A 55,060-nucleotide genomic window follows, 5' to 3' on the forward strand; every position below is an offset into this window, starting at 1 on the left:
CTGTAAAGATTTGTCTTGTTTGGTCTTAGGTCTTCGAGCAAGGTTTTTATGATATGTTCCAGAATTAGTTTTTAATTTTATTGATGTTTGATCCTTTACAACAGTTTTCTTAAATTTAGGTAATGATTTATTACGTAGTTTTGTTCTAATATAAGCGGGTTTAGAAGGTTCAAAATCTGAAGCTTCGTCACGATTAAAGTTTCTTTTGTCTATAATTTATTTTTTTATAGCTTGGTTATTTTGTGCTATATTATCATAAATCTTTTGACAAGTTTCTTTGTGTGTTTGAATATGATCGGATACAATAATGTGATCATTAAGATCAAAAGGGTTGTTATTATTTAGATGCCCTTTAACAATTTCAAAAATAGTAAATTTAGTTACACTATGAATGGAATTATTAAGATTTCTTATCATTTCATCTATATCGCTGGGTTCATTTATAACAGAGAAAGTTTCTAAAGTGTTTATATCAATTTTCCGTTTCTCAATGACTAGATTTCTGAATAGAGCATCAGCGGCTTGATTTTGTTTACCTTTTTGATATTTAATAAAATAATCAAATTCTTTTAGTTTCAATTGCCATCGAACTAAGCGGTTCTTAGGTTCTTTAAGAGAATAAACCCATACTAATGGTTTGTGATCACATAACACCGTGAATTTGTGACCGAATACGTATGTTCGAAAATATTTACAGCCAAAAAATATTACTTATAACTCTTTCTCAATTGTAGAGTAATTTATTTCTGCTGGATTTAGTGTATGAGAGGCATAACTAATGAGGTGTCGATTTCGAGATAATATGGCACCTATTGCAAAATTAGAAGCATCTTAAGTAAGTTCAAATGGTTTTGTGAAATCTGGGTACGCTAATAGAGGTTCTAAGGTTAAAATTGTTTTACATAATTTAAAGTAATCAATAAATTCTTTCTTATGGATTACTCTTTCATTTTTCCTTAAACATTAAGTAAGAGGTTTTGTAATTTTGACAAAGTTTTTAATAAACTTGCGATAATAGCCAAGTAAGGCTAAGAATTGTTTAATTTCTTTCTGGGTTCGAGGAATAGGAAAGTTCTGTATAGCTGAAATCTTTTTCGGATTAGGTTTAATTCCTTGTCGTGTCGCAACGTGACCTAAAAACTCAACTTCTTTTTTAAAAAATTCACATTTGTCAATTTCTATTTTTAATTTTGCTTCCCTTATTGCTGAAAATACTAATTTCAAATTAGAATATGTTCTTGGGAGACTTGTACTGAAGATTATTATGTCATCCATGTATACCATACATATTTTATTTTGAAGGTCTTTTAAAATTTCATCCATTACACGTTGGAAGGTACTAGGGGCATTTTTTAAACCAAAAGGCATTCTAAGAAATCATAATGACCATTTTCTATAGAAATACTTTAACTCACTATTGCAGATATATGATTTACATCAAACTATAAATGAACCCACTAGAAAATAAGCACTTTTGGACGTTGTTATTGGTTCTAACTTGGATATTTTAACAAATAGTCGAGTCGATCCTTCGATTATGATTGCCGGTCATTCTCTGATTTGGTGCGAGCTCAATTTATTTATTGGAAAGCCCAAACCATTTTCTGTATCCTATAGAGATTTCGAAAACTATAACAATAATGCATTCTACCAAAGTCTTCTTAGTACTCCTTTTGACAACATTATTTATTTACCTTCTGTTGATCAAAAGGTAAATATATTTAACATGCTTATTATTAATTTATTTAATCTGCACGCACCTCTAATAACTGTTCTAATAACAAAAAAAAAAGAGCACCCTGGTTAACGCCTAATGTTAAATATGTAATGAAACTCCGTGATAAGGCATTGTCAAATTATAAAAGAAAAAAGTCGGATGCCTCCTGAGAATATTATCGGCAATTGAGAAATTATGCAACAACTGCTATTGCAAATAAAAAAAAGGTCTGCCTCCAGAATAGTTTTGTTAACAAAGACTTTTGAGACCAGAAAAAAATCAAAGACCAAGAAAACTTGGAGAATTTTGAGAGACCTAAATGTCGGTACAGGTGCTAATAAAGATATTCCTAAACAGCTTAGTAACGTAAAAATTATTAGTTCACCCGGTATAACACACGCGTTTCTTGGTAAATTATTAATATTTAAACTCGACCTATCTTACATTTCCTTACACTCTTACTACAACGTCCCTTCCATAAAACATGGCTCTTTTATCTTATTGATGCCTCGGGGCGACAGGAGTGAGCTATTTGATCGAGGTCATCCGCCAAAAACCTTAATACGGAACATGTGTGCGATACCGGAAAGCAGTAGTACTACAGCAATCATTTAATCGGTACCTAAATCTCATACGAGATAATACCGAAGTGCGTCACGTCTTTGTTGATTTAATGAAATCTGATTGGGGTGTTCCTTATATTAACATCCTTTACTTCATTTATTACTAGGGTAAGTCGAGTCATTTTTTCCTCTCACCCTAAATTGTGTCTATTCTTCTTTTGTTTCTATTTTATTCCGCTTATTACATAATCGCTAAGGGTGTGCATCAAAAATAGAAGGATCACCTTATTTCAGTGTGTCTGGAGCAGCGTCTCTATTTTTTCACAGTCTGGCCTTGATAACTTGATAAATAATTAAGATTGAAATAGCCTTGATTTAATTAATTAAACATATATTATAAACAGACCCGAAACAGATTTCTATAAGTACCATAAAAAACCTGGTGTTACTGATTTCGAGTTCCAGCTAGCAACTATTAATGACATACGCGCTGCATACTATTAATTTAATCCGAGGCTGTTGGAACAAATGGGATAGGCCTGTCGATGTTATTAAGATATTGCCCAAATATTTTTCTATGTATACCACATATTATTAATTATAGCATCGAATCAGTCACGTTTGCTGAGCCTTGGAAGCGATCATTTCTGCTTCCCCTGTCTAAGGTCGCTTGTCCGGAAAACTTGACTGTTCTACGGCCTGTCGAAGGTTTTTGAGAGGGTCTTGGAGGGACAAATAAATCTGCATGTACAGAAAAACAGTGTACTCCCATGACATACTGCGTTGGTCCTCCTGGACTATTCGAAGGCCTTCGACAGGATAAACCACGAGTTGGTGATGGCTATCTTGTCATATCTTGGTTTCACTAGCAGTGCCTATCGGCTTATTGGTAATTATCTGGCTTGTAGATGGCAGTCGGTCATGGTGAATGGTACCCAGTCCGAATACTTAAATATTGAACATAGTGTGTCACAGGGATCTATTATGGGTCCCCTATTCTTTTGTCTGTACACATCCCAACTAACTTCAAAGCTCAAATTTGTCACAGTACATCAGTATGCAGACGATACACAAATTTGTATTACATTCAAACCTGAAGACGTAGCTGAAGCAAATAACAAAATAAATACTGATCTCCAATTACTATTTAATACTTCTCTAAACCATTGTCTAAAATTAAATCCAAAAAAATGCCAAGACTTACTGTTCGGATCGAAAACTGTTAGAAAGAGATTCTCGTATCTCCTTAACTTGCAGATAAATAGCAAAATTTTATTATACCGTGATACCTACAAACATTTGGGTTTATTGATTGATTCCGATCTTAGATTCTGTGAGCACATAAATTATTGTATAAAAAAACCTTACTCTAACCTCAAACTTATTTACAGCCAAAGACTTTTCTCTTCTCTTTCTTTTTTTTTCTCGAAAAATCTCTCTTTAAATAACAAATTAAAAAGGATCCCTGCGACTCGCTGGTGCTTTCGCATTTTGATTTTTGGTGTTCGGTTTACGAGCCATGTTTGGTAGAGATAGAAAAAAGGCGGATACAATTAATTCAAAATTGTTGTCTTCGTTTAATTGGTAGAATAAGAAAATATGATAGAAAAGTAAATGCAAAACGGGAAGAGATAGGCTGGATGAATATGTGTGAAAAAAGGTTAATTCATAGTTTGTTCTGTATCACAAAATAATATTCAAGAAACTTCCTTTATATTTGTATCAAAATGTTTGATTTAGATATGACACACATAACTTAGATCTAAGGCACAAAAAAAATATTTCCCCACCTATACACCGGACTACTCTATTCGAACGCTCATTTTCTTATCAAATTTCTAAATATTATAACAAAGTTTCAGCCGAACTCAAAATTTTACGTGCGCCCTCTTTTAGAGAATAATTCAATCAATAATATAACTTACTTGCGTTTTTGTTGTATTTCTATTTGATTTACCACCAAATTCAAAGCCCGACAGCCGATTTTTAATGTATATACTATTGAACTGTATTTTTTTTAGACGAATTTTTGTATATTCATTTTGTATATATCATAAAGTGCTATATATAAATACATTACATAAACTTGCACCCAAAGGTTAAGATAGGAGGCTTACTTCAACTTCACCGTTTTTAAAAATTTGTAATAATTTTTTACAATAAAGTCTTTATTATTATTATTATTATTATTATTAATATTATTATTAATATTATTATTATCATATACTCTGGTCCGCAAAATTAAACGGACAACGAAAATTTGGTTCAAATTCAATCCTTAATAACTTTTTCAGTCGATTCTCATAATTTTTATCGAATTTTAGGCCGTTTTATTGCCATCATTTTTTTATATCGAAGCTACAAAGATTTTCAATGGATTTGTTATTATATAGGGGTTAATAAAGAGTGGAATTGCACTTAAACTTTTAAGCAGCCTATGGAAAAAAATCATAACCGAATCATGAAACTTTTTGATGCATTTTCAAGCCCCATCTTTTCTTATCAACTCGTCTTTTGATTCATTTCGATATCTGTATTCTTAAAGAATAAGGCTTAAAGGCAACAATGGAATAATGCTTTATAAGCAATAAAAATTAAAAAAGAATTGATAATGGCGGTATTAAAGATAACTCTCATTCTTTCGGGCATAGATTCAATTTAAGAATCGCATCTTGACGTATTTGTTGCCACTCATTTATCAGTGCTTCTTCTAACCCGGCCAGTTTGAAACTCGCCATAGTTTTGCCTAACTCTTCTTCCCATTATATTTCACAGCTGCTCAATAGGGTTGCGGTCTGGACTTGGGAACCAGCTTAATACATGAACTTCCACATCGATTATTGCGGTCGAGCATTGTCGTGCATCAAGATAAAATAGTCTCCTATAAATGGCTCATAACGCACCTGATGTTCTTCTAAGCACTCCCTAATGTATTTAATAACCCGCTTGAAGTGTACCAAGGTCTGTACAGACTTCTAATGAAATACCACCCACAGTCCCCACACCATCACCCTTTCACCACCAAATTGCACTCTAGGGAGAGATACAATTTTGAGAGTATAGTAGATTAGATTTAGTATTTTAGATTAGTATTAGATTAGTATTTAGAATAGGTTTAGAGAGTATAACAGATTAGTTTTGTTAAGATTTTTCGCAAAATTTGATTAATGAAAGTGAGTTTTTGGGCAAAAGTAAAAAGAAAGCGTCTGCAAGCTAAAGAACTGTGAAAAATGGCCGCATTTTACATGACATATCAGATCACAGAACACAAATATATAAATATAGTATATATATGTTATATTGGATCTTCCCATGCACGTGGGCGACCTTTCTCATGAGAACCGCTAAGTCAGCATCCTTGAATCGGATCACACCATATTATGGAATCTACAGTTCTCACGTAGTCAGCAGTTAGATTTAGTATAAATAGGTTTAAGTTTTATTGTAAAATATAGATTAATTACAGAATATTTATAGGCAGAAACTATGTCCGTTTAAATTTTAATATTTAATAAATAGTTTTTTTTTAAAAGTGGTTCTTGAGTTGTGCGAGATAACAATTTGGCGCAGTCGAGGTAGGATCTGTCAACGCTGTTAGAACAGGAGAATTTCCACTAGTAGCGGCGGATTCCATCCCTTAACAGAAGAACCTGCCAAGAGAAGTCTAACTGGGACGTCTTCAGGAGGAACAAAAGCATTTTAACCACCTGGCAGTCGAACGAGAACACGGCTCTCATGGAGTATTATTTTTTGTAAGTAAAGAATCGTCTCGTTTATATTATTTGTTTTTTCATTGATTTTAAACATTTTTATTATTATTATTTTTTTTTGTGTTTTGATAATTCGAAACTGTTCGATTTTTCAAAAATTATTGTCCTTGAACCTATTCCCTGAAATAAAATAAAATTTTTTAGATACTTAACTTTAACCAATTTTTCCTTAACGTACTCAAGTAATTGAATTGGTATATTTTCTTTTGCATTTTAAGTAAATTTAACAAAATGACCGAACAAGGTCAAGAACGTTTTCAAGATGCGAACATCAGTGTTGAGGTAGAGCCTTATAAGCTCTCTGAAATATTTTCGATTGTACCCGAGTTTGAGGGTGATCAAATTTTTTTAAGCAATTTTATTAATGCGTGCGATTGCGCATACGATATGGCAAACGCACAACAAAAAGTATTTTTAGTCATTCATATTAAAAATAAACTTAGAGGTAGGGCAGCGCAATTAATTAGTTCTACGCGAACCCCATGTCATATATTGAAATTAAACAACTCTTGAATTTACATTTTGGTGACTCAAGAGACTTGTCTTCGCTTATACAAGACCTGCAACGCCTGTAAAGCAACTACCGGGCGAATCGCCACTTACATTCTTTAACCGTTTACAAGTTTTGAACGCAAAAATGCATTTGTGCATCCAAAAATCACCTTTATTACCAACTAAAGAACAAAAATTAGCACAAACCACATTAATTGAGACTATGGCTCTAAATACCTTGTTAACGGGTCTGGAACACCGTCTAGGATAACTCATTCGAGCTAGCAACCCTTCTACACTTTTAGAAGCCCAATCCAGAATCCGTAGGGAGCTTCAGCTTTCATATTTTGAGAATCAGAAAATTTCGAAACCCGCTATGCAGAGGCCAACAACTCAACCAATGATGCCAAGGCAAACCCAATTGCCTAAATGTGGAATTTGTGGTCGTATTGGTCATATTACCAATCAATGTCGTTTTAACTCGCCTTCTTATGGTGACCCACAGGTATTTCAACGTCATAATCCTAACCCACCAAATTTCTGTCATCAACCACAATAAGGTGTAAATGGAAATAGTTTTTTGCAACAACAATGGAGAACCAACAATGGAAACCAGAACAGGAATTTTGGAAATGCTAATCCAAATCAGGTCCAAAATCATCCTTCCTTTAGTCAAAACAAACCCCAGTATTCCCAGCCGCAGCAGAGGACACACCATGTGCACTATGAACAACCCCAGGAGGAATACGACCCGAATTACTCTTTGCAACACGAGTCGGATCATCAATCCTATGCTGAAAATTCTGGCGATTACTATAATTATTCTCTTGATGTACCTATTCATACTAATGACTATCAGGATTTTCTCACGCTTCCAACTACCAGCCAACCCCCAGAAAGCAACACCCAGGACCCAGTAGCCGAACTTCAGTCGCAGATACAGACCCTAAATCTGGACAACATGGACCCAAACCTAAACTTTCCGGAACAACACTTCATTTAAAATCCTTACTAACTGTAAATTCTGAAAACCTTTACTATATTAACGATGCATCAAATAGATTTAAATTACTCATTGACACTGGTGCAGGCATTTCAATTTTTAAAGAAAAAGCGGCTCAAAATTTACCCAAAAGATTCCCTGAAAACCTTACTATCCAAGGTATTACGGATCAAAAATTAACAATTCAAGAATCTACCCTTGTTTCCTTTGGCTCTGGAGAGCCACATAAGGTGTATATTTACGACCTCGATATCGATTTTGATGGAATACTAGGATTAGACTTTCTTGAACGTTATGAATGCGTAATAGATTTAAATGCAAAACAGCTAATAACAAACTCTAAAATTATTCCCCTGCATAAAGTTGAAAACATAAAATCAAGTGCAGAAAATTCTCAGCAAAAGACAGCACCTGTAAATTTAATTTCAATTGAACCCCGGACAGAGAAAATTTTGAAACTCAAGTGTAACTTATCTAATACTGATGCCTTACTATACTCTGATGGAAAAGATAAAGTTAGGTTACCAAATGCAATGGTCAGAGCCAACGAATGTGGTGGATTTTTAACCACCATAGTTAATGCTAATGCCATACCAAAAACAGTTGATTTTTCAGAACTCAAAATAGAACCATTTAATGTTGACACAGACCAATGTAAAGAAAATATTTTAAACTTTAACTCAAAACCCAATAAAAAAAGCCTTGATCGTAAAGCCAAAATACGAGACCAACTTCGACTTGAACATATAAATGACGAAGAAAAGGAACTTGTTACTGATGTATGTCTAAACTTTTCTGACATATTTTACCTTAAAGGTGACCAACTAACGTTCACCAGCGAAATCAAACATAGTATCGATACCAATAATGCTCGACCTGTCTTCACAAAATCTTATCGCTACCCCCAGGTACATAAGCAAGAAGTTAAAAAGCAAATTGGTAAAATGCTCGACCAAAATATCATTCGCCCCTCGACGTCTCCTTGGTCTTCCCCCGTATGGGTCGTACCCAAAAAACTTGACGCCTCTGGAGAACAAAAATGGAGAGTAGTGATTGATTACCGCAAACTCAATGAGCTCAGCGTTGGAGACAGTATCCTCTTCCGAATATTTCCGATCGTCCCGACCAGTTAGGGAAATGTCAGTACTTCACTACGCTCGATGTCGCTTCAGGGTTTCATCAGATCGAGATAAATCCAGACGACATTCCCAAGACAGCTTTTTCTGTAGAAAATGGTCATTTTGAATTCGTCCGAATGCCATTTGGCCTGAAGAATGCTCCATCTACCTTCCAGCGAGTTATGGACAACATTCTTCTTGGTATCCAGAACGAACGCTGCTTGGTTTACATGGATGACATAATAATTTATTCGCCTACTATTCATGAGCACATCGCTAGACTTACTGAGGTTTTCAAACGTCTTCATAAGGGAAATTTAAAAATTCAGCCTGACAAGTGCGAATTTCTTAGGAAGGAAGTCGCTTATTTGGTACATCTCATCACCCAGGACGGCGTTAAACCCAATCCTGTTAAAATTGAGTGTATCCAGAAGTTTCCCATTCCTACCACCACCAAGGATGTCAAATCTTTCTTAGGTCTTGCGGTATATTACAGACGCTTTATTCCTAATTTCGCCAAAATTTCAAAACCTCTGACGACTCTTTTACAGAAAGACACTTCTTTTAATTTTGATTCTGAGTGTATAAATTCATTTAACGATCTTAAAAAGTCTCTTGTATCCGATCCAATTCTTATATATCCAAATTTTGAGGAAACGTTTGTTCTGACAACCGATGCTAGTGCCTTCGCTATTGGAGCTGTACTCTCACAAGGACCTGTAGGAAAGGACCTCCCAATAGCCTATGCATCAAGGACTCTCTGTAGTGCTGAGACGAGATACTCCACTATTGAAAGAGAACTCTTAGCCATCGTCTGGGCTGTGAAACATTTCCGCCCGTATCTCTACGGTCGTAAGTTTCTTCTAATTACTGATCATCGTCCTTTGACTTGGCTTTTCTCAATCAAGGATCCCGGCAGTAGATTAGCTCGTTGGCGCCTAAAACTAGAGGAGTACGACTATAAAATCGAATATAAGCCTGGTAAAATAAACAAAAATGCGGATGCTCTTTCAAGGGTAAAAATTAATCATGTCAAGGATTGTATAAATCTTAATCAAAAATTACTATCCTTGCCGCCAATGAAGACCAGCCCTCTACTAGTAAAGAAACACCTCCTTCCAATGAAAATGAACCCGATGATGACGATAAAGAAATGACCCAAGATTACAATAGATTCGTAAATTTATACAGTACTCAGTCGATTATTGTTTATTCAAAAATCGAAATTTCTAATTCACAACTTTTAGACAAATCACACAAAAACATCGTAAGTTTCTTTTGTCAAACTAAACTCGAAGATCTTCAATATAAAATAATGGACGATTTACTCGAAGAGAATATCGAACTTGAAACTCATAAAGTTAATATCCTGTCAAGCACAAGTGTAAAAAATCGAAAATATTTTATTTTTCTTTTGCCAGCTAATAAAGATTTAATTGCTCAACACCTTTTTTTTCTATGCTCTTTACACGTGCAGTAATGAATTTGACCTTACTCAAACTTATTGTGTTGAAAATAATCTTAACCTACCGGTTCTCGAATTATTTTCGTATATCTTTGCCGACAAAGATATTAAATTAAGAATATGTCAAGGCATCGTTTTAACACCAGATCAAGACCAAATCCCTATCATCTTATATCAACATCACACAGGGAAAAATAACCTACACCGTGGCATAAACGAAACAGTCAGGCGTATAAAAGAAAAATATACCTGGCCTGGTTTAACTCGCGATGTAGAAGTTTTTATAAAAAAATGTGATATTTGTCAAAAGGTAAAAATTTATAGAAAAAATCTTAGTACTCCCCTTGTAATCACTGAAACCCCAAAAACACCGTTTGAAAGAATAAACATAGATCTTTTTGAATATCCGATTAGAAATTATGCATTAACTATTAGGGACGAATTAACTAAATTCACGCAAGCCTACCCCCTACTAGATAAAAAGGCATCCTCTGTAGTTAATACACTATTATTATTTTTTCAACACTACGGTACCCCTTTGCGGATCGATGCTGACCAAGGGCGAGAATTTGACAACAGCCTTTTAAAAGATCTTTGTAAACTTTATGATATCAAACTAACGTTTTCCAGTATAAGCCACCCCCAGTCAAATGGCTCGCTTGAGAGATTTCACGCAACGCTGACTGAAATGATTAGAGTCCATAGCGCTGAATACCCTGATGAAAATCCTTTTAATGTTCTGCCGTATGCGGTAATCTGCTACAACAACACTAAAAATAAAACTCATGGGTTTACACCCTACGAGCTTATTTTTGGTCACACGTCCAGCAGACCACCGGAAACCTTATACAATCGAGAGCAGTTAATAACGAAATATGTCCGAGATTTAAATAATCGTATGGAATATTATTACAAACTCGCTCGCTCTCGAACTAACGATAAGAAAGAAAAAGCCAAAATTCGATTTGACCGCATTGTAAATAGAAATAAATCAGAATATCAAGTAGGACAAAAAGTTTATATCAAAGATTCGCAAATCACCACCAAAGCGCAAAACCTCTTTAATGGCCCCTTCGAAGTGTTAAAAGTTTATCAAAATTCTGCAAAATTGAAAAATTTAATCACTAATCAGACTTCTAAAGTCAATTTTGATCGTTTGAAGCCATACTATGACTAGAACAGTCCTATTTTATTTCAGATTTCTCTTGCTGATCCCAGCAGCGGTCACTCAATTCCTGCTTACGCCTGTAAATAACACTGTTGGCATATTTTTCCACGAAGAAGGAAAAGTAAGAGTGTCGAATAATAAATGGACCTTGCTTGTGTACAAAGATTTAGAGCCCATAAGGCAAGCCATTAATCATAATGATAAGTTACTTTCTATCCTCTCTGACCTAACGGCTGACTCTTCTCCCCGTATTACCGCTTTTAAAAGTATTGTTCAAACTCATTTTAGTCTTCTTTCAAGAATCGCTGACTCTGTTAATCTTAAATTGTCAGAAGTTACGGCTGGTACTAAAGACTATACCTATCGAATCAAACGCGGATTAATAAACGGAATAGGTAGTATCTTTAAATCAATAACCGGCAACTTAGATTCGTCTGACGGCGAATATTTTAATGAATGCATAGACAAACTATCGCACGATGAACGAGAACTTGAAACCCTGTTAAAAAACCAAATATCGGTAACGACGTCAGTTATTAAAAGTTTTAATTCAACCTTACAAAAAATTCAAATAGATGAATTAACATTCAATCACGATATTGAAGAAATAAAAACATCAATGATAGACATTTCAGATACATTGAAGTTTTATGAAAGCCTAGTAAAAACTTTAGAGCTTTGCGAGTTTTTAATGGAAAGTTATGTTTATTTGGAAAGTTATTTAAATGATCTTTTAAACTCCATAACGTTTGCTCGCCTAAAGATTTTACATAGCTCAATCATAAACCCAAGGGATTTGATCAATTCTCTACAAGAAGTCTCGCGATCTCTTTCGAAGAATAATTTACCGTTCCCCACCTACCTTCAATACGCTGCTCAGTATCTTGATGTAATAGAATTGCAAGCCTTTCAAACTGAAAACAAAATAGTATTTGTGCTTAACATTCCATTACTTGAACCTGAAACCTATACCCTATACCGAAACTTTCGTATCCCCATTTTGGATAATCGAACAGGTCTCTCTCATGTAATTCCAACAATAAATAAATACATTGCGCGTGATGACGATTCTCTACTGTACATTTTCCCTCCAAGCCTGGATAACTGCAAACTGGTTCAAATCAATAGCTACATTTGTTCCAACCTCCTAAAATATCCCATAGATAGCGATGCAATATGTGAGGCACAGCTACTGAGGCAGAGTACCCAGTTACCGATCACTTGTCAAACTTCCATTCTCCAGACGTCAGACTATCATGTGCAAGAGTTGGACCAAAACTACTGGCTAATAACCGTCTCAGGACCCCTACCAGTAACCATCCAGTGTGGAAAAACAGAAGTTGCGACGAAAATCATCCGAGGGAACACCCTTCTCAGACTCCAACCAGAATGCAACTCCTTTATTGGCAGTACCAGGGTTCACTCTAAGTACCCAATGGAAGTCTACAAAAATGTTACCTATAAAAGTCATCCTGTCTTGATACCATACGACTGTTGCAAAAGCTTCCCAACCAAGTTCCATGTTCCCGAACTGAAGCCCCTTAAGCTCAGCAACCTCAACGCTGACGACCTGAATGTGGCTCAACATAAGCTAAATCAGTACACCGAGCAACTGGAGAGGCTAATCGAAGAGCCCTTTATAACCAAGCATGTCCACTGGTTTACTATCGTGACAATAATTTTGGTAGTAACCCTCATCGTTTTGTACATATTCTGCAAGTGTCGACGTCGCACGCCCCTTAGACTAAGCCTTCCTGCAGCCGATGACTCACCACCACGACCAAGACCTGGAACCGATCTACTAAAAAGACTGGTCCCCAAGAGACGAACCAGCATCCATCCAGAAGACCCGATCCAGGAAGAAACCATCCAGTTAAGCTCAATTTAAAAGTTGTTGCATAGCATCAACTTTTTTATTTGATGGGGAGCTGTTATATTGGATCTTCCCATGCACGTGGGCGATCTTTCTCATTGGAACCGCTAAGTCAGCATCCTTGAATCGGATCACACCATATTATGGAATCTACAGTTCTCACGTAGTCAGCAGTTAGATTTAGTATAAATAGGTTTAAGTTCTTTGTAAAATATAGATTAATTACAGAATATTTATAGGCAGAAACTATGTCCGTTTAAATTTTAATATTTAATAAATAGATTTTTTTTAAAAAGTGGTTCTTGAGTTGTGCGAGATAACATATATATAATATAATAATATATATACTATAATATAACAAATATATAATTATAGTAGTTCCGAGGATGTAATTTCGCTCTCTTATCGCCATCTATATGTCGAAGAGTAGAAACTTTTTCAGTGTTTCATAAATCGCCCAAGCTTTTAATGCCCCGCGTATATTGACGAATTGACGAAACAGTGGGCTGCCAAGGCAGTTGTGCATATAGGTCTCCTGATGGACCCTTCATGCCCCACCGGGGGTTACCAGAGCCCAACGGCCTTCTGGTCTTAATGCTCTCTAGTCTGAAGGACTTAAAGTCGCTCGGTACACTGAAAGTGTTACCCAAGTATTTGAACCTGGCGCGCGTGAGTGCTGGGCACTCCCCAACTACATGGTCAACGGTTTCATCCTCCTCACAGCACCATCGGCATTCCGGGTTGTCCGCAATACCGATAGTATGGAGATGGCTTCTTAAGTGCCAGTGACCGGTTAAAAGACCTGTCACTAGCCGAATTTCGCGTCTTTTTAGGCGTAGTAGATTTTTGGTGAGACAGGCAGAGGGCCCACCTATGTGCGCTTTGGCCTGTCTCATACCAGGGGACTCTGTCCATCTTCGGTGGGTCCACTTGTCCAGCAGACCCTTCATTGACGCGACCGCAACGCATTTGGCGATCCCAACTATGGGTTCCGGCCCCATCGGCACATTCGCGGATCCGGGTCTGGCGAGAGAGTCCGCTTCCTCATTACCTACATGGCCTGCGTGGCCAGGTATCCAGACGAGCTGGACCCTGCATCCAACCTGTACCAGTTTTTTCAGGACTTTTATGTACTCTAGTACAAGCTTGGAGCTTACCTTTGCGGCCGTGATAGCCTTAATGGCAGCTCTGCTGTCCGAGCATATTGATACAACTGTATTGCGGTGTCCGCTGCTTAGGATTTTCTGTCCGCATTTTAATACAGCGAATACTTTGGCCTGGAAGACAGTGGACCCCCAGCGAGTATGCCCTACTGGTATGTGGGATCCCACCAATAAGCCCTGATCCAGCTCTGTTATTTATTCTGGAGCCATCTGTGTACCAGATGGTTCCCCTATTTAGCAATGCAGGTCTGTTGGAATGCTGCCACTCCTCTTTGCTTGCAATGTGCGTCACGAATCCCTTGCAGTCCACAGTCACTGGAGCCATGCAGTCACTGCCCATCAGAAGGAGAGGACATTCCTGTATGGCCCGTGACTAAATTTTTGCGTGACCGGTCTCGCCAACACGTAGTTCGCCGAGGACGTATAGCCTGTACGCAGTCCTCATTGCCTCGAATTGCACAACGAGGTCCAGAGGCGGAAGGCTCAGCAGAGTCTCAAGCGCTTTAGTTGGTGCCGTCCGCATGGAACCCGTTATGCTGAGACATGCAAGACGTTGGACTCTGTCCAGTTGAGCACGAATTTTCGCTTTCTCCGTACGTGGCCACCAAACGATAGCCCCGTATGTGAGAAGAGGTCTCACAATGCGCGAGTAGATCCAGTGGAGGATCTTAGGAGACAGACCCCAGGTATTGCCAAAAGCCCGCTTGCAGGCCCATAGCGCGCAGGTGGCCTTCTTTATTCTGGTGTCTGCATGATCGTGCCAGGAGAGTTTGGGATCCAACTTGATTCCCAGAAATCGAACTGTCCTGGAGTAATGCAGCTGCACACCACCTAGAGATATAACAGGGGGCGTGCCAAAGTTACGTCTTCTCGTGAATAGTAGGAGCTCTGCTTTTTTGGGGTTAATCCTGAGACTCCCCGAGAGGCACCATATGTCCACCATACGCAGGGCTCTCATCATAGGGCCCTGCATTGAGACGGCGTCTTTCCCTGGGCAAAGGATTAACAGATCATCAGCGTAGGCCTGTGTGTATAGGCCAGCATTGTTTAAAAGATTTATCAGGCTGTCGACCACAAGGCACCACAAGGTAGGGGACAATACTCCTCCCTGCGGGCAGCTCCTAGCCGCCAACGTTTCGACAATCTTGTTGTTGAGCTGGGCAGATACATGACGTTTCAAGAGCATGGCCTCTATCCAGCTAACCAAACAGGGTTCTGAGCCGCGGCTCTCGAGTGCTTGGCAGATTATTGCAAAAGGGGTGTCGAACGCTCCTTCAATGTCTAGAAACGTACCCAGACAGGCCTTGCCACTACCCAGAGGACCCTCCACCTTCCTAACGAGGTGGTGTAGGGCCAGGTCCGTGGATTTGCCCGCCTGATAGGCGTATTGGTCCACATGCAGTGGTTTGTTGACCAGGATGCTTTCCTTAAGATATTGATCAATCAGCCTCTCCATCGCCTTCAGCATAAAGCTGGTAAAGCTGATAGGTCGGTACGATTTGGGATCTGTAAAATCGCTTTTTCCGGGTTTCGGAATGAAGACGACTTTCACTTGACGCCATAACTTTGGGACGTATCCCTGAGCAAGGGTCGACCTGAATAGTCTGACTATGTGTGGGGTTAGTACTTCTGGTGTGAATCTAATAGATTAACTTTTAATATTTCTAAAACTAATATTTTAACTTTTAAATGTAACCTTGGAACTGTCACTTTGCAAAATGAAACAATAAGTCCTGTTGAAACATGCAAATTTTTGGGCCTGACGATTGATAAGCAATTAAAATTTGAAACTCTGGGACTTGATGTGGCCAAAATTGCCTACCGTGCTCTTATTGAGTCTTATCTGAGATACGGTATTGTGTTTTGGGGTGTGTGCTCTCATTATTTGTTCAGCTCTCTATTTATTTTGCAAAAAAGAGCCATACGCTACATGTGTGCAGCTCGTTTTCGTAGCCCCTGTAGGCCATTATTTTTAAAACACTCTGTCCTGACATTTCCATGCCTTTTTATTTTAGAGACTGTTTGTCTTATCCACAAAAAATATCAGCATCAGCTTGGCCCCCCCTCCTCGGATTACAATCTCCGAACAACCTTCTCTTTACCTCTGCCTATCCCAAAAAGTGAGCAGATTAAGTCCTCTTTTGTGTACGGGGGCAGATGGCTTTTTAACCACCTACCCCTTTATATAAGGCTAATAAATTGTGAAAAACGTTTTAGGAAAAATATAAAGAAACTCTTGCTTGCTAAAGCATTTTATTCTGTAGACGAGTTTTTAAATACAATTTTTTGACAGTGAAGAGTTTTGTGCAGCGTAATGTGAATTCCTACTACCCTTTCTTTGGGTGTGGTTCTATATTCTATGTATGTAAGAATTGTTAAAATTTTTATATTTTTGTAAAAGATTATGTTGTCAACTATCTTTAAGATTTTATATAATGCTTTGTTAACAACAGATGATGTTACGTAACAATAAAGCTATTTTTGACTTTGACTTTGACTTTGACTAACCCGTTTTGCAAAAGGCATGGATATAGTCCATCCGTGCCCCGCGTATATATGACTGCGCGAATATGGAGCCAAGCCAGACGACTGGCATGGCGGGATACGTCTTGTCAATGCATCTGATAGCTCGCATCAAAAACCTCATTGGCGCGTCACTCCACACGGTAGGTCCCATTTGTAAAAATAAATAAACACAAACTGACTACGAGCCGCGGTCAATTTTTTTAGGAAAGTCACCTTATAAATTCGCTTGGTAAAATGGTCTGTTTACTGATCATAATAAAAGGGTATGTTGTGATTTTTTTGAAAAGGCATTAAATTTTTATCAAAAATAGCGTTTTGGTTTTTAGATCTGAGCTACGCGTCTCCGTGCAATGAAATTTAATTTTCCTAGACACATTTACCTGGTGAAGTGCTAGAAGAAGGAGTGCTATTAAATGGCACGAGAGATCTCCCGATTTGCCTCCCATTGATTTCTTTTTGTAGGAGTATCTAAAATCGAAAACTTATGCCACCCAGCCCGAATCCACGAAAAAATGATCCTTAATTCTTTTGTCAAAAGTATTTATAATTTTGGTTTAGCACTATAGAATTTAATGAACTTGATCTCAAGAAACAAATTGGCAGTAAAAGTAAATAATCGCTGCCACACATTGATTACCTTAGCCTCTGTTCGAGGGCGCTATTTGAAAAACTCCTTATTCTAGCGGGAGTTTAGGACAACAACCAGCATTTGCTTTTTTAAAAAACAAATTTATTGAGAACAGGGACTAACTAACTTACAACTAACTTGATTGATAGATAATGACTACATCGATTACTATAATAATTATTGTTGCTCTTGTCTATTACATTATATTTATAGGTTCTAAAAATGATGACAATACAAACTAAGCTATTTCTAAATAAAGTAAATAAAATTTCTTTTATATATAAATAAATTCTTTTTAAATAAGTATTGGTCGGCATAAGGTGGTGGGTTGGTACCCGTAACTCCTCCCTCCTAAGAAATGAGCCCAGGGGTGAATTATATGACAATATGGCTCGGATTCTGTAGGGCTTCTTCGTCGTCACTGGTCGTGGTGGTGGTTTGGTTGGGATGTTTTCTTTTGGTCTGGATTAATTTTCTTGTCTTTCTTAGCAACAGAAAGGCGGCTACAGTGGTCATTAGGATATACAGGATGATAATCCATAGGCTAACATTTGTTATATGGACAGGTCCTTGGCTGGTTCCTTCCATTTTCTTGGCTTGGATGTCCATCATGGTTTGAATGTTCTTAAGTTCATCGAAGTTTAAGCTATTGAGGTCAAAGGGCTGTAAATCAATAGCATTAGGGCGAACATTTAAGTCTAAGGTGAGCTTGGGTAATTCAATGTTGTGAAAATGGGTGTTTGTATCGTGGAAACTTTTAATCTGGAAGTCCTGAATTTGTATAGTGCAGCTAGGGTTTAACTCAAGGACAAGGGTACCTTGGATTGGGATATTTTCTTTATTGTGGCCACATTGTTGGACAGCTACGGTTTTTTGGGGTAAAACAATTATGCATTTTTCTTGTTCCAGCTTCTGGATTTTCAAAGACTTGACCTCGGTTTGAATGGCTCGACAATTTAAGGGATGTTTTGAATACAACATTATTTGTACTTCACATGGCGGATCCTCGGATACGCTCAAAGGCCTGTTTTCTTTGCAGAGGTAGATTTCTGTAGCAACCTCTTGACATTTGGCATTGAACAGTACATGTGAGTATTCATTTAGGATAAGGTATTGACTTTGAGGGATAATTATTTGGTAAATGGAATTTAAGGGTACGGGCAAAGGGTAGAGGTGATATAGTACATAATTTTCAAGTTCAACTATAGGTACCTCTATTATAAAGAATATTTTGTTTTCCTTTGTATAACCCTTAATTTCGACAATTTTTTCGAATAGTAAAATGTTCTCTAAAGTTGCCGCAAATGGTAACTTAGTTTTACTTAAGTTAGGGCCAATTAATTTTATTTCATTTAGAAGTTCTCTTGGGTCGATTATTGAGCTGTGAAATATATTTAATTTCGATAATGTAGTCGCTATTTCGATGTTATCCAAGATATAGTATATATTTTGAAACGCATTTATCACTTGAGAGACAAGTATTTCACTTAAAAAGAAAGAGTAGGTATTTGTATTATTCAAATTTATTTGTTTAACTACCAATTCTAGATTTTTTTTTATACGATTTTCTGAAATACGTTGATTATGTGACAAATTTTTGCTTATGCTTTCGAAATGTTCGACAGATTTTTTAGATACAGTTATTTGTTCTTTTATAAACGTTTTTTGCGAATTTTGGTTATTGGAGATTTCCACAATAGCCTTGTCATATTTTTCAGCATCTTCTTGTGCGAGATTACTGGTTATGGATTTTATAACGGAACCTAAACCGTTAATAAGTTTACGTTTGTTTCGGTTGTTAAATAAAGGATTTAGTTGTTCAATTTGTAAGTTTACCTTAGCACTTAACGAATTGACAAGATTATAGGAGTTTAAAAAGGAGTTATTATCAAAGAATTTATGAATTGATTCTTTTAGTTTTATAAAAGTCTGTTCTATGTATTTTGTATTTGGTTTCTTGGATTATGTCACTTACGTCAAAAATTTGTACAAAAGACCAAGAGTCTGCTGTGTTTTGGGCATTGCCGAGTTTAAGTGGTAGTAGTCCAGGGTTCTAGTTGAGGTTATGAAATTGGGGAAGGGCTAGTTCTCTTCCAACGAGGGTGAGGATTCTGTAACAACAGGGAATTTTCTTAATTCTTTAACGTGAATTGTTGTTACCTTTTTAGATTGTTTATTTTTTACTTTAACTTTATTATGTTGTAATAGTTGTAGTATTTCGTAGGGGCCTTTAAACTTATTGTCTTTTTCGTTTCTAGCATTGTTAACTATATAAACAGTTTGACCTATTTTAAATTGTGTTTGTTCTGGTCTGGCAGTGTTATGCTTTTCTACGATTTTTCTTTTTGTTTGATCGATTTTTTCTGTCACTTTTTGGTAAATATGTTTGACTTTTTCCTTGTGATTGTTAACGTAATCATTATAGAATGTTGGTTCTATAATATCGCAGCGATCTCTACAATTAATATGTCCAAGGGTTAGTTCGAAGGGAGTAAACTTTGTTGTTGAGTGTATAGAATTATTATAAGCAATTATTGCGTAATTCATTAAAGAAGATACATTATCTGATTTATGTTTGTGTCTAAGAATTCGCGGGTGTTCAATTAGAGTCGAGTGGAATCTTTCAACAGGTTAATTAGATTCATGATGAAGTGGTGTAGTAAAATGTATTTTGATTTTGTGCGCTTTTAGTAATTCTTGTACAGTTTCATTCTTAAATTCGGAACCATTGTCCATTATAATCTTTTGGGGGATGCCATAAAATGAAAAGTATTTTATTAGGGCATTAGATATTTCGATAGCAGTTTTTCCAAAAATTGGAATTGTTTGTCCTAATTTTATGAAGGGGTCAATTAATGTTAGGAAGTCTTGATTGTCGAATTTAAATACGTTAATGTGAATTAACTCAAAAGGTTTGCCGACTGTTTCGGTTAGAACTAGAGGAACATAAGGTTTTGTTCCGGAATATTTAGTGAGTTGAGATGTTTCGCAATCATTAATATAGTTTGTAACATCTATTTTCATGGAGGGCCAATAGTAATTTCTTTTAAGGTGTTCTAGAGTTTCGTTAATTCCTCTATGATTACATTTGCCTTCATGTTGGTATTTTATTACTAATATTTTATGGTCGTATTCTTGTATGTTAGTGACTATTTTTTTACACTTAATTAGTTTCAGTCCAGAGCTATAGAATTTTTTTAAATACACTCTGTTAAAATCTAAATAAAGTCAGTCGTCATAAAAATATAGATAAAAGGTTTTATTTCCGGTGGTGTAGGTCTTTAGTAAATCAAATATTAGTTGGTCGTTTGACTTAGGCATTTTTACTAAAAGAAGTTTTAGATGTTCGAACTTATCGTGTATAACATCAAGTCTATTTATGTCTAGAGATAATCATTTGGTGTGGTTTGTTATTTATCATATATCTAGTATTTTAATTCCTTCGCTAAGATTATCAGGGTCACTGCATGAATGCGGTGTTGCCAAAGTTGGGGTATTGTCTATGACTTCTAAATTCGTGTTATTGTTAGCTGGTCTTATTAAAATATCTTGCAATATTTTAATTTTTGGAGACTTTTGTTGTTCGTTTTCATTAAGGTTTATGGTCGGGTTGGGGTTATAGTTGGTGCTTGTCGATGGTTGCGGGTTAAAGTATTACGATTCAGGTAGATAAGGGCGGGAATAAATTGTATCTTGATTTTCGAGGGGATTTTCAGCCATATTACGCAAAAAATCAAAAATGTCGTTGTTGATTTCGCCTGGATTGTTAATGATGCTTTCGTTTTCTAAAGCGTTTATTTGAATTCTGGAAAGGGCATCGGCATTGGTGTTTTGAGTACCTTTTTTATAGATTTTTTCGTAATCAAACTCTTCAAGCTTGAGGCGTCATCTTATAAGTTTACTATTTGGTTCTTTTAAACTAAAAAGCCAAACAAGAGGATCGCTATAAATTTTAAATTTCTTTCCATAGAGATAAGGGCGGAAGTATTTACATGCCCAAACTATTGCTAAAAGTTCTTTCTCAATAGTAGAATATCTGGATTCACTATCATTAAGTGTGCGGCTGGCATAAGCTATAGGTTTGTCATTTGGGACGTTGCCTTGTGAAAGAACGGCTCCTATTGCAAAATTACTTGCATCGGTGGTAAGGATGAATGCTTTTTCGAAATCGGGGTACTGAAGGATAGGGGCATTAATTAGCAGTTGTTTACAATGCTCGAAAGATCGAATAAATTCAGGAGAATGAACTACTTTTGAATCTTTTTTTAAGCAAGCTGTCATGGGTTTAGCTATTTTTGCAAAGTCTTTGATAAAACGTCTGTAATAGCCTAGAAGACCCAAAAAGGTTTTAATTTCTTTTGGGTTTTTTTTTTTGGAAATTTCTGGATAGCACATATTTTATCTGGATTTGATTTGACTCCATTGGATGTAACGACATGTCCGAGATATTGGACTTCTTTCCTGAGAAACTCGCATTTGTCCATTTGAACTTTAAAATTCGATTCACGAAGTCGTGAAAAAACTTGTTTTAGACGAGAAAGATGTTCTTCAAGGGATGTGCTAAATATTATTATATCATCGAGATAAACTACGCAGATTTCGTTTTGGAGGCCACGTAGGATGTTATCCATCACTTTCTGAAAGGTGGAGGGTGCGTTTCTAAGACCGAATGTCATTCGAAAAAACTCAAAATGTCCAGACTCAGTAAAAAAAGCGGTTTTAGAAATATCATGTGGATCCATCTCGATTTGGTGGAAACCATTGGCGAGATCTAAAGTGGAAAAATACTGACTTCGACCAAGTTTGTCCAGAATATCGGCAATATTGGGAAAGATGTATTTATCTCCTACAGTGCGCTCGTTTAATCGCCTGAAATCTATAACGACTCTCCATTTGCGTTTGCCAAAAGAATCAAGCTTTTTTGGAACGATCCATATCGAACTGGACCAGGGAGAAACTGAATTTCGAATAATTCCTTGATCTAGCATTTTAGAAACTTGTTCCTTGACTTCTTTTTTGTGAATATCGGGGTAGCGGTAAGTTTTAGTGAAAACGGGGCTTTCGTCTGTTAAGGTTATTTTGTGTTGAATTCGGTTTGTAAAAGTTAATGGGATTTTGTCACAATAAAAAATGTCTCTAAAATTAAAGCATACTTTTCTGAGATTTTCTTTTTCTTCTTTATTACAGTGTTGTAAGCGTAAATTTTTCAGATTTTCTTTTAATAAATTGTCATGTTCGATTGTAAGATTTTGTTCACTTTCCATTTTTTGACAAAAATGTATGTCTAAAGAATTTATTGGTTCAACGTTAAATGATTTATTTATGTTGATTTCGACGGGGATCTCGTTAGAATTAGTGACCATAGTATAAGCGTAAAAGTTAGAAATGTTTACTAATGCTTTTGGAATTTCTACTCCATTTTCGAAATTTATGTAATCAAAAATTCCTAAACCAGATTCAATAGTCACAGGTAGTTTAATAACTTCTTGCGATCTTGGTGAAATTATTATAGAAAAGTTTTGAAAAAAATTGTTGGAATTATTATTGGTTATTTCTTTTGAATTTTCGAAAATTATTGAAAGGTCAGAGTTTTGTGTAGAAAGTTTCCTATTTTTTTAGGTCAATTTTAGCATTTAGTTGTTTTAAAAGATCAGTACCGATCAATCCATAATATTTTTGAGAGAAGCTAAATAAATAAAATTTGTGTGAGCCACGGGTGTTAAATAATTTAAAAATAGGGATGTTAGCAACTTCATCGTGAAAGAAATTGGCGTGTGCTGTCTGTATATTAAATATCTCATTTGAAATGTGATTCCTGAAACAATTGTATGCTAGTTGCGGACTCATCAAACTTCTCGAGCTTCCAGTGTCAATTAAAAAATATGCTTGTATTTCTGGGATGTAAACGTACGGTAAATCTGATCTGATATCCTTAAGGTATATTATGTTACGGGTTCGTTGTTTGTGGTTTCGTGAAAATTTTGCTGTTCAGATTTATTGTAGGATTCATCGAAACTATGAGGTAGATGACTTTGATGGTGTGATAAACTATCATGAGGTTCATCGTATTGAATTTCTGGGAATGCACCTTGTGCATGTGGCGACAAAATCTCACTGTCATAATCAGAATAATTATTGTAATCTAAATTAATATAGGGGTCATTGAAATAATTATCAGGATTGTAGTAATTATTTTCTGAATAATCGGGGTAAGCGGATCCCAAATTATTATGGATAATAGTTTTGCCAGAACTTGTATCCATAGGCTCAGGTTGATTTCTTCGAATAATAGAGCTTGCTCGGGGATTAAAATTATTTGATCTACTTGGGGGGTAGAAAGGGTTGTCTAAAAGTAGAGCTGTTACTACTTCTAAAAAGGTAAGGTTGTGAAATAGAGTCAGTACGAGATCTATTTTGGAAGTTATTGCCTAGATAAACGGGGCCTTGAGGAAAATTTGAACGATTTAAATTTTGGGGAATTGATCCAATATCTTGTGGTACATTAGAGCTGAAAATATTTTGAGGTAATGGGGTCGGTTGAGGAGCATTTCTATATGGAAAATTAGAGGTTGGAATATTCGTATTTGGTCGTTGTTGGGGTTGATGCCTGGAAGAATGTGGGAAATTTCGAGGTGGTAAGGGTGGTAAAGTAAGCGGTCTTGAATAGTTTTGTTGAAAATTCTTGCCTTGAGAAAAATAAAGAAAGTTCTCTTCTTCTACGACTAAAGAAATTGCTTTTTCCAAAGTGTCAGGGTTTCTTAGCCTAACAACAAGTTGGATTTGGTAAGGTAATCCATTTAAAAATGTTTTAAGGGCAAAATCTTCGTAGTGTGCTAACTTAATTCTACGTTCATTTTCATCTGCAACGGAAGTATTTCATGCTCAGACATAAAAGAAATTCAAAAATCTAGTAAAATTTACAATTATTAACTGTAAAAATTGTAAAAATAAAGGTTATAAAAAGGGAAAGCGTCTTTTTATAAAGAAATAAAAATAAATGGTAAAAACTTCAATTAAAATTGCACTCAAATAAAATAAAATACTCCTTGGTAAATATTAAAATGTACCAACATACTCGAAAATAAATGCAAAAATATATCACCAAAAGGATTTAAAAATAATAGTAAGGAAAAATGTTAACTTACAGTAAGGTTCTTGCCAAAATTTCCATTTGTCTCTTAGCTTAATTTCCTAAAGAAATCGATTTTTGTATTCCCAGGACCTAAACTATAGCTGTTCTCAATCCGGTGCTGAACGGGTGGTTGCTTCAATTGGATCGCTGCAGGTACTTCCGACGATTTTTGCTCTTTGAAGGTTTCTGCAGGTCTTCTTTCAGCTTCCAGGGATTGTGGCGGTCTTCAAACCGTAGAAACGGACCCAAATATGGCGATTTTTGTCCAATATTGGAAAGACCGAACTACCGACTGTGCCAGTTATAGGACAACAACCAGCATTTGCTTCTTTAAAAAACAAATTTATTGAGAACAGGCACTAACTAACTTACAACTAACTTGATTGATAGATAATGACTACATCAATTACTATAATAATTATTATTGCTCTTGTCTATTACATTATATTTATAGATTCTAAAAATGATGACAATACAAACTAAGCTATTTCTAAATAAAGTATGCAGGGTCGGCATAAGGTGGCGGGTTGGTACCCGTAACTCGGGGACCGTGGACGTCAAATCACATTATTAAAGGGCTCGGGCTCTAAATCGTAATAAATGCTGACGCGTGATAACATCTGAAAATTCTGTGTTTCTCTCCTTATTAATCAGGCTTATTAACAAGTTCCAAAAAATAAACATTTGGTCAATTATATTTTCCTCATATTTATCAGCATCAAAATACGATTTAACCATATTTGTCGCATCATAGCAGGAAAAAAAATTTATTAATTTGAAACTGAAATAGCTATTAATCCCAGATGATAACTACATACATATATTTATTTATTTTTTAAATATTTCTTTGAAGGTGATACGTATTTGATTCGTAAACAAATCATTAAAATCATGTTATTTTACTGATATATTATATTTAACTAATGTATATGTATATATATTTACCTATATGTTATTATTTCTAGCGGCAACTGGATTCACTGAATAGCAGAAATCATACTGAAATCGAACTAAGTAATGAAGAACCCGACTTCGTTATCAAAATGGCTAATCCTTTAGTCATCTCTTCTAGCACTTTAGCATTAAGAGTATTAAACATATGTTTATTACATAAAAGCCTACCAAAGCTATTTAATGTAATTGAACAAGCAAAACAATCAGTAGATTTTGGAAATATTAACTGCAAAGACTATTCTTATGCAAAATTTTTGATTTTCTTAATAATAATGCTTTCTGTACCTTATCAATTGTATACCGCATATATGCAGTATAATTTTAACGAGAAACATAACGTCTTAAAATATATAATACTTACTTTCAACCATTACAATAACTTTTCTGCTGTTTGTTTGGAAACGCAATTTTCATATCTGTGTTACATATTAAAAAACCGATTAGAGATCGTGAATGAGCATCTACGACGGAATTATGGGATAGGCAGTGGTAAGTATATTGTACTAAATACAATGCATTTAACTTTTCATGGTTAAATAATGAATTCATATTTTGTACACGCTTTTCGTAGTTATGACAAAGTAATTTTAAAATATTTTTCTTTTATTGCTTTACATTGCTCCACATCAATTTTGATACACGAAAAATTTTCTAGAAATATGAAAGAAATAATAGTCAATGTGGCAATTCCACGATGCCCGCTATAAATAGCTCTCGGCATGTATAAGGCCTAGAGAAAAAATAATTGTCAAAGAGGTGGTCTCTTCAGAAGTTGCTGAATATTGTTTTCAAATTCTCAGAACCGCCGCTAGGGCAACTGCTATAGTGAATGGGAAAATATTATTTTTACAAAATTTCCTTATTATTTGATCATTGAATCGCTCTCGAAAAGTATAATATCAAATATAATTATTTTAGGTATTCTGGCATTTTTTCTCCTCTATTTCGGTTTACTTTTTTTAGGGTTCTTTCGACTTAAAATTAACTATGAAGATAGTGGTTTCCGCATTCTATTCAATAGAAGAAGTTTTATAATATGATTTTTAATGAATATACAGGATGATTTTCAACCTATGCGCATAAACTTGGGAAATGGTAGATGGAAGATCAATAATGAGTAATAATGAGAAAGAAATGTAGTAAAATATTTTTGGTTTCCGAAATAAAGTTAAACAAATGTCAACAGAACGTGTATCAGACGAACTTATTTTGTTTATTAATACCTGATAGTAAACAAGTCATAATGTTGGGAATTTGTTGTTTCGAATCTTTAGCAGTACTTAGTTTGTTGGTGGCTGTGATCGTTTTCGATCGTTATTTTCACACGAACAAAATAAAAGCGTCAAATGTAATGACGCACATTTTTACAAATGAAGAACTTGTCGACATGGTTTTGGTTTACGGAAAAACGCATCAGAATGCAGTGGCAGCAGCTGATCTGTATGCCCAAAGATTTCACCCGAGACGTGGGGCTTTCTTACGTGTTATTCAGCGGGGTAGAGAAACTGGCAATTTGCGGCCGCTGGACAAGATGGAGGAGCTATTAGACCTAGGTACATTCTAAATCTGGAGGAGGATATTTTAAAGGTTATCGAAGAACAACCTGGAATTAGCACTAGGACAATTGCAGCGCAATTTGGAATATCGCAATCTACAAGTTGGCAAATTTTAAGGCACGAGTTGCTGTACCCGTTTCAAGTGCAGAGGGTACAAGCCCTACTTCCAAGAGATTTGCCGCTTCGAGTACACTTTTGTGAGTGGTTGTTACATCACCAGCAGCTAAGCCCAAACTTTACCATGAATATTTTAGTTACGGATGAGGCAAATTTTACGCGCAATGGAATTTTCAACTTTCATAACACTCAATACTGGGCTTTGGAAAATCCGCATATTACACGGAGAACATACTTTCAACAACGTTTTTCTGTTAATGTATGGGGTGGAATTCTGAACGGGATGCTCATCGGACCTTTTATTCTGGAAAATCGTTTGACTGGTGCTCCGTATTTAGAATTTTTGTGCAACAATTTACCAGTGCTCCTTGAAAATGTGAATCTCAACGTTAGGCAGATCATGTGGTTTCTTCATGATGGTGCTCCACCACATTTTTCACGACCAGTGCGACAACATTTAGATCGTGTGTTTCCCGGACGATGGATAGGCCGTGATGGTCCAGTTGGGTGGCTCCCTCGCTCGCCTGACCTTAATCTATTAGACTTTTATTTGTGGGGTCATATGAAAACAATGGTGTATGTAAACGAAGTTGATACTGAGCAAGAGCGACGACATCGCATAAACGCTGCCAGTAACGTAATTCGCCTACAGCCTGGTTTGACCCATGCATGTTCGTCTTCATAGATTCGACGAGCTCAAGTCTGTATCGAAAATAATGGAAACAACTTCGAACAGTTGCTTTAAATTAATTTAAATTAAACACGTTAAAAAATACATGTTTTTTATTTAAAAAAATATGGATCTCCAAAACTAAAAATATTTTACTACATTTTTTTTCATTATTACTCATTATTACTGATCAGCTATCATTTCCCAAGTTTATGCGCATAGGTTGAAAATCACCCTGTATACTAGAATAATAAAAAAAATGCAGCAGGGACAGGCAACGAAGAGGTGAAACAACTCTTAGTAGGGGAGTGATAAGTTAGGGCGGAATCAAACTTGAGAGTGGAATTTCTCCAAGTCAGCTTCTTAGCATTCCTGCAGCCGTTTGCTATATTGTTTATTTAAGCCCTAGATTATGCTACTTTCTAACAAGTTAAGTTAACTACATCCGCAATATTAATATCCTTTCATGTCCTTCGCCTGGCATATAATGGGTAGTAACAATACTTCCGAATCGTCCAACTAACCTACAATAGCTGCTTGATGTGTTAGGTTTCCTGGCTGATTACTTAATATTATTGGAGAATCGTGCAAAGTTGTAAGTGAGCAGCATTAAAGAAATTACATTTAGTTTCGTCAAAAGTAATTCAGACGAAATAATTTTTTATTCAACGGTTTTTTCTGCATCTGACCAATGGAAGTCCATCAAACTTTACTCTATTTATTAATGACTTATACATTTTTGTGAAGAATTGTGAATTTTTCTTGCTAATATCCTAAAATTAATTTGATTTGTAAAGTGCGGTACAGTGATGCAAACTTAATGGTTTGAATGTAAGTGCTTTCAAATGTTTTTCAATAACATTTGCTAAGTATGACAATCGTACTTTATTTGACTATAGTATTAATTCAACATAGACTATTTAGAATAATTTTTAATAGAAAACTTTCATTTGTGCCTCACATTGAAAGGTCCATTAAAAACAAATAAATAAACCGAAATGTCTATAATTTCGGTTTTGGTTCAAGATGTAGTAAAGATTTTTTATGATTTGCCTTCAATATATTGTTCTGTTCGTGTGTGAATTCTGGAGTGGAGACATATATGGGCTTTTTTGTGTTTTATATTTGTAGCATTAGGAAAATATTTCTTTCATTTTGTTGCATTAACCACGATTCTGTGTATTTTAAAAAACTTCGACGATGTGTTTGCAATTCAATCAGTATTATTTATATTTTGCAAAATCTACGTTGATTTGATATTACGCTAATCATAATTGGAGTAGATGAGATAGTAGTAGATTTTTTTGTAAATTAGTGGCAAACGTTAATAAATACTAAATAAAGAGGCACCATATTATATATATATATATATATATATATACATATATATATATATATATATATATATATATATATATATATATATTATATATTATATATTATATATATTATATATTATATATACATAAAGATAATAAATCTTTGGTCGCCTAAAATATGTTTTTCCAAAGTAGTTAATTTACGTAAGTTTTTTTTAATTAAAAAATAAGTCTTGTGTGATGTCTGCTATGACACATAATTTTCCTGAACTTTTTCTTGTTAACTTTTATTTTAGTTCACTTGAATATCAAGAAGTCTATTGCGTCGTGGAACTATCACCAACAAGCTCACCTAAAATCAATAGTAGACTTACGGGAATGTCACCACAAACTTTGTGACTCCTGCAGTCTCTTAAACAAACTTTACAGTATTCAGCTTTTGGTTTCGTTAACTGCATGTTTGATTAATACACTATTAAATTTCTATTTTGCCATCTATGGAGGATTCGTTAATACAAACCCAACTACAGTACATAATATTATTACGCAGACTATATGGGGATTATATTATGTTGTTAGATTTGTTGATATATGTGCATCGGCGGACAGGTTAGCAAAAGAGGTAAAACTAATTAATTAAGTGTCTTAGAGATAATTAAATAAATCTTATATTTATAAAATATAAATATCATTTAGTTAGTTTAAAATAATAATACTTTGAACATAATAAATTAAAAAAATTGTATGAAGGGTAAAAGTACTTATAAAGAGGAGAAAAATATAACACCGGCGCGTGAGTCAATTTTTTCAGGTTATTTGTTTGTTTTAAAGTTATGTAATTTTTGTATTTAGGCTATAATAAGCTAGAGTTTCATCAGGAAATCACTGCTGAAAGACTACTTGGAATGCTTAGCTCTAATTGATGGATATTTCCATATAGGAAAATCTCTAATAAAGTATGAAATTTGCATAATTCAGAAGCTGGAAGTAGATTGTAGACTCACTGTTTTGACTGATGATGGACAGATCTAAATAACTTAAAATTTAATTAACTTAAAATTTATTCTGCGCCTATGAAACTTGTGCCACAGTTAGTCTAGGGTACCACCTCTAGGCTGACTATGATAATTTGTAATTTTTTAAATACAGGGTGTCTTTAAAGAACTTTCAAACTTGCTGAAATCCGCAATATCTCAAATTTTTCAAATGGAACACCCTGTATATTTTTGTCTAATTAAGTTTGTCCCTCAAATACCTTGAATTGAATTGACGAAACAGTGGGCTGCCAAGGCAGTTGTGCATATTGTGTCATGTCCCACCGGGGGTTACCAGAGCCCAACGGCCTTAGAGAAACCTATAAGGCTCTCTGGTCTGAAGGACTTAAAGTCGCTCGGTACACTGAAAGTGTTACCCAAGTATTTGAACCTGGCGCGCGTGAGTGCTGGGCACTCCCCGACTACATGGTCAACGGTTTCATCCTCCTCACAGCACCATCGGCATTCCGGGTTGTCCGCAATACCGATAGTATGGAGATGGTTTCTTTAGTGCCAGTGACCGGTTAAAAGACCTGTCACTAGCCGAATTTCGCGTCTTTTTAGGCGTAGTAGATTTTTGATGAGAAAGGCAGAGGGCCCACCTATGTGCGCTTTGGCCTGTCTCATACCAGGGGACTCAGTCCATCTTCGGTGGGTCCACTTGTCCAGCAGACCCTTCATTGATGCGACCGCAACGCATTTGGCGATACCAACTATGGGTTCCGGCCCCATCGGCACATTCGCGGATCCCAGTCTGGCAAGAGAGTCCGCTTGTTCGTTACCTGCATGGCCTGCATGGCCAGGTATCCAGACGAGCTGGACCCTGCATCCAACCTGTACCAGTTTTTTCAGGACTTTTATGCACTCTAGTACAAGCTTGGAGCTTACCTTTGCGGCCGTGATAGCCTTAATGGCAGCTCTGCTGTCCGAGCATATTGATACGACTGTATTGCGGTGTCCGCAGCTTAGGATTTTCTGTCCGCATTTTAATACAGCGAATACTTCGGCCTGGAAGACAGTGGCGTGCTCCCCCAGCGAGTATGCCCTACTGGTATGTGGGATCCCACCAATAAGCCCTGATCCAGCTCTGTTATTCATTCTGGAGCCATCTGTGTACCAGATGGTCCCCCTGTTTAGCAATGCAGGTCTGTTGGAATGCTGCCACTCCTCTCTGCCTGCAATATGCGTCACGAATCCCTCGCAGTCCACAGTCACTGGAGTCATGCAGTCACTGCCCATCAGAAGGAGAGGACATTCCTGTATGGCCCGTGACCAAATTTTTGCGTGACCGGTCTCGCCAGCACGTACTTCGCCGAGGACGTATAGCCTGTACGCAGTCCTCATTGCCTCGAATTGCACAACGAGGTCCAGAGGCGGAAGGCTCAGCAGAGTCTCAAGCGCTTTAGTTGGCGCCGTCCGCATGGAACCCGTTATGCTGAGACATGCAAGACGTTGGACTCTGTCCAGTTGAGCACGAATTTTCGCTTTCTCCGTACGTGGCCACCAAACGATAGCCCCGTATGTGAGAAGAGGTCTCACAATGCGCGAGTAGATCCAGTGGAGGATCTTAGGAGACAGACCCCAGCTATTGCCGAAAGCCCGCCTGCAGGTCCATAGCGCGCAGGTGGCCTTCTTCATTCTGGTGTCTGCATGATCGTGCCAGGAGAGTTTGGGATCCAACTTGATTCCCAGAAATCGAACTGTCCTGGAGTAATGCAGCTGCTCGCCACCTAGAGATATAACAGGGGGCGTGCCAGAGTTACGTCTCCTCGTGAATAGTAGGAGCTCTGCTTTTCCCGAGAGGCACCATGTGTCCACCATACGCAGGGCTCTCATCATAGGGCCCCGCATTGAGACGGCGTCTCCCCTGGGCAAAGGATTACCAGATCATCAGCGTAGGCCTGTGTGTATAGGCCAGCATTGTTTAGAAGATTTATCAGGCTGTCGACCACAAGGCACCACAAGGTAGGGGACAATACTTCTCCCTGCGGGCAGCCCCTAGCCGCCAACGTTTCGACAATCTCGTTGTTGAGCTGGGCAGATACATGACGTTTCGAGAGCATGGCCTCTATCCAGCTAACCAAACAGGGTTCTGAGCCGCGGCTCTCGAGTGCTTGGCAGATTAATGCAAAAGGGGTGTTGTCGAACGCCCCTTCAATGTCTAAAAACGCACCCAGACAGGCCTTGCCACTACCCAGAGCGCCCTCCACCTTCCTAACGAGGTGGTGTAGGGCCAGATCCGTGAATTTGCCCGCCGGATAGGCGTATTGGTGCACATGTAGTGTCACTAGTAGTCAGCCTGAATTTTTTAATTTTGTGCTTTTTTATGAAGCTACATTCCATAATATTGGCAGTGTTAATAAACATAATTTTCATTATTACGACACCAGCAATCCATTCTTCACCCGAAAAATTCATCATCAACATAGATGGTCGCTTAATGTTTGGGCAGGAATAATAGGACATTACGTTATTGGGCCGCACTTTTGTAATGGACATCTTACGGGTGAAATGTATTTAAAATTTTTACAAAACGATTTTAATGTCCTTCTACAAACGTTGCCTGACCATGTTCGAGATAGGATTTGGTTTCTGTTAGAAATTTTTTAAATGAGCATTTTGATGACCGGGGGATAGGGAGAGTGGGCCGGTCCCTTGGCCCGCAAGGTCCCCAGATTTGACCAAACTGGATTTTTCCTTGTGGGGATATGTGAAGTAAAAAGTCTATCAAACAACTCCTACCACAAGTGAAAATATAAAAAATAAAATTCGAGAGATTTTTCAAACAGTCACGCCAATTATGTTGGAAAAGGTTAATGACTCATTCTCAAAAAGGGTAAACGCTTGCGTACAAAATTTAGGAGGTCATATTGAACACAATTTATAATAATTGTAATTAATCTTTAAAATTTAAAATTAGTGTAACGATGTACATTTATGCAAAAATACGTAAGTACCTACCTAGTATGTCATGTAATTTTGCTGTTTTTTTTAGCAGTTTACGTGAATAATTGTGTTGGTTAATTTTTCAAGTATGTAATAATAATAATAATATTAATAGTTGTAGGAAAAGTAATAATTTTAATTCTTAATTTTTTTCTAAACAATCTTGATCAAAACTTAAAGAATACCCGTTTTATGCATAGTATTTTTCAGAAAAGTTAAAATATCTCAAAAAGTACTTAGTTTAGCTATAGGACATATTAAATCAAAAATTAAGGTATTTGAGGGACAAACTTAATTAGATAAAAATATACAGGGTGTTCCATTTGAAAAATGTGAGATATTGCGTATTTAATTTCAGCAAGTTTGAAAGTTCTTTAAAAACACCCTGTATTAAAAAATTACAAATTATCATAGTCAGCCTAGAGGAGGTACCCTAGACTAACTGTGGTACAAATTTCATAGGCGCAGAATAAGTTTTAAGTTAATTATGATTTTTTAAACGAACCCTCTAAAAGGCAAAAAATAACATAAAAAAATTAATTACGTTGCAACGCCGCACGTAAATTTTAAAAACGTTATATCAAAGTAAAGTACAACTTTGCTGTACAACTTTTTGCTCTACCTCGTATAGTTAAGGCGCTGTCTTAGCCGTACACCTTGTTGGCACACCCTGTATACATAATACAGGGTGTCCAAGATAAGAATCCTAAGCATGGGGATCTCAGTACCTGTTGGAGATACAACTTCGGTTAAATTAGGAAAAAGTTGTGCACTTTGAAGCGTATTTACATGCCGTTGAGAAACTTCAAAAATATCCATGGCCTGCTGAGATATTTGGAAAAAACGGAAATTTGCCAATATCGATTTTATTTTTTCCTGGCTTTATTTTAAAAGATATCAAAAAACTATTGGCACTTTCTCATTGACACTTTTGAAGTAGTACGTGATGGCGCTTTTAAATTGTATATCCGACGTTTCGTTTCCGAAAGTACACCCTGTATCTGATTCCATTTATTATTACAAATTCAACGATGTATCACATGTCACATTTTTTTTGTTAGTTAAAAGGAAAAATACAATTTTTGTTTTTTTTAAACATATTATTAAGTAGGCTTTGGAAACAAATGCTTTGACACTTTGACGTAAATACCTTTTACCCTGTCACATATTTTTTATTAAATATTAATTGCCGTTGTTGTTACCGTGATTGTCGAGGTGTTGTTTGTTGAGTAATTATTGTTATTATTATTTACTGTTGGCGTTATTATTGCTAAAATTGTGTTATTATCTTCAAATATGCCTGGTGGTCATTATAGTCATGAAGAGAAGTTTGACATGCTGTTGTGCTACATTTTGTGCTACAAAATTCTGTAAATACAGCAGCAATGTATCTTAATAAATTTCCAGATAGAAAGCAACCATGTAAATCCATTTTCTTAGAGTTGGCTCGAAATTTAAAAGAATATGGTTCGTTTAAAAAGCCTGTTTAATCTCGAAAAAAGAAATCTCTTGAAGAAACTCAAAATAATGTTTTACAAGCAGTTATTGAAAACCCCGAGATATCAACCAGGCAAATTGAAAAAAATTTAGGTGGCCAAATCTACAGCTCAGTTTATTTTACGTAAAAACAGATATCACCCCTACAAATTTAGAATTTGCCAAGGACTTAAACCTGGGGATTTCGAACGACGTCGGCATTTTTGTGAGTGGTATACACGTGCCTGTGAAGAGGATTTTAATTTTTCATCAAAAATAATATGGTCCGACGAAAGTATGGTCACTAATAATGGTATCTTTAACCGCCGCAATAGTCATTACTGGGTCCAACAAAATCCGCGTGTTAAGAAAATATCTAGACATCAACAACGTTTTGGGTTTAATATGTGGTGTGGAATTTTAGGCACCAAAATACTAGGTCCATTTATTTACCATTATTCATTAACAGCAGAACGATATCTTAATTTATTGCAAAATGATTTAGAAGACTGCTTAGATGATTTACCTCTGGCACAAGTCAATAGCTGATGGTTTCAACAAGACGGGGCTCCTGCACATAATTCTGGGCAAGTTCGACAGTACCTTTCGCAGCGTTTTCCTGAAAAGTGAATTGGAACATCCAGTGAAGTGTCTTGGCCAGCGCGATCCCCGGACTTAACCCCTTTGGACTTCTTTCTTTAGGGATTTATTAAAAACCGAGTCTATCAACATTCTTTTGGAACTGAGCAGGAGTTACGAGAATGTGTGACGGCCGCTTTTTAAAGTATTACGCCAGAGATATTGCGTGATGTTTTAACTGCTACTGTAAGAAGGTCATACTTATGTCTAGAAAATAACGGAAACCTGTTTGAACTTCTGTTTTAAATTAAATTTATAAAATGCGTAATTTATTTGTTTTTTTCGTTATTTTTTAAATGTATTCATTATTTGTTGCATATCGTTAGAAAAATCATAAAACATTTGTCTATTACTGGTTACATTTTTTTATTTATAAGTAGTACAATGTACAATGCAAATGAATGCTTCATTTAGCTTCATCACTCTCTAAATAGATATTAAGAAAAATGTGACAGACTCGGTACCAGGTATTTACATACGTCAAAGCATTTGTTTCCAAAGCTTACTTAAAAAATATGCTAAAAAAATAGAAGATTTGCATTTTTCCTTTCAACTATCAAAAAAAAAGTGACATGTGATACATCATTGAATTTGTAATAAAAAATGGAATCAGATACAGGGTGTACTTTCTTTTCGCGCTATATAAAAAAATAAAGTTGATGATGGTTTCTCGAAAACGAAACGTCGGATATAAAATTTAAAAGCGCCATCACGTACTACATCAAAAGTGTCAATGAGAAAGTGTCAATAGTTTTTTGATATCTTTTAAAATAAAGCCAGGAAAAAATAAAATCGATATTGGCAAATTTCCGTTTTTCCAAATATCTCAGCAGGCCATGGAAATTTTTGAAGTTTCTCAACGGCATGTAAATGCGCTTCAAAGTGCACAACTTTTTCCTAATTTAACCGAAGCTGTATCTCCAACAGGTACCGAGATCCCCATGCTTAGGATCCTTATCTTGGACACCCTGTATACATGAGATCAGCGAACAGCTGAAAAGAGCTACTTCAGTGCTAAGATGAGTATACGGAGACTAGTACTGCGCCTTGGGAAAATCGGATGATTGAGGGTAACTAAAAGATACACAGCTATTGATTTTCTACTTAAGTATATCTTGCTATAGAACTATACTCATCTAAAGAGTTTAAGATAAAATATTTTTTAGTTAAGTCAATCGATGATGACTGTAGAACAAAGAGCAATACTTGCTATTTATTGCAAGACGTTGATTATAAAATTAAATACTACCAAACGTAATGAGTTCTAAATTTTAACTCTTCATACACATTTGCATTTTTAAGAAGCTGTAGTGGATGATACTACTATATCCTGTCGGCCCATAAAACGGCTAATTCTATTCATATTGTTCTATATATATAAAGGGGCAATTCTGGTCTTTATCACCCTATGAATTACAATAAGGAAGAAATGAGCCATTTAATCAAATCATATTTATAAAGTTGGATACCCCGTTAAGATTAAGTATAATGAGAGAAATCCATCCCATTCACATCATACATTTAAATATGTTCTCCTGGTTCAATTGCGAAAATACTTCCAAGTCAATATATAAAATACAGTAGGAAAAACCATAAGAAGAACAATCAATACCACAAACCAAAATAATCTGCAACAATTTGAATCTGCTATCAGCAAACGCAAAAAAATTCTTAGGGCTGTCATAATTTGTTATTAATTATGTATATATTATTAATTATTCTTAAATATTATACTGTTTGTTCATTATGTCTTTCAACTTTTAGGCAACTCTAACGAATATATTATTATGCGATCAATTAGCCCAATGTAACGACCGAAGCTTAAAGGATGTGGTAAGTACCTACTAATAATATATAACTTATTTTTATTTTTATGGAATATTAAAAAGTTTAAATAACTTGAAAAAAGAAAAAAACATTTTTTTTTAAATCTATAAAATATATTTTGCATATAAAGCACTTTTTACAGTCAAATAAATAAGCATTATAGTTGAAATCTTAGATATATATTAGCTTAGATTAGATTATGTATAGAGCGAGGGGTTAGAGAGATAAACAAGTCCAAATAAACAGGCCTATGCTACCGCAACTTCTAGAGATTTATTGTAGTATCTACAAACTGTAATTGAAGCTAGCTGCTGTGGGATTGTCTCATAAACCCACTTTTGATCTTCGCTTTAAAAGTGCCTTTGCATTGCTGCAGAATGGTTAGCTAGTATGCTTCTTTATTTTCATTGGTCGCCTTCATGACCTGATACTCATAATAGAGTTTGTTTATTCTATAATACTCTCTAGGGTACTCAATAGTATTTTATTTGTCTGGCTTAGCTCTTTTGCGAGGAGATTGCCTTTATAGCATTTTGGCTGTCCGAGTATGTAACTATATTTTTTAGGTATTTCTTGCATATAAGTAGCACAGCATTGGCGGCAACTTCTGCCTGAAATACGGTGGAATACTGGAATATTTTCCAACTTTATTTAGGTTTCTATGAATTACCCGTGCACCTAGCAGCACTTTGATCGCCGGCGTAGAGGTTATTCTTATGGCTCTGGAGAGGCACAAGTATGTGGTTTTGAACTCTCTGCACTTCCCAAATTACTGTGGGTTGTGTAACGCTTATTTCCCAGGCGATTGAACTATATGACAACATGGATATTTTATGCAGCCAAGTACCGCTATGTATTTAATTAACAACGACAAGTTATTTAAGTTGTTTTGAACATGATATTATTATTTCGGTTATTATTATTAGTTATTATTATTATTTCGCATTTTTCTTTATGAATTATTGTAGTTTCAAGCGGGTTTACCAAAGCATTTATCCTTGTACGACTTGTCAATTATGTCATCGCTAACCTAAAAAAAAGACAATCAGTCAAGATTAAATTGATCTTTATTTTGAACAAAGCAATAGGTGTTGTTTATTGAGGGACTAACGTAATTATTTCTAAAGTTTATCTAAGCTGAACTAAAATCTCATTGTAGTCAATAAATGAAATTCTTGTTTGCATCAGTACATAACAGCATCAGTGTTTTCTTAAATAATATAACTTAATTAACTTGGTTAATTAAGTTACCAAAATAATAAATAATAACTTAATTAACTTAACTAAAAAAACATAAATACAAGTTTTACTTTACGCTTTTTTTCCTAATTTGACATTTTTGTCTACGCAAGATTCAAAGACTGAGGTGCTTTTGATTTTCATGTTAATAATCCTTTAGCTTTTCTCCCAACTTGATTACCCTCATAGCGAACAATAAAGCAATACGTTGAGATATCAAATGCGTGATAGACAGGTTGAGGAATCAATCTTTACTCAAATAGATGTACTTATAGGTGAAATATCTCAATGTCCCAATATGAATTTCGTGCGCTGTGCTACTCGCCTGCTACGTTATTTTATTCGGTACAGCGTTAGTAGATATCTGATTTTGATTGGGGGTAACTGTAAGAATCACTTGGGGATAAATCTGGAGATGTAGGAGATCTGCAGATGTATATTTAAGTGACCAATGAGACAAGTAAGATAATTTCTTTTTAACATAACCGTATTATGATCAGGACAACCGTCTTATTAAAACTAGACCGGTCACAGATCTACGTCAGGAGGATTTGAATGCCAGGAAGTACTTGGTTTTCCAAGCAACTCAAGATATTTTTAGGCGTTTCTAAACTACTTCAATTGAATTTTCACTTTCATTTGCTTTTTCCATCTTGGTTTTACAAAATCCCATTCTTCACCACTGGTCCTCGGGAAATTCTTAATCGTTTTGAATCTAATTCTTGGTCACTACAAACCATTTCTTTCAGGCCTTTTTGCTTCTGAACCCTTTTAATCCAAGGTTCTTGCACTTGTGGCATCTATGACCATCCTAATCATAAAAGAATGTTTCAAAATTCGAAATCACATTTACATTGTACTGCCGAATTGCCTCCATAAAATCACGTAGTAATTTGAACTCTTTAAGAGTTATAAAGAGCCATAACATGGCTCATAGACGAGAGGAAGCAGTCTTGTCATAATTTGGGACAATTCGTAATTTTCAATTCCCCAAGCTGTATAATTGCTTAAGCGTATAATTTGCAATAGAAATCTATTTTACCCATAATAAAAAATAGTGAATGTTTTAGTCTTTTATGGGGATGTTTTGTCCGGCTTCCAAAAGGTATTCAGATTACTCCATCAAAAAAAAAACAACAGATTCCTTTATTTAAATATTTTTAAAAAACTATTATGGAACCTTAGATATTCTAGCATTGTGAACTAAAAGAAATCGCTAAAAATAGGTTTTTGGCCAACTCCCATGGTCCTGGTCGAAAGTAAACTATTAAATATTGTAGAATGAAAATTCAGATGAGGAAATGTAATACCACAAATAAAAGTAATCTAAAAGAAGTCATTTAAGATATATAGAAAAGTAAGGCTACGTCTACATTAATAACTAAGTTTTTAAACTATTACTCAGATGTGAAAAAAAAGTTGAGAATAACTGGTATTCTACCCACTATTAAATTTAATAAAAAAATAGTAGTAAATAGGATTAATGATTTATTAATGATTCTAATATTTTTTTGATCCTTCAAAACCCTTACGCTAGCATTTTCTAAACGAACAAAAGATAGACTTTTTCCATGAACTATTTAAACTTTTATCTTTTATCAAAATGTATGTCCAAGCGTTTATTTAATAAAGTTAAATTTAAAATTATATACTTCTTAAATTTAGAAAACTTCGATAATTATCTTTTTGTTTTTTTTTAGCTGTGGACCTTTCATGCGTATACAGTTTCCAATGAAGTAAAATTTACTGCTATGGGCTTCTTTAAAATTGATTTAACTCTAATATCTTCGGTAAGATTAATAATATTGTATATTGATTAGAGGTTAAGGTTGTTATTGGTCCTTGTTTACTGTTCTTGATCCACCAACATACTTATACGTCACTAACAGCCTACTGCTAAATCCCAATGATTAAAACAATATCTGATATTCCCTGTCATAAGCCTTGTGAGAAAAGGTGTTCAAATCTCTCAAACATTCCATTTATATTTTATATTCCACCTCTAAGGTTTAATGACAAAGAAAGCATTTAATGCAACATTATCTTTCAATTTTATTGAGGGCAAACGAGTATGTTTATTAAGGGATTTTAATATTTCATCTTATACACATTATCTACATATTTGGGTCACTTATAGTTGTGTAAACAAGCTTAACACTTTTCTTGAAAAAAATTACCAGATGTATTTTATTTTTTTTTTGGTAAATCAAATTGTCAAGTTGAAAAATAGCTTAACTCATGAAGTTCCACATCATCCAGTATTAGAAATAATACTTACCAAATAAAATATAAACAATAAAAAACATTCGAATAATATCGTCAAAAATATGACATTTAATAATAGGACTAAGCTAAATATTTTTAAATTATTTTCCACGTTTTCAGGAGCCCGTTTGTAAGCCTAGATCAAGAAGCCTCTAGAAAGCAAAACATACTTGCGTCTCAAAATATAAAAATGATTGAGTTTACTGAAAACGAGATTCAAATAGCAATAATAGATTAGGCTCAACCTAACTTCTGATCCTACTGAGATTTTTATTAAATTTGTAAAAAGGTTTGGTAAAAAGTATAAACTGAAGATGCTTGTAAAAGGATTCAAAGGCACTTACAGAAGTTGTATCAATGGTATCTGAGCGGTCATAATATATACTGCAAAAATTAAAAATATTATGTAAATAACATATTAGAACGGCTTATCAAGATCTTGGTATTCTATTTGAAATAAAACTGTGATTTGTAAACATTGAATCAATTGTTTCTAAAGCAAGTAAAATAAGCCTTTTTTGCATTTATTATGCCTCCATTCTAGAATGCGCAATATCAAACATCAGTATCATTAGAGAGTTATAAATTATTCAAAGAACAATTTAAGATATTATTATTTTAAATGTGATGGAACTTATCCTAATCAAAGTTATTCTTAATCAGAACTCTCAACTAAATGTTCTTTTTACAAAAAATGCTTCGCAACGTCAATTGGATTATGGTTATTAACACAGATGTAAATAGCTCCGTGCGGAGCTATTTACATCTGTGGTTATTAACTAATTGGATTACTAACAAATAAGTAATTACTCATAAGTAAATTAGTAAACGACGATGCGGTCATTATTCATTATTTTTCTAGAATTCTATTCCTGTTTTGTTGACTTAATTTCTCGCCGATAACAGTTTGATAATGCTACAGAATATTCAATAATTAAAAAAATAAAAACGCTTTAAAATTTAACAGTGCAGCGTGCAGTATGTACGAATTATTCAATAACTAAATTATCAAATTATTATTATTCATTAGTTCTTATTTTATATTCTCCATGTTTTAAATCAATATTTATTAATCAATTATATTTGGCCCTTTCTTAATAATAATTATTGTTATATTATTGTTTTTATTATTTTACTGATATAGAAAGTAGTTAAGGCTGCGTCAGTAGTTCGTGTCTTTTTCGTATAGCTTGATATTTTTTATAAATTACAAATTTACAATTATAATAAATCGTATTTTTATTATTAGATATTTTTTATTTCAGGCCGTTTCGGCTGGTACGACATACCTGGTGATACTAGCGCAATTCCATGGGCAAAAACAAAAGATTACGCAAACTTAGGATTAACGGAACCTTTCGAAATAGAAGCATTTAATTTAAGTATAAAAATCTTATTCATATTGTTTACTAAAGCATCATAGAATGAGTAAGTTAGATTTTTGTGATCTGGGTAATATATACAGGGTGTTTTATATATGGCCAGGTATCATAACTTTTCGCTCCGAAACAATTTTATTGGAAATTCATTAAACTTTTTCTTCTCCAATTTGACACTTTATAGCAAAAAGTGTTAAAGCAAAAAGTTGTGGAATCATAGCGAGACTATTTGTAACTTCTGAGATGTTTAAAAAGAAAAACGTCGTTTTTTCCTAGCTATAGAAGTTACGAATCTTTTTTTTTTCAACCTTGTTTTGATAACCGATTTTTTTATTTAAACCCTTATGGATTATTCATTGCTGAGATATCTTACCTCGCTACCCTTAATGAAACATCCTCTATATACATTTACCTGTTTCTAAATTCTTCGTAAAACTTACATACAACGCACGAATTGAGAGTTTTTTGTTTTAAAATATATAAATTCAATTTAAAAAAATAAGAAATGTTCATTATTTCTTTTGGATTTAGTACTCTTTTCCCCTCGCTCCTTGGTCTCGTTGAGACGATTTACATACGAAAAGTCATTTAACAATTGTCTATATCCTCTTGTTAATAATTTATTTTTTTTTATATACAAGACGATATGTCATATCATTAATTTCTTCTAACCTCTATTGCTTAAACAGACAACTCTTTGTCTCTGTAACAATATGGTGGGCATTTACGTTGACAAATCAAGGCGAACAAATGCCATAAGCTCAGGAAAAGTAAAATATAACATGAAACTATAACAATACTTTAGGCAGAGAAAAAAATAAAAATCCTAAGTCTCGGTCTCATAATAGGTATAAGGTCTGATGATGCTTTATTTTAAGCGAAACATGTAACCTTCGGGACACAAAAAATATTTTGAGACCGAGACTTAAGGTTTTTATTTTTTCCCTATTTACGTAGGTCTCTTTGAGATAACGGACAAGTTCTTTCAATATTTTAGGCAGCCATACAACGACGTGCTATACAAGGTGTCTACTATAAAGACCGCCAAACTTTAAGAGGTGATTAAACAAATCATTTGCAGCAAAAAAGTCGTACATTTTTTCGAAAAGTTGTTAGTTCTTCTGGTATTTAACATTTTTTGATTTTATCAAATTTCTTTGTTTTTTTTCATATAAACAAGAATATCTCCGTTATTCTTACCACCACATAAAATTTGGATATACCATCTGTAAGAGAATTAAATTTGCTATAAGATGGGTAGATTTAAGTTTTTGAGTAATTTTTTATACCGGGTGTTATCAGAAGTTAAATGTAACATTTGAGAAATGTGCAAAATTAGTGGTAGCTTCTTCGTTGTCGTTTTTGTAAAATTTAGTAAATAGAGACATGTTTTTTTTTCAGCAAAAACTACTGCATTTAATATGCTTTCCAATGATATACTTACTTTTGTGATATCTATTTGTTTTCACAGCAATATCATGGGCAAAAGAAAGAAAACTACAAAAATTGAAAATTTTAAAATTTTATATTTCTTCTTTTTTATTGCAAATACTTGTATAATCACCTCTTAATTTTAGGCAGTAACACACTTTATACAGGGGGTTACCTAACGGAATAAAAGTTTAAAAGGGACTTTCTTGACAATTATTAATTAATTGGACAAGTTTATATTAGCGTTTATATAAATCTAATACACTATTTACACAGACAACAGAGCATTTCAAAACTATCAGCAAATATTTGTACTGTTCAAGGAGTCTCGTAAGGGTTAACCTTTAGACCGTTGCTGTTTTCAATATATACAGATACATCAGACTTAATTCCAATTTTCAACTTTTTAAGCATTACCCAGATAACACAGAGGATGCCAAAAACATACCATTTAAGCATCATTCATGACTAAATGGCTCGGACATTTTATCGAATATCCTAGCGACGATTTTCGTCAAACATTGCTGGTATGATTCTCATCACGATGTTTTAAAAACATTTTACTAAATCATTTTTGCCCGCGTGTGAAAGTTTTAGCTGCCATAAAATAAAAAATTATAATATAAAATAAAAAAAATATACAAATGTTTGGCATAAAATGCTTTTGAGGTAAATTAAATTAAAACACAGGAAAAATCTGCGAGCGCAAACATTAATTGTATGTCTCTATACAGGGTGCTCCATTGATCATGTTACAAACTTCTAGGGTAAATAGAAAACGTCTAAAAAAAGAAAAGATTGTATGAACATGGGTCCGGAAATGCTTCCTCAGGTAGCTAGATCTCTTTGAAAATAACCTTTAAAAACTATAGTTTTCATTTTATAGCTTCGGAACTAATTTAACTACTGTAAACAATTTTGAGACATAAGTTTTATTTATCCCTTTTAAAAATTATTTTTATCAGGGGCGTGCGAGCCAAGGTGGGTATTGGATAAGTTTAACCCCATTTCTCTAAGCATTCAATTTCAGCCAAATTTTTCAAATTTAAGTGTAATAAAAAAACAACAAATCAACAAGTTTATAAACGTAAACAAATTCTTGTGATAGCTCATACCGGCACCATGCTCGATACATTTATTTTACATACCTACATAGCAGATTAGGGTTGACGTGGTTAAAAACTCCAGGCATGTTTTATATTACTTCAGTAGCGGCGAAAATTCTAGCTACCAAATCTTCCTCTGATTCGACTGTAGTTTCATAAACAAGATTTTTAATATGCCCCTAAAGAAAAAATCTTACGGTGTTAAATCTGGAGAGCGCGCTGATGTCAGGGCCTCGGCGGCCAATCCAACGCCTTCCAAAATTTTCATTTATAAATTCGCCAATAATAAGTGAAAAACGAGTAGGCGCAACATGATGGATCTTGTAGCCATAAGTTTTGTCGTATATTTAAGGACAGATCATCTAACAGTTCTGGCAATATGCTTTGAAAAAATTAGATAATTGTTACTGGTTAGAGGAGGAGGCAACATAATGGGACCAATTATTCATTCTTCAACAATTCCGGCCCACATATTGACCGAGAACCTATGTTAATATCCCCACAAATCATTACTCTTAGAATTAAAAATGCCTTCTTTCGGAAATATAGCTTCGTCAGTAAAAAGAACATATTTTGAAAATTGACGTTCTTCTGTACACCGGTCAAGAAACAAAAGCAAAAATTTACGCGGGACATGTAATAATTTGGTCCCAATGATTGTACGTTTTAAAGGTGGTGGGGTCGAAAAAGCCGTTCATGAGCAACGTTCCATACTCTAACATGATTTACATCCATAGCACTAGTTACTGCTCGAGTACTTAATTAAATTAAAATAATTAATAATAATATTTTAATTATAATAGCATTATAATTAAAATAATTAATTCTGGTGCTGTATCTTAATTTACTTTTAGTCAATTTTTACAAAAACGGTGATATTTAGCGATTTTTGCTAAGAGCACGTTTTCCATGCAAAAGCATCATAGTCTGATAGGTACCCAAATGGGCAGAAATTGTCTATAATTGAAAAAGTCTAAGAGGAATAAAGAGGATTAAGTTTACCAAATATCCCCCTGGTTTCCATGCCCCTGGATCAAATTATTTTGCAAAAAAATATGGAAAACTTGCACATAAGCTTGGAGAATATATACAGGGTGAGTTTTTCAAAGCGCGGAGTAGTATTATGCATTGATGATATTATTTATCGATGACGTGCTCCTGGACTATTATTTGGTTAAGCATTCTTCACATTTTAAAAATATTTTGGACTATACAGGGTGTTCCGAAAAAGCAGGGCACTACAAAAGTTAATTTTTTTAAATGGAACACCCTGTATTGCAAAACATTTTTGAATTCTTTGCGTAATTACCAATCTTTTTTGATAATGGTTTAATATGCCAAAAATTAATAGTTTAGGAGATAAATCAAATTTTGTTAAAAATGTAGAATTTGCACGCATCTCTTTAATATTAAAATTTAGCACCTAAATTTTGAATACAGACTTAATTTTTATCATCAGAAGTAAAATAAAGTTACTTTGATATGCGTGCTATGTAAAATTATTCATTTTGTTATACAGGGTGTTTTTTTTGAAAGGCCAAACTTGCCCAACTTTAAATATAAAAATCTCTCTTATTTTAAATGAAACACCCTGTATATTTTCATGTCATCTAATAGCTTACTTAAGAGCCTATAAATTTTATTAATAATGTCCTATCTCTATATCTAACAGTTTTTGAGATATCATGGATTTTTCTGTTCTTCTCCTGTAAAAACTGACAATGCCGACTTAAAGTTTTGAAGCACCTCGTATTTTTTATGTATCCATCAAGGCGCCGTGGAAACAAATGAAAAAAATCTCAATAACAAAAAGACAGTTACATTAGTTAATTAGAGATTAATAGTTAGATTTGTTTTAAGGTGTTTTTTAGATATTTGTTTTTAATATTAAAAATGAATTATTCAAGAAATGAATTTATTGATATGATTTTTGTTTTGGGTGAAGCAAATAAAAATTATCTGCTAGCTCAAAGGCTATATAGAGAAAAATATCCTCAACGGCGCACACCCGATTCCCGCAGTTTTCGCGTTGTTATGGACCGATTTATGACGACTGGTAGCGTGAATCTGCCAAAACGTAATGTTGCTAATAGGGTGGCAAATGAAGGTAAAGAACTTGAAATTCTTTTGCAAATTGAGGAGGATCCCCACATTGGTAGCCGTAGGTTAGCCTTACTTTCTGATGTTTCGCAGACAACGGTAAACCGGACAACACGGAAATATAAATACCACCCATATCACATTAGGTTGCATCAAGAACTTCACAATCAAGATTTTCAGCTACGTGTAACTTTTTGTGAATGGTTACTTCGCAAAATTGAAATTAATCCAAATTTTGTTAACTATATTATGTATTCCGACGAGGCGACATTTAAAAGCAATGGTGCTGTCAATAGGCATAATATGCACTATTATGCAACAGAGAACCCTCATTGGGTACGTGAGGTTCAGCATAAGAATCATTGGTCCCTTAATGTATGGTGCGGCATCCATAATAACCGTATAATTGGACCATATTTTTTTAATGAACCTTTGAATGGGCATTCATATCGAGTATTTTTACAGCAGCAATTGCCTGAATTATTAGAAGAAGTCAATCTCCAGGAACGGCAAAGTATGTGGTTTCAACAAGATGGTGCGCCTCCCCATTTTCATCGTGCAGTAAGGGAATATTTGGATCAAGAATATCCTCAAAGATGGATTGGTCGCGGAGGATTTGTTGCATGGCCGCCAAGGTCTTGCGATCTTACGCCGCTAGATTTCTTTCTGTGGGGTTATCTCAAAGATAAAGTCTATGCAACAAAACCAACTACAAGGGAGGATATGATTATTAGAATTAGGGATGCCTGTCAAACCGTAACACCAGGAATGTTATACATGAATGTTATACAATGTTATACCATGTTATACCACGAGAAAATATAATTAAAAGAATTAATATTTGTATCGAACAAGGAGGACATATCTTTGAACATTTGTTGAACAGAAATTAACTTTTATTATATAAAAATAAGTGAATTTAATAAAAAGAAACGTCCATAAATTTGTTTCATTTTATAAGAAAAAAATAACACGAAATGAAGAAATATAAGTATATTTCAAAAACTATTAGAGATAGGGATAGAATATTATTAATAACATTTATAGGCTCTTAAGTAAGCTATTAGATGACATGAAAATATACAGGGTGTTTCATTTAAAATAAGAGAGATTTTTATATTTAAAGTTGGGCAAGTTTGGCCTTTCAAAAAAAACACCCTGTATAACAAAATGAATAATTTTACATAGCACGCATATCAAAGTAACTTTATTTTACTTCTGATGATAAAAATTAAGTCTGTATTCAAAATTTAGGTGCTAAATTTTAATATTAAAGAGATGCGTGCAAATTCTAAATTTTTAACATAATTTGATTTATCTCCTAAACTATTAGTTTTTGGCATATTAAACCATTATCAAAAAAGATTGGTAATTACGCAAAGAATTTAAAAATGTTTTGCAATACAGGGTGTTCCATTTAAAAAAATTAACTTTTGTAGTGCCCTGCTTTTTCGGAGCACTCTGTATAGTCCAAAATATTTTTAAAATGTGAAGAATGCTTAACCAAATAATAGTCCAGGAGCACGTCATCGATAAATAATATCATCAATGCATAATACTACTCCGCGCTTTGAAAAACTCACCCTGTACATCGGAAAAAAACTTTCAAATTTCTTTTAGTTTTCAAAAAAACCGCACTACGGGTGTCTTAAAAAATGGGATTTAAAGTCGTTTAAAATGAAAGTCACCCCGCTCTAAAGGGTGTATCGAAACAAAATTAGTTAATTAAAACTAATTTCTTTGGTTGTACCAATTATAAAACCATACCAATTATTTTATATAAAAAATATAAACTAAATATAGCTTAAACACTATTCTAATTTAACATTGTTTTTAAAAAATAAATTTTAGTGCTCTTCTTCTTAACTCTTCAGAGCGCTCAAACTTCCTGATCACCTGCTCCATAGTAATGTCACTAATATCTGGCTTAAGGGGAAAAACAAAGGCATCTTTGATTCTTTCAGAAGGCCTAAGAAATGAGCAATGTATAAATCTTTGGTCTACTTCTATTACTTTTGCCAGATATCTTTGTTGCTTTTTTTTTAGTGTAGTAAACTCTACCAAGATGAAGTCCCCTTCTACCAAGTTGTCTAGAGCGATTTGCGCTTTCTCGACTTTTTGTAAGTTTTCCGAGTTAATATATTTTTTTCTTGCACTGGGTTTACAAAGCAGGGCAGCTTAATATCATCAAGTTCCTCTGATCCTTTAATTGACAATATATCTTCTTCTGACTCAATTATAGTTTCTTTTTCCGATTCCAAAGAGCTTCAAATTTTTTGATCTGTAACGCTTCCTCCGGGCGCCACTACCAATTTCTTACGGTTGATTTGTTTGGTTCGCGGTTCTTTGAATCTAGATTCCTTAAAAAGAGATGTAACTGACTCTGAAACTAATGATGAAACACTATTATTGGCGTCAGTCTCATTGTCGTCTGGGACTTTAACAAGGAGCTTTTCTCGGTTAAGCGGATATAAACCTGTAGCCTTAAATCCAGATTTGATATTTTTACCAACTGTGATCCAAAACGTGAACCAAAATGATCTTGAAGAACCAATCCTCAAACAAATTTTGATCGAACCACCCAGACTTGCTGCGGTTGTAAATACAACCTTCAGGGCCACTTTGAGTCCAAGTGGACCACAAATTTTCAGATTTGTAGACAACGTATTGAGTCCAGTGTAACAAAAGTCCAGCCGCTGTTACAGAGAACATGACTGAGTGGGCAGACTTGGTGGAGTCACAAACTCTCTGCGTGCTTCATAGTTCGTGGTATAACAACTTTAGGCCTTCCAGGATCATCAGCAAAATTTGTTTCGTCATAGTTTATTAAATTCTCTGGTGGTACGTCTTTGAGAGAAACTTCCAATTTATCAAAATATTCCTCATAAAACTTTTCTTGATACACCTGCCCTAGATCTTTTTATATTTTCAGCCAAATGAACCTTTAATACATCTTTATGCCTTGTAAGAAAGTCCGTGAGACCAATCTTTTCCAGGCATGTTATTAGAAAACTTGGTCACCTGTTTGCCGGCTCGATCTAAGTAGTTTTTAACTAATAATTTTATATCCTCCTTCTCATATGGATAGCCCCATTCTACCGCCGCGCCGTAACAACAGCTGCTATAAAGGCATTTTCTTCTCTTTTACTTAAAACAGGTTTTCTCCTAAACTTTTTCGGGTGTTTATTCTTAATCTTCGTCTTATATTTCTGTGGCATGATTTTTCACCCTAAAAATATAACCAAAAGTTAAAAAAATTAAAAAAAAATGTGAAACAATTTTTAAAAAGCAAAACTGTGATGATATCTTCATGAAAAAATATTTTTTCCATCTAATATTAAAAATTCATACCTTTGACTGAATTTCAACTATGGCTCAGAAGTAAAAGTTCTAGAGGTTCACAAAATCAACAATTTTATATTAGATACTTTGACCTACGGCTACGGCACACTAATTCAGAATAGCGCGACAAGTTTTAGCCTAAAAGTAAATATGTACCAAGGTACAATGCGCGGCAGTGCCTATGCAGCGTGCTCCCGTGCATTTAGGTGATAACTTAAATATCCGTCCGACCCCGTAAATTTTTTCACTTCACCCTCTGATTTCAAGTCACCCAATTTGTATAAAACACATAACAAAAATATAATATACTGCCGCTTCAACGCAACATTTAGTTTAAATCTATACAGATATTTTGCAAAACTATCCCAAAATTATTTAAATTAACCGCCACAGAAATGACATAGTTATGTTTTAATTATTGGTTAGAAACTTAAAGACACTAGATTTACGTTGGTAGCATTAGCTGCAGGTTACGCTATGAACGATAGCAGGTGGCGTTTTTTGGCGTTTTCACCGGTTTAATGGTCGCTTTAGGGTTGTTGTTAGTGTGACGCGACAACGCGTTCCAATAATTTTATGAAAGTAAGAAAAAATATAGAATAGAAGTATTAAGATCAGATATCGACGGTGTAGCTTATTGTCGTTTATCCGGCTATTGCTTCTGCAAGTAGATAACATTTTCTATACCTCTATTTCTACGATAAAAAACATTTATGTAAGAAAGGTGTAATTTCTGGTAAATCTGTTATATTTTAAAAGTATGTATAAAATACATTTAATGCTTTTAACTTAATAGAGATTTTTATTTTAATAAGATCTAAATCAAAAATCTTGCTATAAATGTTTTAAATGAAACATTTATGGTATATTTTCACAGCAAATATATCATGAACTAAAGACGTACATACGACAACCTAAAAAAAATATCGCAGAAACATCCCACATAAGATGTCAGACAGACGTTGATAAAGGTGACATGGACGCTGCCAGAAACATTTCTGGTACATCTAGAAAGAAATAGTCATTGCTGACATGTTCTTATTGCCGCAAGCGAATGTCTGGCATGTTCCTAGCATATGTTTCTGTGTTATTAAGGTATACAGCACAGATTACGTAGATGATACGCAAATATATTTTTCTATCAGCCAAGTAATTTTAAAATTGCAAACGATTCAAGGACCTAGACGCTTTAGTTCATATATCTCCGGCTAATAAAAAAAGTAAGACGTGTAATTTCTTTAGGCTTCACAAGCTCTCTGATAAGATAAAATTTCAATGGATTGATTCAGATTTAAGGTTTCGACAAAACATGTTGCTAGTCTTTGTATTTGGTATACCGGGTGGTGCGTTGCCGAGCGGAACATAGGAAATCCCATGTAAATTTTAAGGGGGTCAATTATTGGCTTCCCTGTACATTTTACAGAAAAAATTTTAGATAACTTTTTGAAGAGACCAATCTGGCAAACCCTCGTGCAAAGTTTTAAAAAATTTTAAAAAGCGAATCTTGAATTATTCAATTAAATGTAATTGCAAAATTACCAAATTTTCGGTTCAGGTAAAAGCAGACACCAGCCACCAGTAAACAATTTGCTATAAGGCTTTGTCAAATCTGACGTACAGCCGAATACAAGAAATATTTTTTTTTCGTTTTAATAATCTCATAACCGTACATTCAAAGTAAGACACGTTAACATTACTTTTTTATCTAAACTTTTATTTAATATAACGATGAAGTTAAACCAATAACAATTATTATTATCGATTATTAAAAAAATAATTTTATCATACTTAGAATTTAATTAAACCAATAGGAGTATCTGAAATAATTTCAATTTATTTTCCAATCAAGCCTATCTGGTCCATTTCAACCATTAAACCTATTGTTAGTAATTTCGAGTCCAAAGACATTGCAATAAATAATTGTAAATGTTTAACTCAGAAGATTTTACACTTTTATAAATGACACTTTTTAATGACCCCACAAAAAGAAGTCATTAGGTGACAGATCAGGTGATCTGGCTGGCCAAAGTATCCGGTACCGTGGACCAATAATATTGCCGTTAAAAGCATTTTCCAAGCACTCTCTAACCATACGGGCATTATGGGCCGGGCAACCATCCATTTGGTACCAGATCGTTTGATCTTCCAAGGCGGGTCCAATTTGATTTTGAAATAAGTCCAAATAGGTTTCAGGTGTTAGGTTATAGTCCGAAAAAAAGGGTCCAATGATATGGTGTCCGATAATTCCCACGAATACATTTGTTTTTTGGGGATATTGTGTCCGAGTATGAACAAAGCGATGTTCATTTTCTTAGCTCCAATACCGGCAATTCTGAATATTTGGTTCATTATTGGGGTAAATGTACATTCATCGGTAAAACAAATATTTCTTAAAAAAATCCTATCATTATTTACGCTTTCCATAATTTCAAAACAAAATGCCATTCTTTGCTCTTCATCTCCTTCCTGCAGCTCTTGATGTTCTTCGAATTTATACGAATAATATTTGTGTTTTTTTAAACTGCGCAATACCGTTGTATGATGTTTATTTACCTCTTGCCCAAGAACCTTCATACTAACCATCTTGTTTTCCTCCACACTCAGTAGAATATTAAGATCTCTATTCTCTCTTTCTTCGACTCCATTTTCGATATCCTGAGTTAAATATTTACAATTATTTATTACGGTATCTTTGGACTCGAACTTAATGACAATACGTTTAATAGTTGAAATGGACGGAATGGGCTTGGTGGGGAAATAAACTGAAAACATTTCAGAGACTGCTCTAAAACTGTTTCCCGCATGTTCATTTCCTATGCGAATCACCTATTTTATCTCGTTTGTTATATTGTGATATTGTTTACCAATCAGCACTTCTAACCGTAGATGAAAATCGCGTATAGCGATTACAGAATTCCTCTTTTCGTCTAACTTTTGGTATTCGTTTAATGACATCTCATATAAAATTAAAGAAAATAATAGAGTAAAACTAAAGAACTACAAAGATTTTATTTACTTGTATTCACTCATAAAGTACACTAAAAATGCAAACATATATATTTGTATAATAAACTTGTTAGTTTTCTGGTTATTCCGAAGCATTTCATAGTCATCGTTTTAAGCAATGTTTTCAAATATGCAGCTACTAGATTTTATAACGAATGACTTCTAGAATTTCATTATTAAACCGTAAATTATAAAAAGAAATTAAAAGACCACTTTAAAAGTATCCGAATGGCATAAACAAGACAGCGGAATTTCTTTCAAAATTTGGCAACAGGTAATTTGTACAGGTATATGATATAACGATCAAAAATATTTTTAGCTGTATTAGTTTTAGTTTGAAAATTTTGTTTTGAATTAAACAGAGTTTCTTAAAATTCGTAATTTTTCTACTTCGATAAGATATTGCTGAAAAGTCTTTTCCTTTTAATGGAAAACCTGCCCCACACTCAACCTATAGTTTGACGCTGCGGTGATTGGTTTCTCATTCCAACTTTCTATCTAATCCTGTTCGATAGTGTGATAAATTTGAACCTGGAGCTGTAGAAGTCTAAGCGGTGTTGGGTTGACTGCTTCATAGAGGGCTTGATAAATTTTAGATGTTTCAGTCTTTTTAAAAAAGAATTATGGCAAGTTAGAAATTTGTTGATGCAGATATAGATTTGAGATATATTATTTATCTATATGTGGTTCGTGTAACGTGGTTCGCTCAACGACAATTCAAAGATGAAGATTCTTAGCCTATGTTAAGTGTCCTGGCTTTCTTGGAAAATTATCAATGTCAATCTTTATCTATCTTACAATACCAAAGAAAGAGGTTAATGCAGTAATACCATATATATATTTAAGGCCTTAAACAAGTTTTTGATACTACGATTCGTTTTTAAGAGGCGTTTGCTTATTAGGATGAACTTACTTGTTACTTCATTTTGCGTAATTTGATAATCTATTGTCTGGGTATGTTTCTTAATAATTATAACTATCTATTCTACTGCTTCTAGATATTTACAGGGATATAGTTAGGAAAACATAAACGAAGCCTGTCGAGGAAAGACGTGTATTTTTATTGCTTTGTAAATTTTAATAATTTTTTAAAAAGTTGAATCAATGTAAAAAGCGAAAATTACTTTGTTGATAAATAGTGATGGTAACATACATAACAAAGGAATTTAAAATTCTAAAGGTCTCAACCATAAAATGAAAACAAGAAATATCTCAGTAGGCGTAAGAATGGATCGTAATACGAAGTACTGCTATAAATTCCAAATTCTTATAATGTATGAATACCGATAGTGGAAATACATGCAAGTAGCAAACAAAGAAAGCAATAGTAAAATTATGGCTTAAAAAAATAAATGAGTACGATAACAAAAGCAAAATAGGGATGGAAAATAGTAATATTTCAAATAACGTAAAGGAAATGAAAATGGAAATATAATTCAGATGTTATATTTAAATATAGGCACTTAGATTGGACAATGATGTTAAGAAACAAAAATTGAAAAAAAACTTTACCAAGGGACATTTACATGCAAATTTACTTGTTACAAAGAAAATTCAAATCAATTCAAGCTTTAAATTAGACTTAAAGTTAGATTTTTATCAGTACGTAATATTTGCTAATTTTGCGTGGTGCTTTATCTTAAAATTTTGCAGTTTTTCACGGGTTCAAAGTGAGATGTATTTGGGAAACAAGTTAGTTTAGCTTCATTATTAACATCAGGTTTAGGGTTACTTTGATCAGAAAAGGGTTGTAAAGTAATATTTGTCTGTATTAAAATCTTTGTTTTCTAAAGGCAAATGATAATAAAAGTAAACATTTACGGGTTGTTTGATATCCATCAGACGTAGATCCTACACTCTGGAGGATATGAAGGCTTTTAGTTTCCAATTTTTCGTTTTGGCTAGCAAATCACCAACCTAGTAGATGATTGGAAAATACCAATAGTGTGTCTAGAAGCTATTGAGAAATGCCGTGAATGGGGTGACAAATTTATAGATTTGTTTAAACCTCTTTTTCTTATAAATCAGCTTATATT

The 55,060-nt window shown here is 34.5% G+C and overlaps 1 protein-coding gene across 1 annotated transcript; it reads left to right on the plus strand.

Moving 5' to 3' along the window:
* Positions 1-2,362: 2,362 nt before the first annotated feature.
* Positions 2,363-42,490, plus strand: LOC126743328 (putative gustatory receptor 28b). The gene is made up of 6 exons (XM_050450364.1): positions 2,363-2,448; positions 25,584-26,061; positions 29,531-29,856; positions 37,094-37,162; positions 40,096-40,185; positions 41,926-42,490. The coding sequence occupies exons 2-6, from the start codon at positions 25,662-25,664 to the stop codon at positions 42,001-42,003; spliced, it is 963 nt and encodes a 320-aa protein (XP_050306321.1). The 5' UTR covers positions 2,363-2,448; positions 25,584-25,661; the 3' UTR covers positions 42,004-42,490.
* Positions 42,491-55,060: the final 12,570 nt, after the last annotated feature.

The sequence above is a fragment of the Anthonomus grandis genome, chromosome 12 (assembly GCF_022605725.1).
Source record: "Anthonomus grandis grandis chromosome 12, icAntGran1.3, whole genome shotgun sequence".
In the NCBI taxonomy this organism is placed as follows: domain Eukaryota; kingdom Metazoa; phylum Arthropoda; class Insecta; order Coleoptera; family Curculionidae; genus Anthonomus; species Anthonomus grandis.

Coding starts and splice junctions, on each gene's coding strand:
- LOC126743328 (XM_050450364.1), top strand. CDS start 25,662: ATGGCTAATCCTTTAGTCATCTCTTCTAGCACTTTAGCATTAAGAGTA. Junction 26,062..29,530: donor GAATTATGGGATAGGCAGTG/GTAAGTATATTG, acceptor CTTTTATTTTAG/TTCACTTGAATATCAAGAAG. Junction 40,186..41,925: donor ATTTAACTCTAATATCTTCG/GTAAGATTAATA, acceptor TTTTTATTTCAG/GCCGTTTCGGCTGGTACGAC.